At 37.9% G+C, this 72,089-nt stretch overlaps 1 long non-coding RNA gene across 2 annotated transcripts; it reads right to left on the reverse strand.

The window, feature by feature from the left end:
- Positions 1-6,062: 6,062 nt before the first annotated feature.
- On the reverse strand, positions 6,063-47,738 carry LOC120100748 (uncharacterized). 2 transcript variants are annotated; one of them, XR_005500750.2, is made up of 3 exons: positions 47,303-47,727; positions 10,396-10,799; positions 6,063-8,048 (listed from the first exon to the last, which is right to left on the reverse strand). It is a non-coding gene; the product is annotated as an uncharacterized LOC120100748 (long non-coding RNA). The 2 variants fall into 2 exon arrangements; XR_005500749.2 differs by having other exon boundaries at positions 6,063-10,799; positions 47,303-47,738.
- Between the last annotated feature and the right edge of the window lie 24,351 nt (positions 47,739-72,089).

The following is a 72,089-nucleotide window of genomic DNA, read 5'->3' on the forward strand; positions in this document are numbered from 1 at the left end:
AAGAACATACCTTCTAACCCTTCCAAACAGTTCATTAACTAGGGACACAAATATATGATCCTATGAGAGTATATTCTCCCTGAAAGCCCCACAGTTCTAGAGTAAAAAATATTTACAGAAAAATGTTTTTATGTCTATTATTCAAGAAATTGAGCAATAAATTAGTTATTTTATGCTACATTTACAGAACTACAGTACTTCCAGTCTTCACATTAGTGCTCAAAATATTTTGAGAACAAAAATCCCAAATAGATATCTTACTTTGGTCAAGTACTCATGTATACTACCTCAAAAATCGTATGAAGGACAGACATGTGTGCACTCTGATATTTAGGATATCCTGAACAGACACAAGCACACTCTGATATTTAGGATATCCTAGACAGACACATTTAGGATATCTGAGGACCCTACTACCAGTGATTTCATTTAACCTATAAACAGACAGGCAAGCCCTCTCACATGACTCAGGCTAATGACATACAATTCTCCCAGGGGAATTTTCTCCAGTCCTTCCCCAGCTCTTACTTGAGAATAGATCAGTCCAAATCCAGTGTCTGCAGGAACAGTGCTGCCAAGTTAAATCATTGTTCTCACTGATTACAGATAACAGCCAGCTCAGGACACACCCTCCTGTGTGATGCTTTACTTCCGGAGACACTTCATTGCTTCTCCCCCACCCCCACCCCTGTCTCCCATCCCGAGAAATTCTAAATTTTTTAACTTTTGCCTAATATCAATTTCAAAGGAAGCATGTGGCCATTACATGTAAAGAATATTTACATGTATATTGTATTCACCTAACATGCAAAAGCTGAAACCAAGTATTAAAAAGCACATAATATTTTGTCTCTATCATATACAAACATATTATGAAAACAGAGGCCATGAAATTGAAAGGGCCAAAGGGGGTATATGTGAGGGTTCGGAGGAAGGAAGGGGGTAATTATGTGATTATACTATAATTTCAAAAAAAGAGATAATTAAAATAAAATTTATAAAAATAAAGACATGTAACCTCCAAAACTTAATTTCCTAGTTTATTAAATTCATTTCTTCTTTAATAAACATTTATTTCATCAATGATATCTATGAAATAAATATTGATTTACTAAATACTTGAGATTTAAAAAGATAAATAATATGAGTCAATATTCCGTGCTAACAAGCACATTGGAAATTATGTAAAGTGTTCTCAGTGAAACAATAGTTATTGAACTAATTATGGCAGCAAGAAAATAACATAAGACCCACCCTTAGTTCTTTCAGAAGGCATAGTTCTTTCTTGATGATTTTAAATGGTATATACTATCTAGCTAAGACCGTGTTAAAAAGAATATCCATGGAGGCCAAGAATTCTAAGTAGAGCTTTGGCATGGCTACAAGGGCCAGCAATATAGCTCAGTGTGTGAAGGTGTTTGCCACCAAGTCTGATGACTTGAGTTCAATTTCTATGACCCATGTAGTGACATCGACAAAAGTCTCTCTCTCTCTCTCTCTCTCTCTCTCTCTCTCTCTCTCTCTCTCTCTCTCTCTCACACACACACACACACGCACACATACACACACACACACACACACAAAGGGAGAGAAACAGAGAGAGAGAGAGAGAGAGAGAGAGAGAGCGCCACATGGACAGCCACAGTAACACAGGGACACAGGAACACATAAATGCACATGCACAAAATAACTGAAATGAGAAATTTATAAGAGAAAAAACAATATGACCGTATCAGGAGTCCTTATATCAGGACTCTTTAAGCTCTGGTATCTTACATCCAAATATTTCTTAGAAAAATGAAGATTAAAAGTGGTATTGTGTTGTTCTAAGACCCATATACTCTATTGTTGTTTATTTATGAGCATATAATAATTAAAGAATTTGATACTACAAAGTAAATTTTATGTGCAGGATTTTGCTAGAGCACTACCTTTTCCCTTATGCTACATACTGTAGCAAAAAAATTGCTAATCTAATAATATCTGAAAGTACTCAAGGTTATGAAGGATTTAAAAAAACATTTCTGGAGAAAAATATACTTTCTTCTTCAAATTTTAAACAGCTGTCAGGTGAAAAAAAAATAAAAGAGAAAAATCAGACCCAAACACTGCATCTAAAGTCTACAGATATAAGATATATCGATAGTCCCTGAGTGTGTTGTGGGGAGGAAATTTCTAGCTTAATAAATTAAAAACAGGACTGACAAAATTTAACTTCTCCAGAAGGGAAAAACTGCCTTTGTCCTCAAATTCAAGAAGTAATTCCTTTTCCAAGAACTAGTTCTGGACTATGTGCATTGAAGAACATTTTTTCCTCTGAGTAATGAAAGAAATTATACAAACATGTTGGGGGAAAATGAATATAAATTTTAAATAACAGTCCAGGTCACTGGCTTACAAAGGAAAAGGGAAAGAGCTGAGAGGTCACATGCCTCTGCCTGGCACATCTCCAGGAATCAATGAAGACAAAGAAAGCAAAGCACAAGATCTCCAGAGCTTGAGAACACAGAGAGGACAGAGAAAAAAATCAAATCAGTGTAATGGCTCTACACAGGCAAGGACCTCCAACAACATACATCAGATTCCTGAAAATATATCGCTGACTTCTAAGACATACATGCATAGTATGAAACTCTAGGGCCAAAGGAATGACTAATGATTGACATTTTTCACATCAGACCAAGGTATGCTTGGCTCTCAATAGTTCAGAGAGATACTTTGCTGTACACCCTGAGTTCTTTTGCTGACAGAAAGACAGACAGATAAACTGACTTGACTGACTGAATGACTGACTGACTGACTGACTGACAGACTACCTAACATATCATAGACATAACTACACAAGCCCTGTATTAAAGCTTGTTTAAATCAAAAGTCTAACTAGATCCAGAGAAATAAGACATAAACCAAGTTGAAAAGGATTATCCTTACTCAGAGTAACTGAATTCTCTGCCAAGACAAAATCCAATCCTCTTTAAAACTCAAGTACAAACTGGCTCCAACAACATAATGTTTAGATTATTCAGTTCACAATAAAAATGACGAGAGCGAGGGAAATGTGACCCCCAAAGAAGAAAATGTAGTAAATAGAAACTGAGCCAGCAGTGATGCTGAGCTTAGTGTTATGTGGCAAGCATGTAAGGATTTTGTGATTTCCTGAAGGATTGAAAAAAAATGTAATTAAGTCTAATGAAAGTCACCAAATGGGAAAAAAATTCCAACTTCTAGACATGGAAACTATGCTATCTAAAATGTGACACATAAGGCTTTAGAGTGGAATTTGGACTCAGTGAGGCAGATGAAATTATTCATGTACTAAAAGTGCAAAAAAAAACCATCAAAACTACGAATCTGAGACTGCAGAAAGAAGAAAAATCAGCACATCCTGATGATTTGATGGACAACGTCAAAACTGAGATCTGAGAAGGGGAACGGAGAACAGTATTAATATCTTGAAAAACAATGTCTAAAATATCTTCTCAAATGAGGAAGGATAAAGGAAGTGAACTAGCCCCAAACATGATGATCAGAACATATCCAAACAGCTGATTATAATTAACAAAGAGGAACCTGGTTCAGTCAATTGGATGAGAAAGGTTGTGAGTCGCACAGACCAGAGGGGAGTTTGAAATAATGCAAGTCAGTTTTAAAGCACTGATAGGAAAAAATAGCTGTTAGGTAATGCTTTATTGAAGGAAAACACCCTAAAATGACAAGTTAATGCTGAAGAGTGTCGAGAAAGACCAGTCAGCTGTAAAGCACTGGTGGAAAAGCAAAGCCTGTGGACATAAAGGAATCTGAGCCAAAGCATCCTTTGAAAGTGACCTGGAAGAGCTTGAAGGGGCTCGAGACCCCATATGTACAACAATGCCAAGCAACCAGAGCTTCCAGGGACTAAGCCACTACCTAAAGACTATACATGGACTGACCCTGGACTCTAACCTCATAGGTAGCAATGAATAGCCTAGTAAGAGCACCAGTGGAAGCGGAAGCCTTTGGTCCTGCCAAGACTGATCCCCCAGTGAACATGTTCTCCCATAGAGAAGGAGAGGGGTTAGGGGGATGTTGGCCCAGAAACCGGGAAGGGAAATAACAATCGAAATGTAAATAAGAAATACTCAAGATAATAAAGATGGAAAAAAAATTTAAAATGGAAAAAAAAAAACAGAAAGTGACCACAAAATTAGTGTTTTCTCGGGCATAAAGCTCAGGGGATTAGTCATCATTTGAGAACATTACAGCAAACAGTAAATGAAGTTTTGTGTTAAGAGATACTGATATTAATGGAAGCTACAATATGTACAATGAGAGGAAGATTCTATAGAATACATTTAAAAAGCAGTAAATGAATGTTTTGGTAAAGCATGTGTGCAATGGGTGAGCTGATAATGTGTAGGTAGATGGGAAATGCAGAAACATGTGACTCAGTACTCCATAAGTTATATTTGTTTGCTGGGATTCTAAAGGACAGATTTTTGGTGATTTCAAAGATATGCAATACAAATGCTACAATAACTGTTAGCATCATATTAACATTAGTGTTAATAACCTTATTGTGGGAATAAGTGGAAATGGACTGAAGGAAAGGCCATACAGAGACTGCAACACCTGGGGCTCCATCCCACATACAGTCACCAAACCCAGACACTATTGCTGATGCCAAGAAGTGCATGCTGATAAAGCTGTCTCCTGAGAGACTCTGCCAGAGCATGACAAATACCGAGGCAGATAATCACAGGCAACCATTGGACTGAGCATGGGGTCCCCAGTGGAGGAGATAAACAAAGGACTGAAGTAGCTGAAGGGTTTGCAATCCCATAGGAAGAACAACAATATCAGTCAACCAGACACCGCAGAGCTCCCAGGGACTAAACAACTAACCAGAGTACACATGGAGCGACCTGTGGCTCCAGCTGCATTTGTAGCAGAGGATGGCCTTATCAGGCATCAATATGAGGAGAGGCCCTTGGTCCAGGGTGGAGAGGTGGGAGGGAATGGGTGGATGGGTGGGTGAAGGAGCACCCTTATAGAAGCAGGGAGAGAGGGTATGGGATAGGGAGTTTATGGACAGGAAACCAGGGAAGGGAAAAACATTTGAAATGTAAATAAAGAAAATATCCAATAAATAAAAGCAATGAACAAAGTCTAAGTGATGATAGTTTGATTGTATATGTATTTAGTTAGTTGACATAGTTGACAGAAAACACAGGGAAATAAGAAACTACAATTAAAGCATCTTAATACTGAAAGAGTATATTGCATTAGATCCTACAGTTATTAAAAACCATAAAAATACATTAGAACCAACAATGATTCAAGTTTTTAAATAAAATAAAACATTTTATTTTAAATTAAAAAACAGTTATTGAGGTTATAAAACCATGAAAGAAATTTGAAAAGCCCTCTAATTATGAAGAAAGTTCAACTTGAGAACGTAACCTACCCAGGAAACACAAAGATGGCTTGAGATCTGTCAACTATATTTGAAAACAAATAATTTAAAGTGTACACAAATTCCTTCATAAAATTCAGCAGGAGCATACATGCCTTATTGGACTCTATGAGATTAACATTTTACCTCAACAAAAAATAAAAACAGTAGGCACACTTCCTTCATGGTTGATTTTACTCATTTATGCTATTGTAATTGGGTCAAATTTTCACAAATTCATTGACTTAGAGGGTACTGATGGATCTCCTTATACTTCTGCAGGCCTGAGTTCAGACAAGCAAAGCTGAAGCCAATATCCTCAGGGCCCTAGTAACAGTGGTCAGTGCTCTGAAATCCCTGCTTCCTGCTTCAGAGGCCACTTCATTCATCCTTGCTCAGAAAGGTCGTAGCTCTCTGACCTGCCACACTTTTCTGACCTTAGCCAAGAATGTTTCTCAGTTCTAAGGGACTCATGGCATTAGACATGGGTCCAACCTGATCCTGCAGCCTGATCTCCCTTCTTTAGTTCTTAACCTATATCACACTTACAAGGTCCTTTTGCCACAGGATGGCAGAGAGAAGTCTGGGCGATTCATTGTGCACTATGTGAGCAGAACCAATATACTCCCCATCACACTCGTGGTAGTCAATCTCTTTATTTTAATGCTTGAAACAAGTCTATTATATACAGAACAGACATATAAAGGGAACTTTAAAATGTTGTATACAACATATATTTCAGAGATAAATCTAGTACAACGCTGACACTGTGGATATGCCTAGTCATCCCTAAGTATCTTGAACTAATACGTCCAAGTTTATTTTTTAATTTTTAACAATAGTTTATTTATTCCTTGAAATTTTCATGCATGTATACAATGTAATCTATCTTATGCACCTTCACTAGCTTCCCCCAACATCTCTTATGTCATGTTGTTATTATTGTTGTTGTTAATAGCGCATTAAATCCAGTTAGTGCTAACTATGTGCAGATGTGAGGTCATGTACCTATCCCACAGAAAGAAACCCTCCATCCACCACCAACTGCTAATGGCTCTTGATCTAGGGATGGGGGTCTCAGGACTCCTCCTCTATCCATGCTAGAATTTAAACTGGCTTTAATTTGTCTTTGTGCAGTCAACTGTAGCTATGGCGAGATGACTTGTATATGTCATGTCATTTGCAGAAGACAGGATTTCACTGCACTTCTCTCCATTCTCTATCTCCTCCATTCTTTCCACTCACTCTTCTGAGATTTCCAGAGCCTTAGGTTAGGAAAAGTTCTTGTAGATGACCATCTATAGCTGAGCACTGGCTTCTGTATTCACAGTAGCTATGAAATGAAACCAACCCAGATGTCCATCAGCTGATAAATGGATAGTGGACATTTACTATGTATAGAAAGTGGAATATTACTTAGCTACAAATAAAAACAACGTGACAAAATTTATAGAGAAATGAGTAACCTGAAAAGATAGTACTAAGTGAGATCAGAAAGACAAATGTGGCATGCTTTGTCTTGTAAGAGAATTGAGTATTTTGCTTCAGATGTTTAACTTTGGAGTATGTGTGGAATCCATGTAATTGAGGGCAGACTCACTATGAAAGCAGAAGTGCAGAAACAGGTCAAATAAGATTAGAGATGGGGAATATTGGAAGAACTAAGATTCAAACATGGAAGGTTTTGCATATGGCAAACTGAGGGAGTGGGAGAAGGCTTAATCAAAGATTTATGAAAAACATATGGAAAGCTATTTAATCTCACAGCTCAAATAAAGAGTATAATAAGAAGAGATAGAATACCTGATGGCATAAATTCTTTTCTAGGTATTATTTTATTTAGTTTTAATTTATATATTCATGCATATCAGTGTAACAAGTAGTATGTACTTGTGAATGTAGGGCTTATGAAGGCCAGAAGAGATCAGATTCTCTGTAACTGGAGTCATAGGTGACTATGAGCTTGCATTGGGAATATCTGCTGAGCTCGGCATGGTAGTGATTTTTAGACTTCACAGCTGGGTAGGAATCTTAATTATTTATCTCTTTCCCCTCCCCGGCAGCTTTCATAGCCTCTTCCTGTACTATGAGAGACAGACCTCATGGAGGGGGATTTCAGGTCAATTCAAGATTAGCTTGATTCCACCCAATCCTGTGTCTGAAGTACACAGTGTTTTCAGCAATAAGGCTTTACCTAAACCTTCTGGAATTTAACCAAGTGCTTTTGCAATCACCTGTATTGTTTTCATAGTCTCCCTTGACCTTATAACTTGAAGGAAGTCCTGGAGATTGTGTCATATGGTCTATGGTTATTGCCTCACGTGGCATATCTTCATTTAGCTATTTATATATGTATAAACATACATTTACATATACTGCGTGCAATTTGATGTAGACATAAAATACATTTCTCTAAGGCCTTTCAACCCCTCCTCCTACCCCCCCTCCACTCAGTATGGCTCTCACTTCTTCCTTACAGATAAATTCTTATCTCGATCTTTCCATAGTAGTTCCTTCTCCATAGCCCCTGTGTCCTGCTGTCTTCCACCAGAGAGATCTTAACTCCATCCCAGTGGCCTCTTTCATGTTCTGGTTTCTGCCACTGTAAAAAGACAGACTAACACGAAAAAGACAATTTTGACCTTTTTAAAATGCATTATGCATAAAATCCAATCAACAATATATTATAGACTTAAGCATAAAAGTTAAAACTTGAAATTTTCTAGAATAAAACACAGGCAATGATCTGGGATGGTGGTGCAATTGGGAAGTCCTTACCATGCAAACAATGAAGATCTGAGTATAAAATAATTGGGAATGGCTATTTGCTACTCTAGACCCTATGCTGAGAAGCAGAGACAAGTGGATTTCTGGAATTTAGTGTCTAACAAGTCTAGACAGTCATTGGCAATCAGGTTCTGTGAAAGACCCCTTTTCAAAAAGGATGACTCATAAAATGATAGTAGCAGACACCCAGCCTCTACATCCAGCCTTCACATGACATGCACACTGATGCTTGTGCACATACACACATACAAGCAGACACATACATATACACCATAAGACAAAAATCTTTTCAGTATTAAACAAAGCATTTAGGACAAATATATGAACGCAGCAGTTGACAAACTGGTATCTAGTTTTTTTGAGGTTGTGAGATGAGCCTTTAAGAGCTGAACCATCTCTCCAGCCATAGTGTCATTCTTTTAAACTATGATTATTTTTAAACAGTTTTCAGAAAAGTGTTTGGCAAGATGATATATGCTTTGTTTCTCAGTGCTCAGGAAACTGTGGTGGAGAATCACACCATTAAGGCCAGCATAGGCTCCATTGCTTTAACCTACTGCTCTACACAATACCAGGAAACTTAATTACCCTGAAAACCCAAAAAATATGTGAGAGAAGGCAGACAGAATGGAGGTCTTATAATTCTCTATTAAAGAATATATTCCGAATAGTAAAAGAACCCCATTACTTAAGAGACAACAAAAATAATCACATGGAGAAATACTTTGTAAGTGATATGAAAAAGGAAAATTAAAACTTTATGAAAATTTTGCTACACATCTAGTAAAATGGCTAAGTGAGGAGGGGTGCCCATACCAAGTGCTGCAGAGTGAGGAGGACACAGTTACTCAGCCTGTACAAGAAGTAATTTCCATATCTTCCACTGACTAATACGTGCTAACCATTACTTTTCTACTACTGTTCACTTAATGGAAGAGAAATAAACAGTTGGCATTCAAATCATGTATTTTTTTATTAACTGTAAAAATGAGACAATACAAAGGATTGCAAACCCTTAAAATTTTTAACTATTTAAATTATTCAAAGATGTCTTGCAAATAAAAACAATATCAAAACATGTTTGGAGCAATGCCTCATTGTTTAAGAGCATGAATTGCTCTTGCACAGGATGTGAGTTCAGAGCCTATACATGTATGTTGGTTAGATTACCACTACCTAGCGTCCAGTTCCAGGGGGTCCAATGCACTCTCCCATCTTCTCTAAAGCCACTGTGCTTAAATGCACACACACACACACACACACACACACACACACACACACACACACATACACACACACATACACACACACACACTGCACACACACAAAAAGTAATAAAAGCAAATATTTTTAAACTTACAGATTTTAGTTAACACTAAAATTGATCAACCCCCAGCATGCTGACTAGAGAAAGATGCTCATATATATGTATATATATACATATATAAAATTGTAAAACAAGAAAAATTATTTAATTGACTAAAACTATTTGATAGAAAGGATGAGAGCAGATGACTGGAACTGCTGATAACATAAACCTATTTGTAGTGATGAAAATATGACTTTATTATAATAATTGTCATGTGGGTGTACATTTGTCCAAACTCATCAACCAGATTATTGAAAATTATCAGTACTAACGCAGTAAATTTACATTTTCAACTGTTCTTCTCCCTTCTAAAATTGTTAATAGGATATTTTCTAGGAAATATATATAAACTAAGCAGCCAATTCAAATGAATAAATAATGATATTCTCCCTAGATGTTTTCTATTTTCTATAGTAATTTCTCTATTTAATTAAAATCTTAAAAGAATAAACTCTCATATTTTTCTGTAGATGCAAGCCTATATCTCAAACTTCATTACAAAGTATCCCTAGTGAAATAGCAATTTGTGATAATTATCTAACATATTTTGGATATTAAATAAAATTTGGCCATTTCAAATTGTCATAATTTTTCCTAATGGTATAGTTTTCTGTATATTCATGCATACTTTTTTATTAAATTATTTATTTACTTTCCAACCCAATATTAGTCCAATATCCAACCCTCTTTTCCCAGTACACCCTCACACAAGTTCTCCCCACTTCCTACTTTTAGCCTCTCTTTTGAGAAGGGGAACTCCCCTCTGGTTGTTATAGCATACACTAACACCCCACCCCAATCCCTATACCTCAAGTCACTACAGGATTAGGCACATCCTCTCTCACTGAAGCCAGACAAGGTAATCCATTAGGAGTACAGATTCCACAGGCAGGCAGACAGCAGGTTCAGGGACAATCCCTGATCCAGCTGTTGGGAGACCAGAATGAAAGCCAAGCTGTTCATCTGCTACATATGTGCAGGGGTCCTAGGTACAGCTCATGCTTGCTCTTTGGTTGGTAATTCAGTCTCTGGGATCCTCCAAAGGTCCAGGTGTGTCGACTCTGTTGGTCTTCGTAGAGTCCCTCCCAGTTCTCCTTGGGTGGGTCCTTCAATCTTTCTCCCAATTCCATCTAATGTTTGGGTGTAAGTTTCTGTATCTCCTTCCATTGGCTGCTGGACAACTCTCAGAGGACAGTTATGCTAGGTTCTTGTCTGCAAATATAACAGAGAATTGTTAATTGGTTCTTGCTCATGGGACGGGTTTCATTTTGAGGTAATGGTTGGCCATTTCCTCAGTCTCTGCTCTATTGTTGTCCCTGCCTATATTGTAGACAGGACACATTTTGGGTCCAAAGCTTTATGGGCGCATTGTTGTTCTTACTCTTCTAATACGAGTCCTTCCTGTCTACAGGAAGTGGCCACTTCAGGATACATATGTCACACTGTTAGGAGTCTCAGCTAGAGTCACCCCCACAGACCCTCTGGGACCTCTCCTCATTCCAGGTTTCTGTCATATCTTAGAGATTGCCTCCACCAGCCAATCTTTCTTGTCTCTACCCTGCTCTTCCTAAAAAGTATTCCCCATCCCTATCTTCTCTTACACCCAGTTCCCTCCTTGCATTAGATCTCAAATATGTATTTTGTTTTGCCTTCTGAGAAAGATTCAACCATCATCCCTTGGGCTCTCTTTTGTTATTTGGCTTTCTTTGGGTTGATTATAGCATAGTTATCCTGTACTTTATGGTTAATATCCACTTAAAAGTGAATATATAACATTCATCTCCTTTTGGATCTGGTTTACCTCACTCAGGATAATATTCTCAGGTTTCATCCATTAGCCTGAGATATTCATGATGTCCTTGTTTTTAATGGCAGAGTAATATTCCATTGTATAAATGAACCACATTTTCTTTATCCCCTCTTCAGTTGAGGAACATCTAGGTTGTTTCCAGTTCCTGACTATTATGAATAATCCGTTGTGGGATGGTAGAGCATATTTTGGGTATATGCCAAGGAGTGGTATATCTGTGTCTTGAGGTAGAACTATTCCCAATCTTCTGAGAAACCACCAAATTGATTTCCAGAGTGATTGAACAAGGTTGAACTCCCAGAAGCAATGGAGGAGTATTCCCCTTGCTCCATAACCTCACCAGCATGTGCTGTCCTTTGAGTTTGACCTTAGCCATTCTGATAACTGTAAGGTGGAATCTTAGGATCTTTTTGATTAACATTTCCCTAAGGACTAAGGATGTTGAACATTTCTTTAGGTGTTTCTCAGCCATTTGAGATTCCTCTGTTGAGAATTCTTTATTTAGCTCTGTACCCCATTTTTAATTGGGTTATTTTGATTGTTTGTGTCTACCTTCTTAGGCTCTTTAAATATTTTGAAGATGTATGAATAGTGAAGTTCTTTTTCCAATCTGTAGGCTGCCATTTTGTCATAATGATCCTGTCCTTTGACTTACAGAAAATTTTCAGTTTCATGAAGTCCTATTTACTCTTGACCTTAGTGCCTGATCCATTTGTGTTATGTTCAGGAGGTCATCTGTGTGATTGAGTTCAAGGCTAGTCTGTACTCTCTGTTTTACTGGATTAAGTGTGTCTGGTTTTACGTTAAGTTCTTTGATCCATTGGACTTGTGTTTTGGGCAGGGTAGCAGATCTGGAACTATTTGAAGACATCCAGTTAAACCAGCATCATTTGTTGAAGATGCTCTCCCTTTTCCATTGTATTGTTTTGGTTTCTATGTTAAAAATCAAGTTTACATAGGCCTGTAAGTTTATTTCTGGGTCTTTAATTTGATTCCATTGATCCACCTGATGTTTCTATACCAATACCATGCAGGTTTTTATTACTATTACTCTGTAGTATAGCTTGAAGTCAGGCATAATATCTCCAGAAGTTCTGTTATAGTGTCTTGGTTTGGTTTGGTGTCTGCATATGGAATAGATCCCCAGGTGAGGTAGTCTCTGGATGGCTTTTCCTTCGATTTGCAAGCTGGTACAACCACTCTGGAAATCAGCCTGGAAGTTCCTCAGAAAACTAAGCATAGTACTACCTGAGGATCCAGCTATACCATTCCTGAACATATACCCAAAAGATTCTCCAACATAAAACAAGAATACATGCTCCACTATGTTCACAGCAGTCTTATTTATAATAGCCAGAAGCTGGAAAGAACCCAGATGTCCTTCAACAGAGGAATGGATACAGAAAATGTGGCACATTTACACAATGGAGTACTACTCAGCTATTAAAAACAATGGCTTCACGGGAATTGTTTTGATTAAACAGTTTATAGTAGTACTCAGCTGCAATAATGCTTTATTTTCCATCTGCTTTTTTTAGTGGAACACTGTTTTAACATAAAGGACTGAGCAATGACAGAGTATTGTTATTAAGTAGTTATAGGGATAACTCTGTGGATAAACTCCCTTGCTGAACAATAATAACCCTGGAGGGCAGACCTCAGCAGCAGTGTAAGAGTAGGAGGGCTAGCATGCCCCCCCACATACACAGCTCTGCTCCCTGGTCACCCCAGAGCTCTGTAGGTATAGACCAACATCAAGGAGAAAATGGTTAGATAGACTAGCTAATCAGGGGTTCTATGTTCTGTTAGAAGCCCTGACTCAGGCAATAAAATTACAGAATGCCTGATAAAACTTCTAGCCTACATTCATACATGCACACTGGCACACATATCTGCACCTTCACACCTGGGAACATGCATATGCATATGAATAAACATGACAGACGGGTAAAAAAGGTGGGAGTACTCAAATTCAGTCCTTGGAGGAAAGAACATCTGACTGAAATGGGACTGACACAACAGAGAAAGCAAATGACAGTGTCTGTTGTCAATGATTGACAATTGTCAATGAGCTTGCTAAGCAGAATGTAATTTTTCCTGGAAAATATTGTATCCAATATTGTAAGTTTGACATTTCCTGGTACTTTTTTCTGATTAGACTCATGAAGGGTCCCTGAATGGGTTTTCATATTCTGTGAGGAAATGGACAACATGGGAAGATCTCTTGTCCAAGTGGTCAAGGATTATATTCAAAATCCTTCATGAGGAGCAGATCTTAAAAAACCAAAACAGGACAATGGGAGACAATGCAACAGAGAATAGTGTAATAGAAGAAAAACACATAACTCAATGTCTTCTAAGAGATGGACTGAAATATTTTAACTGGACAATAGCATCAAGGTAACATGCATTAGTTTGACATACTCACAAAGTACTCTGTCCCTATTAACTTCACAATATTTCCCAATCAGATTGTTTTTTGGATAAGTTTCAATGTAATGCTCTTACAGATGTTAATACATATTAAATGTCCACCAAAGACAAACACATTTTATATTCTGTTATTGTAGAAGAAGAAAATGTGTATTCTCTCTATTTTACAGTACATAGGAAAACTTCAATACAAAGGATGGAGAAACATACTATGACTGGCAACATAATTTTGAGAACTTATAACTGTTTTAATGATCTATTCAAATATAATACTTGATTAACATAAAACTTGATTCTTCATAAATATCCCTCAGCTATAACTATTAATTTTTATCAGTAGAGCTCATATAAATATTGTGTCATTCTCATGAAATTCCAGAGTGTCATGAAGAACAAGCAATGGCTGCTATAATGAGTGGTTCTATGAATGGTCTGAATTGTTAAAGGAAAATAAACCTGAGACAGAAGTGAATAGTTATGCCCATATTTTTAATTCATTGTATAGAACAAAAGAGGAAGAATTGTAGTACAAGTAGTTCATGAGGAAAGTCTCAATGGTTTTACATTGGAAATGTCTTGAGAAATAATGCTGTAGTGTCCTTGAATCGTATTTGAATTCATGCTCCTTGTTTGGCTTCCTACAGGCTCAGTATGAATGGATGAACCAATTTAGCCATTGCTAAATAGGTTCTCTGAGAAGCTGGAACTTGGTGAAGTGTCTGCAAAGCATCACTGCTGTGCTGAGAACAGTTAGCCTGAAAAAGTAAACACTTGCTGTGTCACTTTAAGCCACTCAGATACTGAAGCCAAAATGGAATAGGTTATCCAAGAGAGTTGCTAGGGGCAGGAGGAGACCTGTGGAAAGAAGACAGGACTTACTGTAAATCTTTAAAACATCTGAGATGGACCTGTTGTGATAGTTTAAATAAGAAATGTACTCCCATAGGCTCAGGAGTGTATGGATGTATGAACATTGTCCCCCCTCTGGCGACACTGTTCGTGAAAGTTGATATGTTTTTGGACAGTCTAGCTGGTAGACATAAGACCAAAGAGATGGATGTAGAGGGTATAGCCACAAGCCCTCTGCTTTGCAACAGACCAATATGTAACATATCCTACAAGCTCCAGTTACCATGGTTTGACCCTAGCCACCCTGCATGTCCTGTACTAAGGAATATATCCCCTTAGAGAGTTATATAAATAAATTGTTTCTAGCTTAATTTGTCTTAATATGTGAACAATGTATATGCTCCAATAACAGGAAAGGTAACATATTCACATATAGAAAGTTCTCAAACCTATATAGATGGTTTGATAAGCATGTATAGGAAGGTATAGCTTCTATTACTATACCTATGTTCATTCATTGAATATAAAGCTATAGAAAAACAATATTCTGGCATTGGTATCCCTATGAAGCCAAAGAACAAACCAATGGGGCCTCTGAGAATATTTCTTCTAATAAGTTTCTTGAAGGTACAAGTCCATAGCCAGTGTTCCCAGCAAACCATGACTGATGTCTTCAACCTTCTTGAAGAACTCTAACATAGTTAAAGGTACATGTTGGCCTGTATCCTGCCTACCTTGTGCAGCCACTGTTAAGTGTGCAACTCAAGGGAAGTGCTGATATACTGCTTAGGTTGTGGGAAAACACAGCCAAAGATATGGGAGGTCGAAGCTGTGGTTCCCAACTCCGAAGAATCCAGTCACCCCTGGAAACCACACAGAGGAGTCAGGAACTGAGGTTTGGGAGTCCCTGCGCCTGCATGAGGACTCCGAGGATAGAGGCTCTCAAACTCCTGGACATCCATGAACTGTTGGGTCATGAGGAGTTGGGAACAAAGTTGAAGTCCCTGCAGAACGACTACTAGCCCAGGGCCAGAGGAATGGGGAACTCCAACTTAGCTCATTTGTCATTGTCCTTAGCTTAGCAGTGGCTGTCAGAGAACATAGAGAGGCCTTCTGTGGGAGAATTAGGCTACAGCTCCATAGGCACAGATCTTCTCCATGCTCCCTATGGTGGTTCTTGATGGAAGAGAAAATCCTGGGTTCCAAACTGTTTATTGATTATTCATCATGAGAAATGGGTATGCACCAACTCCTCGGGGTGGATCAGAGATTTAATACCTTTCTCTGAAGGGAATGTCTAGGAAGGAAAGCTTGTTGGCTGAAACTTCAGGGCTTCTAAATTCCTCATTAGCATGGAAAATTCTGTTCTGGGCTACTCGACTGACATAGAGAGTATGGTCACGTGTTTTGGGCCAGAAATCTAGTAAGGAACCGAGAGACACTTACCATCTCAAGTGGTGCCTGGGTGCTGAAGTCTCAGACCTACTTAACCTAACCAAGTTTCCTGGCATGGCCCACTATCCCACAGGTATATATTTCTTCTACATGGCTTAAAGGACAAAAGCTGAGACAAGAAACTGATTTCATTCCCTGGCCTCATTTAAATATTAAGAGTTTATAATTATTTAAACTCAAACTTGGAAAGAATAGTTTCATAAATGAATTGCAGCAAACACCAAAATGTAGACTAGAGGGTGCATGGTTTCTTCTCATTTTTAAAGTCTAATATGAGCAGAAGTTAAAAGAAATAAAGACAGAAAAAAGCAAAGAATATAGATTGTATGAATGATTTTCACGAGACTGAAATAGAATATTTGTTTCCTTTTGTAATAGTAAACTGTTTTTCAAAAGAAATGTAGAATGTATTACAATTACATTGTTTTTTTATTTTTGGAAATTCATTTTCCCTGTGTGGAAGGTTACAATAAGGGAATTCGCCTCAAGCCATGACCCTTCTGAATCGTTTTTGGAAACATCAGTAATGCCTCCCTCCCTTTTAATTACTAAATAAAGAAAATAATCTTCTTTCTTTTCCTTCATTACCAGCCCAGTATGTGTCACAACAAAAGACTGTGTATTATTTTTCCCATAAATGCCCCTGCTTCCCTTGAGAATTAAAAAAAATTGATGAAACTTTTGCACTTTCTATTTTTCTCAGGCCAATGAAATGGTTACATATGTGACACCAGAGTCCTGAATTTAAGAAGCAAAATTCCGGCAACCAGTCCAGAGTCCATTTCCAAAAAGAAGCAGCTTCTCTAAGCCTGTACAGAGGAGGCAGTTGCCTTGGCAACAGTATCTGATAGCAGAAAATAAGGCCAACAGGTACACAGAAAGATCCAGAAAGTAAAGCCTCTAGGCACTGCTGCTGTCAGTGTTATGCCCTCAGGACCCATTAACAAACACTGAGTTTTAGACCAACACCTAATTTATGACAGTGGAAAATTTCTGATTAGCATTTACCTAGTTATAATCAATGCAGTTTCTAATTTGCTACTGTGTAGCAATCGCTGAGCATGAAATCTGACTTGCAGTATAAATAAGCAACCACTACAAATGACTGTCAAGGTAGACCAGATAGATAGAAAGGTAGCTTCAAGGCAAGTTTGATAAGCATGTTCATTGATTCCCACATACATGTATTTTTACTCAGATTTCCCAGTCACACTCCATTCTCTGTTCTTTTACAGGGATGCAACGTCTATGGCAAGTAATCAAACTGGGCAGAGGCTTCATTGCTTTGATTTATAAAAGGATTGTCATTTATATTCCTATCTATTTTTTAAAGAATAATTATTACTCAATGTTGTCTGAGTCCTCTGTCCTGCCCAGCATCCCCCTTGGGGGCAATGGGTGAGAAGGTGCAGAATCAACAGCTCAGACCCCAGAAGCAGTTGACAATGGGGCAGCAAGTTCATTTATTAATTCTCAGGGAGTGCCTTTTATACCCTCCATACGCTTCCCATTGGTCCCAAGCAGGTGTCCTCCAGGTGGAAAATTCCTGATTGGCTGCCATTGGCTGCATCACCTATCTCTAGGCTCTCAGATAGGCTTCAGTATGGTCCTTATAGAGAAGTTGACTTCTGTGGCCACCATAACACCGTGTATGCAAAAGTGGCCACCATTTAGCAGTGTGTCCTTTCTGTTCCTCCTACGGTTCAACCACCTATGTGTGCTCAGAATCTTTTTCTAATACTGAACCCTCCTTTGACAATCTAACAAATAATAGCATTTGTTAATAGTATCCTTGACTACAAAGGGTGAGAGTTCACTGGAAGGTCAGTGTGCCTTTGTGTAGCTTTTAGTCATAATTCACAGGATAGCTTTGAGTTGTCCAACTGTACAGCAAGAAAGAGCATGACCAACAAGAGATACAAGACACTGGTCACTGAACCAGTGTTTTAGTCGGTATGCCTTCAGACTGCATTTCCTCTTATTCCACTTTCAAATAATCAACTCTGTATAAAACCAAAACATTCATGATACAAAGGAAAGGACCCTGCACTCTATACAATCAATCAGACACCAGTCTAAGTTTCTATTAGTTCGTGAATAAATTTCACAGAATGCTTCATAACCCAAAGCCTCTTTATTAGAAAAAAATGGGATGCAATGCCAAATGTCCTCTCTGACTTTCTTTTGACTGTGTTGTTTTATCACAATGGAGCAGTAAACACCTATACCCACAGCACAAAGGACAGGTCATGTTGCCATCTGTTCATCCTATTCTGAGAGATTTTCTGTCTCAATGCCTAAAAGTCTCTGTGCCTGAGCACTCCTGATGTTTCTCTACATGTTAAATACCACCAGTCACACAATTCAAGGTCCTTTGTGTATGGAAGATAAAAAGACTTTTATGAGCCAACCCTGAAACTTTTCAATGAGTTTTGTTATAGTCTTAGAATAAGAGTACAAAAAAGTTCCACATCAAGTTTAATAGCACACAGAATGAAAATATGGATTCTTTAAAATGGAGCAAACAGAAAGTGTTAGAAAATAGACAGTATTTGCTGTTGAAGGAGAAATGAAAGAAATCTTAAGGTGTTATATGATTAAATAATATTACTAAAATTTGAAAAGACTCTTCTTTGTTCGGATTAACCAAAGTTTCATATTTTGGGATTGAAGCAAAACCAAAGAAGGCAGTAGAGTGAACATTTGTAGAAAGGAAGAGATTTACAATTTAGGTCAACGTAAAAAGGGATTTCTACATATCTCTCAGTCATGTATATGCAACATATCTAATAAGGCTTAAGTATAATTCAAAATTTAGCTATTAAAAAGTAAAGGAAAATTAATTATAGCAATAGAAGTAAAAAACATTCAAAGTTTTCTCATGGTAAAAATTCTTAATATGACAAACTACAAATAATTTCAAGAATTGTCATTCTATTTAGTGAAATAAGCTCTGTTGCTCTGTCGATATATCTTTTTAAACAAGAAGTATGGAATACACACACCCAACGTTGGCTTTTAATACTTTTACTATGCTCTCATTTAACCAAAAATACACAGCTAGGGGGTGACTGTTGTGGGGGTTGCTTTTCATTGTTTAATTGACCACTTTAGAATTTCCATGGAAATGTACCTCCGAGTGGGGGTGCAATTTTCAAGTTGAGAGGAAAGACCTACCTTAAATGTAGGTCTCAACATCCCATGAAGCTGAGGTCCTGGATTGAATAAAAATATAAATAGCACACATCACTCTCTCTACTTCCTGTCAGTAGGACCACCTGCCTCCCTTTCATGTACACTCAAACTTTTGGGCAAAAGAAACTGTTCCTTAAATTGCTCTTGGCAGGTATTTTGCCACAGAGCAAGGCAACAATGCAGAAGGCAACACCAATGCACTTGTGATGTCCCTGATGGCGAACCCTGTATGGTTCTCAGGCCTTTGGAGCTGTTTGCAGGGAAAATACTGAAGGTCAAAGAAGCCCTACAATGCTGGAGGCAGAGAACGGTGGGCCATTCTGGTAGAAGGTTTGGAGAACAGAATGCTAAAATAAATGTGGGTGGTAAAGTTCATGAGGTTTCAGAGAGAGAGAGCAGAACTGGGCAAAATGACAGTCATGTCATATTCTAGTACTGTAGCTGGCTTCATCCTATTCTGTCCTGTATTTAAAAGCTATAAACTGATTCGTTGGAAGAAATGTCAAGACAAGATAGCATTCAGGCTGGAGAATGGTAACTGTTCACTGTTCATACTCTGGTCTACAGTGAGAGAGACCCATCAAGTTGAGCATAAAAATAAAACTGTTTGGTAAATAAAAAAAATTAATGGTTTAATTTGTTTACATTCCAATTGTTGCCCCCTCCCAGGTACACCATCCAAGAGTTCTTCACTTCCCCTTCCTTGCCTCTGAGAGGGTACACCCCATCCTCCCACAGAGCAGAGATAAAAGGAAAAACATTTTAACTACAGCTTGGTAAATAAAAAAAATGTGAATGACTTAAAATTGACAGAAAGGTTGATGGAAAGAAAATGGTACTTTTTTTTCTTTTATTGGATATTTATTTACATTTCAAATGTTATCCACTTTCCCAGTTTCCCCTCCAAAACCCCTGATTCCATTCCCCTTCCCCCTGCTTTTATAGGGGTGCTCCCCCACCCACCCACTCCCTCCATCCTCCCTGCCCTGGCATTCCCCTACACTGGGGCATTGAGCCTTCACAGGACCAAGGGTCTCTCCTCCCATTGATACCTGGCAAGACCATCCTCTGCTACATATGCGGCTGGAGCCATGGGTCCCTCCATGTGTACTCTTTTGTTGGTGGTTTAGTCTCTGGGAGCTCTGGGGGGTCAGGTTGGTTGATAATGTTGTTCTTCCTATGGAGTTGCAAACCCCTCAGCTACTTCAGTCCTTTCTCTAACTCCTCCACTGGGGACCCTGTTCTCAGTCCAATGGTTTGCTGCCAGCATCCATCTCTGTATTTGTGATTCTCTGACAAAGCTCTCAGGAGACAGCTCTGTCAGGTTCCTGTCAGCATGCACTTCTTGGCATCTACAATAATCAATAAAGAACTTACCATCTCTGAAGAGAATCCTGCTCAGTGCTGGGTTTATAGGGAAGCTATCTTAATGAAGACTTCACCTCACACTTAAAAGGAGAGGCTCTGCCTTGAAAATGTCTCTCAAGAGTTTTCTTGCTTGAAAACAACCAGGAAAGTATTTTTCTTTCTAGGGAGTATTTCTTCAAATTCAGCAACTGAGTTACACAGAGACCACTACGGTACTGATAGAAGGGGAGTTACACTGAGGGAGCAGCTAAGTGTTGTCCATGGAGGACTGGTTGTCCAAGCATTAACTGTGCAAAAGTGAGAATGGATAGAGTCTGGCATCCTACTTCTAGAAAGACTGATACCATGAAGTTGTAGTGGGATCAAACTACTGGCAATGGTGTCCTGAGAGGCTATTGGACTAAGTTAGGAAGGTAAAGACAAAGTTAGCTCTCCAACAATTTGGGGTATGCCGCGATTGTGATAATCTGTAGTAACGAAGTGTATTTGGCCAGAGAGAGTTCAGACTGCAGAGATGGAAGACTGGAACTACCCAAAGCCTTTGGAGCCCAGTTGATTTCATTAGGAACTTCAGGTGTGGTTAGAAAAGCCAGATGTGGAGAACTTTGTATTTGCCCTGTTGGGTATTGGTCTTTTTGATCCAATATTTTTATTTTATTTTTGGTTTGACGTGCATTCGATTATTTTGCAGTTAGAATGCTTACTCTCTGCCATTGTCTATGGAACAATATTCTTTACATATGTACTTGGTTCTTTTAATAGGTTAAGAGATAGCCTGAATCTCATTACAGACTGTACACTTAAACATCTGATATTGATATAATTTTGGGCTCTTATAGAGCTGAAGTAAACACAGTTTGCATGGTGAGGTGAGAATAGGGTTTCATGGACTGTGAGGAGAATGTTTTGTTTTAAAGTGATGGATTAGGTTAACAAAGGAGTGAAGTTGTGATGATAAATCTTCATTGTCAACTTGACTGCATTTAGAATCACTGTGGAAATGCATAGTATGTCAAGGAGAAAGCTTCAGAAAGGTTTACCTGAGTAAGGAAGGTCTACCCTGATTGGAGATACCCACATCTCATGGGCTAGAGTCTTAGGGCAAATAAAGGCTACAATGTAGTCAGAGCAAAAGCATTCATCTCTGCTTTCTGACTAAAGTGTTCAAATGTCTCACACTGTCCCTGCCAAAGATTGATCTAAAAATCAATCCTTTTTTCCCTTATTCTTTGCTTTATACTTTATCACGACAATGACGGAAAACTTGATACAATTAGAATTTTTCTAATGACTAAAGATATACATTTTTGTAAATATTTGTTTGCTTTTTTATTTCTACTTTTTGAGAATTATCTGTTCCGTTGATTATTCCCCTTTCTTTCTTTAATTTTGATAATTCTTTATATATTCTAGATGCTACTTTGTGTCTCTGTGTATTGCAAAAACAGAAAGGGAACATGAAAGTGAAGCAAGAGACATTAAGGTAGAAAGAGAAAATGTTAACAAAATTGGCATCAAAAAAGAATGAAAGAGTATTTGAGGAGGGATAGAGGCCTAGCAGGAGAGGGAGAATAGGGGATTAAGTACACTCAATATGACAGGTGTGTAAAAATGCCATAATGAACTCCATTATTTTGTAGGCTACCTAAAAATTTTAAAAATCATTTTAAAGGAAACTACATAAAAAATTTTATCTCAGAGGACTTAAGAAGTTATACAAACAATGTAACAAAAATAAAGCAAAGTATATGTTGTTGTAATAATATAAAAATAATTAGTTGTCTTTTACCCCCCGTTGGTCCACACCGCAGTGCCCCAAGATACCTGCTAGATATCTTGGCGGAAACACATTCCCAGCCACACGCTTTCTTACACTCAAACCCTCACATGAAAGAACACACAACATAATAACCTTTGACCCAACTGATAAGATATAATTGCCCACTTAAATATACAAAGCCCGGTACCATCCATCCCTTGAGAACATTAATAACAACCTGTAAATACACAGAGCAGAATCTTAACATCACCTACCATGGCTTCTCCCCTCTTTCTCTCCTCTGTCTCCTGTCTCTTCCTTTCTCCCCTAGTCTCCTCCTCTTCCTTCAAACTTCTCTCCCGCCCATCCTTCCTTCTTCTCCAATGACAGGGCTCCTTCTATCCTGTACCTGCCCTTCACCTGTACTTTACAAATTCAATGGGGAGGTGGTTCTGGTGAAGTCACCTGAGTTCTGAGTACGTGACTAGGCAGCTGTCCTTGGGGCAGTGGAATTAGCATCAAAATACAGAAAACTTCAGGGCAAACCACAAGTATAAACCCAGTAACAAGATTATTGGTATTAATATCATTCACCGTCTTAAGAAGATGAAAGTTAACCTGCTTCAGATTTGAGCATCATGATGCTACCAGGTAGTGTCAACAGCATCTGATATGCCAATGATGTGAGGGCTCTGCTGGCCCAAGTCACCTACTGCTTTTTGCTACTCAAGCATGTGTGGAACACGTACTTAAAAAATGATTCCTGGCATCTGTGCTGGTTTGTATAGGCTTGGCCCAGGAAGTGGTATTAGTACTCCAACAGTGTGACCCTTTTGGAGTAGGTGTGTCACTGTGGGTGTGGGCTATAAGACCCTCATCCTAGCTGCCTAGAAGCCAGTATTCTCCTAGTGGCCTTCAGATTAAGATGTAGGACTCTCAGCTCCTCCTCTATCATGCCTGCCTAGACTCTGCCATGCACGTCCTTGATGATAATGGATTGGACCTCTGAACCTTATTAGATGTTGTCATTATAAGAGTTGCCTTGGTCATAATGTCTGTTCACAGCAGTAAAACCATAAGCCAGAAGTTGTTACAAAGGACTGGGGTATTGTTATGATAGTGCTGACCATGCTTTTGTTTGGAAGAATGTGGTTCTTGAACTTTGGGTTTGGAAAGCATTGCAATGCTGTAAGTGGGGCTTAATGGGATATCCTAGAAGGAAGGATATCCTGGAAGACTTTGTTTCTGTGAGTGGTTTGAATTGTGCTGATCTGGCCCAAGAAGTTTCTGTAAAGAAAAAATTCATTATGTGGCCTAGAGACTACTTTTGTGGTATATTGGGGAAGAATGTGGGTACTTTTTGCCATTGTCTGAAGAGACTTCCTGAGGCTAAGGTGGAAAGATTTAGATTATTTGCTTTCAAAAAGGGAGTCTCAAAATAGCCTGGTGTAAATTCTGTTCTACCATTACTAAAGTTCACTCTTATGAAGATCATTTTAATGAAAATGAGCAAGTTGAAAAAGGAAAAATACAAAAATATGGATTGAGTATTAAAGGGGCACCAGGAAGTAAATGGAGCTGAATCCTCTGTTCAAGGATATTAAATTGAATTGAGAGAGTAGTGACCTTGGGGCAAGATCCAACCCAGCTAAATTTAGGTCCAGGCATGGTAGTACAAATCTTAAATCCCAGGAGGCACAAGACAAGCAGATCTCTGAGTTTAAGGCTAGTCTAGAGCAAGTTCTGGGTGAAGAAAAACTTAAATCCAAGCTTGGTAGGCCACATTATTAATGTCAGTCTTTAGGAGACAGGCATGCAGCATGAAGATCTCTGAGTTCAAAGTCAGTCTACAGAGCAAGTTCTAGGATAGCCAAAATTAGGCAGTGAAGGAGCTGGAAATCAGAAAGCTGATGATAATGTATTAGAACAAGGGAGCCATGTTCTGGCCTCAACAAACAGCAGAAATGAGCAGCTTTGGCCACATGGCTCTGACTTTAGAGTCCAGAGTAGAAGGGACTGCTGGGACAATTGATGCTGGTTAGCTGGAGCTAAGAAATTACTTATGATAAAGAGAACAGCATCACTAAGGTGAAATCTTCTGGGAAGTGTTTTCTGAGAGAACAAAGAAGCTGTGTTCCCGATATAGCCAAGGTTGTGCCTCCTGCAGCAGCTGTACTTGGTAATGGGTAAGATTCACCCAGGTGGTACTGGTTTTGGAGGCATGAAGGCATCATGAAGAACAGCTGAGGCTTGGCACTGTGAGAGGCCATGGAAAGCCTTTGATGAAAGTGCAGCCTCAGTTGCACTTGGATGCCCTAGGACTGAAGGGGTCATGCAAAGGATTTGAGGAAATCCTCAAAGAAAGCCTATCAGAGACTATTGGTGAAGCCTAGTTGGAGCAAAAGACCCCAGTGTATTGGAGGTGTGAGTACCATGGGATGATCACCAAGAACAGCAGCAGCAATGAAGTGGATCAACCTGAGCTTAGAGTGCTACAGAAGGCAGAGCTGGAGAAGTGATGCCAGCCCATTGGAGGAGCCTAGAAGATTATATGTGGATCCCAGACATTGGAACAAGAAGCTGTAATATTGAAGTTGCCTTGGAGACTCCAAGATGTAAGGGAAGCCACTGCCGTGGGTTATCTGCTGAGGAAAGCTGCTGACAGGGAATGGAACCAGCCCAGGAGAAAGAAGTTTGTGGCAGTCAACAAAGATGAAAAGGAGTTGGAGATCTGAAGACTGCTTTGACATGAGCCATGGAGATGCAGAGTTTGGAGTTTGCCAAGCTGGTTTTCTGTCTTGCTTTGGGAATTACAGCAAAGTGGTTAGACAAATCTCAGAAGAGACCTTGCACTTGATCTTAGCCAAAAGGCCAAGAAGCGATCAGAAAAGACTTTGAACTTTGAACTTTTACTATTGAGACTGCTATAGACTATGAGGACTTTCAAAGTTAGACTAAATTTATTTTGCATTATTCTATATTTAGGTATGGCCCCCATATACTCATATGTTTGGGCAAGCCTATGGGGGGGGCGACTTATGAAAATGAGAAGTGTTTAGTTCAAACGAAATAAATATCTACAACAGGAAACCCCTCTTAGCCACAAAATACTTTATTCCCATGTTTATATTAAGACTCATTCCATGGGATTTCACCATGGGATGGGCTTTGAGACCATACTCCTAGCTGCCTAGAAGCCAGTCTTTGGTTTGCTATCCAAACAATATGTAGAACTCTCAACTCCTCCAGCATCATGCCTCCCTGGATGACGCCAGGCTTCCTGCCTAGATGATAATGGATTGAACCTTGGGACCTGTAAGCTAGGCCCATTAAATGTTGTCATTTATAAGAGTTGCCTTGGTCATGGTGTCGCTTCATAGCAATGAAGACCTTAACTAAGAAAGAAGTTGGTACCAGAAGTATGGAATTGCTGGAATAGGCCTGACCATGCCTGCTTTTTTTTTTCCTTAAACGGGGATTAATGGACCATCCTAGTAGGAATATGAAAGACATTGGTGCTGAGGGTGATTTGAACTATGCAGACCTGGCCCAAGAGGTTTCCATGGAGAAGAATTTCAATAAGTGGCCTAGAGACTATTTTGTGCTATTTTGGTGAAGAATGTGTCTGCTTTTGCCCTTTTCTGAAGAGTCTGCCTGAGGCTAAAGTAAAGAGATTTATATTAATTGCATTGACAAAGGAAGTCTCAAAAAGGCCAGCAGAGACTTTGTTCTCTGTTTAGTCTCATGAATAGCATTTTAATCAAGTGTGGCAAGCTTTGGGGAAAAAGTGTAAAACATAAGGTTCAAAGAATAAAGGGGCACCAAGAAGAAAAATGGAGCTGAATCTTATCTTCAAGGAGAAAAACAGATTAAGACAGTGGTGAACTTGGGAGAAGATCCCACCCACCGTATTGATTATGTGTTTCCAGTTGATCAAGAAATAGCTATATCATGTTAGAATTATTACTTGGCTATGATTTTCATTTGGCTTTTAGTCTGAAATAAACTACAATCCAGAATTGAAAAGTACACTCGTGATCCATATCTTGAAGCTGGAAGACACATGTTTTTTGATCCAGATCTTGAGCCATGAAAAGTAGTACACGACTTTAATCCCAGGAGAGAGAGGTAAGCAGAACTCTGAGTTCAAGATTAGCCTGGTACAGAGCAAGGTAAAGTGTGGTGGTACACACCTTTAAGTCTAACATTTGGGAGACAGAGACATGCAAATCTCTTGGGTTCAAGGTCAATTTACACAGCAAGTTTCAGGACAACCAAGCTTAGGCAGTGAAGGAATTGGAAAAGAAACCTGGTGATAATATAATAGAACAAGTGGGTCATGTTCCATCTCCAATCAGCAGCAGAACTCAGCAGCTTCGACCATGTGACTCTGGCTTTAGAAACAGGAATAGAATGACTACTGGGAAAATTGATGCTGGTTAGCTGGAGCTAAGAAATTAGCAGTGATTAAGAGACCAGCGACACTGTGTTGACATGCTTTCTGAGAGCACAAAGAAGCTGTGTTCCAGAGATAGCTAAGGTTGTACTTTGTACTGCACCTGGACTTGGTAGTGTGTAAGAATTGCCCAGATGATACTGGATTTTTAAACATGATAGTGTTGTGGAGAGCAGCTGAGGCATGGCACTGTGATAATCCAGGAAAAGCCTGTTGAAGGTGAAGCCTTAGTTGCAGTTGGCAGCCCAGGACTAGAAGGGACATACAAAGAAGCTGAGGTTTGGCACCACATAGAGAACCTATAAGAGGCTATTGATGAAACCTGGTTGCAATGGAAGATCCCAGCGTATTGGAGATGCCATTACCAAGAACAGCAGAAACAGTGGAGTGGAGTCAACTAGAGACTAAAGTGGAACAGTGTGCAGAGTTGTAGATGTGACCCAAGCATTTTGGAGGAGCCCAGACATTGGAACAAGAAGCTGCAATGTTGAAGTTGCCTTGAAGACCCCAAGATGTTTGAGTTGCCAGAGCTGTGGTATACCTGCTGAAGAGAGCTGCTAACAGGGAGTGGAAACAACCAAAAAGAATTGTGCTGCAGTCAACAAAGCAGAAAGGAATTTGGCATTAGACGTGAAGATGCTGAGTTTGGAGTTTGTCTAGCTGGATTTTGGTTTTGCCTTAGTCCAGTATTTTCTCACTATGAAGTTTTGGAATGGGAATATATATCATGTGATGTTGGAGGTATGTGATCTGCTTTTTTGATATTGAATTTATAAGGGGTTCCAGTTAAGTGATTAGATGAACCTCAGAAAAGACTTTGGACTTTTAACATTGTTGAGACTGCTATAGACTATAGGGACTTTTGAAGTTGAACTAAATGTATTTTGCACTATTCTATGTTTAGGTATGGACCTTGTAGACTCATGTGTTTGAACAAGTCTATGGAGCCAGAGAGTGGAATATGTTTTTGCTCAGGGAGTGGCACTATTAGGAGGTGTAACTTTATTGGAGTAGGTGTGGCCTCATTGAGGGAACGGTGTCACTGTGGGGATGAGTTTTGAGACCCTCTTCCTAGCTGAGTGGAAGCCAATGTTCTCCTGTTTCCCTTCGGAACAAGATATAGAACTTTTACTCCTCCAGCATCAGGCCTGCCTTGATGCTGCCATGTATTCTGCCTTGATAATAATGGGCTAAATATCTGAACCTGTAAGCTAGTTAAATCTTGTCCTTTACAAGAAAAAAAAACTCATTTCATGTCAGTTATATACTATATAACTCTTTGGTTATTGGACAGTCTATCATTAGAGCTTAGAAATCCAACAAGGTATAGAAATAAAATTTTCCTTTTTATTTTTCATTTTAATTTAACATTTAATGTGTATACGTGTTTGCTTGCATATATGACTGTGTACTTCATATATGCCTACAACCCACAGAGGTCAAAAGAGAGCATGAGATTCCCTGCAACTGGAGTTAAAAACAGTTGTGACCCATTATGGGAATCCAACCCAGGTTCTCTAGAAGAATGACAAATGTTCATAACAGCTGAGCCAATTCTCCAGCCCCTGAATTTATGTCTATGTGACAAATATGTTGTCAGTTAACCATAGAATAATTTTCTCCCATTTTTGCTATTTCTTTGATAGGCTTAGTAATGTCTGCTTTTATGAATGTCTTGTGTATCACAAATTAATAATTGAATAGTCTACCTGAGGTAATTAAAATGCCACACGTTATATTCTAAAGAGAATGGAATCTTGTTCTGGTTTTAGTTATAAGGGAAAACAATTCTCAGAGTCATTGTATAAGTTTCCTACATCATTACCTATATGAAAACCAGATGCACTTGTCTTGGTTCCTTCCCTGTTACTGTGCTAAAACACTAAGACCAAAGCATGCAAGAGGAAAAGTTATTCTATGTCAATGAGTCTGGAGATAAAAGCTATAACTGGAGAGAGCGAACATGACATCAGGTGACTGAATTCAGAAGCTAACTAATCACATTTCTTTAGCACACCAGAAAACAGAGAACTGGAAATTGGCTGGGGCTATAAACATGCAAAGCCCACTCCCTGGTAACTACTTCCAGCAAATCTACGTCTTCTCCAGATTTCATACAACTCCCTAAACAGTACAACCAGCTACAGACTAGTTACTCAATCACATGGGCCTCTACGAAAATTTTCTCATTAAAACCACTACTACAACTGTTATCTCACATTTTTCACTTATCAATAACTCTGAAGTACTAATTATTTGTCTAATTCCTTCAATGAAAGGAAGCTTGTAATTATTTATTCTACCAGCTCTTTAATGCAAAAAAAAGTTATATAAATCAGAGTTCGACAATGAAATGTGAAGGTCAAATGACCTGAGTTACATACTGGAAGAAAAAGGCTTGCAAACTAGATATTTCTGAATGATGAATGTATAACATATCCAATATCAATTTGTATGTTCTTGGAGGTAGACAACGTGAGTAAAATACCAGGTATTTGGAGTTATGATGAAAATATTAGGCATACAAAGAGTTGATACAATGTCAGTATCTTACTTATTCATGTAACCATTCATCCACTTGAGCTTTGGTTTATACGATTTTTGCGACTGAATTTACTGGTGTTAATGAGAGAAAATTTATGGAACTTACAAAAGTTAATAAATCTTCTCTTAATTTCATAACTTTGGACTTTATTCTTCTTGTTCTGGTTTTAAATTGGCCATGTATTTTTTATTTAAAAACAATCCATCATTTCAATTTAGAATAGATATCCTCATTTTTAATAACATTATAGTCATGAATTATCAAATTATATAAAGAAAAACTTTGTCGCTAAGATAGTTTCATAGATTCAAAGATCCATCAAACTCTATAACCACTAATTCAGACTAAGTGCTGCCATGAGATGCTATAATGGTGATAGCATTGGGAGTCTTAACACCCATGGCAATTACTATCTCTGTTGCGGAAGAGATGAATACATTTTAGAAGAACTCTTTGAACGCAAATGATATGGGGATTATGACGAGGATAAAGGAATCAAATCCTTTCAATTCTGTGTTGAACCAACACGCCACTGGTGTTAAGAGACATATTTTAAAATCCATATCCTTCAAAAAATATTGCCTAACTTGGTCTCCTTTTGTGTACATTTTTTGTGTACAATGTACTTTTTACTGAATCAATATATTTTATGCGTAAGGGAACCAAATGGCTAAAAAGAGATGCTGTCCTTTCTATATATACACATGGGTGGTTTTATAACATTAAGCTTTAGTGAGTTTGGAAAAGTTAACCTGTGACCTATTTAAAGATTAGTAAGATGATATAAACCACATTCACCTAGTGGATAGCCCAGGTGAGCTTCATGCTATTTCAAATCTTGTAGCAGAACTAACAGGTGCATTTCCTAAAGGACACAAGTAAACACATACAAGTGCTCAGAAATGGTTTCTAAAGAACAATCTTTCATAGTAGTCAGAGAAGGTGATTTTGCATGATTTGTGTCTAAGTAGCTCATTATCAGAATAAGAGTAGTCCTTGATTTCCTAGGTCCCATCCCCTTAGGAATTCAGGACATCACAAGAGTCCTGTGATTGTCTTGCTCTTCTACCATTTGATTTTTTTTCCAGCTTAAGCTCTAGTCCTGCCTTCAGATGTTAGTGACTTACCTCTGCAACATTGCTGCTCCAATTAGCTAATATTAGACTTTATTAGATAACTCACCAAGAAGTCATCAAACTTGTAAGTGACATAACTCAATAAATAAATCATCTAGTGATTATTCAGGGTCAGCCTCCTATGTGATGATTATCTGCCAAGATTACTTCCATCTAATGGTTTCATTCTCTTCCAGAGCACTTGAAATTTCTGTTTGAAATCTGGCTAAACCAGTGAGGAAGTTCTTGGAAGGATCTTGCAATAGTATTGTGCTTGAGACAGAAGATGGTTCACATCTCTTCTACAGTCATCACATTGACAGAGCGCAGGACCACACAGATGACGGGGAACCTGTTTCCCTTGCCTCGTAACAAATCACAAAAAGAAATTCTGTGTCCTTACATGTGGTGCTCTGGGGCAGAAGACTCCCCACAGCGATCTCTGGCCTGGCTAGGTGGACCGGTTCAGGCTAAGGGGAGAAAACTGAGGCAGGGAGGGGGGACTGCTTCTGCCACCTCTGTTGCTGGTCCTTCTCCTTTCTGCTGCTGCTGCTTTGGTTGCTTCGGCGGGACTGAGCCAAAGCAGACTGACTAGCTGGCGAGGGGTGCAGGGGAGAGTCTGGCAGTGCTTTCGGGAGAGCAGATCCCTTTCCAAAGCGTTACAGCTCTTATGATAGAAGCTCTCAGATGATGGAGTAATTCCTGGACACCTTTAATCCTTCTGAATAGGATTCTTAAGTACAGTTTCAGGATGGGTCAGAGAGTAGGTACTTCCTATTGGTTTAGACCTCATCTACATATTTGAGGGCATGGTCTTGTTTCTACTACTGATCTGTCTGGAGCCTACATGATCTGTGGTCACATCCTCACCTGTGGAGGAGAGGCTTGGGGCATTGCCCTACGTGACAGGTCTGTCTCAAATCTCTCTACAGGGGCCTGTGGGGGATTGCAGCTAGTGAAGCCTTGATCTCCTGAGAGACTGGGGATGTACCTGCCATCCCTTTTAGGGTCTCCAGGAATTGGACCTATCTCGACCAGGAATCAGGGTACCTTTCACAGCCTTCTGCCCACTTAACACATGGTTATTGTCTCACAATTTCCTCGGATCAGATGTCTACACAGACTTAACTGGCTTCTTTGCTCAGGTTCTCTCATTAACTGGAATCAAGACTTGGGCCTCACTCCATTTTCACCAGGGCACTCACCTGTTGAATTGTCTATTTTGAAGTCAACTCAATTATGCCAGATTTCATTTCTTTTGGCTGCGTTGAAAGGTTCCTGACTTTTTCCTGGGTGTGCACTAGAGTTAGCTCTCAGGATCTTGAAGCTATCAGCACATCTTAGAGACTTCCTGCTACACCTTGCCATAGGAACCTCCACAATATGATTGCTTATTTCAGGAAAGTAACAACGTGAAGATTATTTTTCTCCTTCTCCCTTCTCTTCCACACGTTTCCCCCTCCCCTTCTCTCAAAATGGGTACTATAATAATGGAGGGGGGATTCTTAGGTTGCTGAGCAGGAAAAATGATATCTTAGACTGGAAGACAGTAGACAATAAGACAAATGAACAAATACAAGCTTCATTTAAAAGAAAAACATAATCTGATTTAGTAATTTGAAGTCTGAGCGAAAGAGGCAAAATTATCATAATCTGTCATAGTCATTCAACATGTATCACTGGAAGCCATTCCTCCTCTATGATTTTGCTGAGAACCTCATTTAAAAACCATCTTTACATTGTATGCCATTGCAAAGTCTTCCCTTCAGACAGCAGGATTCACTACACATTAATCACACAGTATTCAACCTTGTGTGCTCCATATATTTGTGGATGTCTGAGCTCCATGATGATAAATTTACTAAAGGTAAGACCAAGGCCTGTTCCTGGTAGGAATATGTAATCTCTGTGACAGGAGTACTGCTTACATGCCAGCAGTTTATACTTGATGAAAAACTATATGTGCATGCATATGCCAAGACTCCATGGCTTTCATAACTGTTTGGTTTACTAAAATTTGAATCCAAATGCTTAGAATGACTGACCCTCATCATAATCATTGCCATCATAATCTCTATAAAATTATCTCAGGGTTTTGTAATGAATGAATGGTGATGTCTGAGAACTCTTGACATAGACTGGAGGACTGCTGACACAGTTAAGAAAAATGTGGAATTTTATTCAACATCAATTTTTTCCTCAATTTTATTCCTTCTCATCTTTCCTAAATAGTAGATTTTCAGTTGACTGGGTTCAAGAGTTATTATGACAGGTTTGGCCAAATATTCAAGATAAAAAATTAGCTATCAATTCATAACTGTTACTGTCCTCGAAAAAGTATTGCATGTATAAATATTTTAATGGATGCTGTGCCCTCAATGGATAAGGAGAAGAATAAATACAACCTTCTTTATATTTTTTAATATCCACAGTCCTGGATTCTAATATAAATACATCTAAAAAATAATTAAGGCATTAATAACCAGCTTCACCCCAGGGTTCAGGAATCAACATAGAAAAGGGGACAGTAAGATTTTAAGAGTCAGAGACTACAGATGGCTTCAAGAAAGATTATTTTCCAGACATGGCAATGCAGTTGAACATATGAACTCACCTTGGAGCAGTTGAGATAGCATGATCAAGACCCTACAAGCTCAAGCCAGAGAAAATCTCAGCATAGAAAAGAGAGGTGTGCATGATCCTTCTCCTAGCTAAGGAGCTATTGGCGATTTATAGCTGCTGAGAGGAGGAGAGTCTCTTCTCTTTAAGGGTGTGGTCCCTGTTATGTTGATCCTACTTCAGGGAAGGCTGCACAGTCAAGCATATTAGCAGCACAAACTGTACTCAATGGGGTTTATTTTATTTTATTTTTTGTTTTGTTTGTTTTATTTTGCTCTGTTTTTTAAAAGATACAAAGTTTACTTGGTTAGCATGAAGTATGGATCTGGATCTGAAAGGAGATGAGGGAAAGGTAAATATGACCAAATACATTGGACAAAATTCTCAAATAACTAAATATACTAGGAAATAAAAAATTAGATGATTTCAGTTGGTGCGATATAGCTATGAACTAGTACATCTTTCTCAGTGTGCCCCTTGGCTTGTCACATCTCCAGCCCATGGCTATCAGTGAGTCCTACTGTCACTGTGCTTCCGGTCACAACTCTCCCAGCCAGATGACTTCAGCACCTCCGCAGCACTGGGTTGAGCTGGTTCACTCCTGACTCAGTGTTTTCCATTGGCAGATGGTTGCAGACCACCTGTGACTACAATTTTATGTGAACCACTGCTGATAAGCTCGTTCAAAATGAATTTAAGCCTATTATAAATTAGCATAATGAATACATGTCTTCTACCATTTGGAGCCTCCTTTTTCTTCCTCTTCGGAATCTTGATTCTGGTCTCTGAAGCCAGAATTAAGCCAAATGAGCCCACTCTCTAAGGAAGAATGGACTGATAGACAGTCCTAAGACATAGCTTTCAATGAGGACTTTATTTTTATAAGTGGAAAAATAGGCTGGGGACCGAACCCAGGGCCTAGCAAGCGCTCTACCACTGAGCTAAATCCCCAACCCCCGAGGACTTTATTTTTATAAGTGGAAAAATATGAGGGATTGGATGGCTGCTACGTATGACTTATATTCTGTAATCTCAACAACTTTGCAATTGTGCTTTACTGGAACTCTGCCAACCATCACAACCCTGAATTAGATTGAGCCTTCCCCCTAACCTTCTCTGTTCTTAAGGCTGGGGGTGGGGGTGGCAGCTGGCTCAGATTTGCCAGTTTGTTTATTGGGTGGATGAGCACTTAGGGTTCCTTCCTGGTAAAAATCGTTTCAGCTAAAAAGCAATTTCATTCCACCATTTCAGTCTCAAAATAAAAGAAACTTATACTGAAAAAAATTATAACTGAAGTTCAGCAGCTAAGGCACAGTCATATAGAGACCATCTTAATCCTTTTGTTTTGGAAATGAGTTTAGACAGTGTAAGAGTTCTGTATGTAAGCAAGACATTTTCATGATGTCCAGTGGGAATAGGGGATACCCCATATAGATGTATCTTGTGTAGAATAGTCTCCTAATGGGGAAAGAATCTAAGTTTTCTAAAAGTACCAGAGTAGGGTGATACTGTGACCAAAGAACCAGAACATATCCACGATAAATGTCACAAAGGCATCTTGAGTCAATAGAGACAGATGCCCCCTCCCTGAACAATGCTAAATTTCTTAGAGGTTAAACAGATTTATGCATTGCAGAATCTCAGGCCAGGTTGGCCATTTAGCTTTACCATGTTGCTTGGGAGAGCTTCAAGGTGTTTGAGAATAAAACTAGCCTGAATTAATGTGGAAGCAATAAAATAAGAAAAAGCTTAGGATTTTATTATACCTTTGATATATCTGCTTTCTTCCTTGGAAGCATGAGTCATACTTAAAAGTTAATTCATTCAGTAGCTTTTGGATCCTAAATAAATCTTCCAACTAAATGAGAGTGTGGGGGAATACCAAGATCATTTACAAAGATTCTGTGACCTGAAATAACTCACATTAGTGAGAAGATGAGAAAGAATTAGTTTAAAAGCATTTTATGATTAAACCTCTTATGCCGGAGTAGAACTAGAATGTTCCAGGTGTCTGCAGCCATGGAACTGAGAGCTGGTACTGAAAAATCAATACTCTTAGGATATCTTCAGTGGTGCACTGGCATGACATGTCTCTGATTAATCCAATTCCTTGGAACACAGTTCAGTTTAATGGTAGGTAAGTCTTTCTAGTGCAAGCAGAAGATGGGACAGAGATGGTGGCCATGCCACATAGGCAGTGGCACAGCTAGGCAAATGGATTTCCCACAGGAATAAACCTTTACGTATGGTACAGTCTTTGGAGATGCAAAGCTAACCACTGAATCTGTCACACACACGTGTTCAGGAAGTTTTCCCTCTTGCTGGTTTGTATTACCAATCACCACCACTTAGGGTAGTAGTTCTCAAGCTGTGGATTGAGACTCCTTTGGAAACACATAACAATTCTTATCAATAGCAAAATTACAGTTATAAAGTTACAGTTATAAAATAGCAATGAAATATTTTTACTCTTAGGGATGTCACCATAAGATGAATAACTATATCAAAGGGTCACAGCATTAGAGAGATTAAGAACCACTTAAGGTTTTTTCTAAGCTGCACTTCTGCCTTAAAAAACAATGTGTTATTCATTCAGTTCTTGAAGAATATGAATAAATTGGCTATTAAAGATATAAAGGCAATAAAAAGGAACATGATGTTTTTATATTTGAAAAAGGAACTAGAATTCAACAAAGCCATCTCAGGGCAAGGGTAGAATAAGAAATCAACTTTAGAAGGAAATGTCTTGTCTTAGAAGACACCCTGTTCACCAAGCATCCTGATAGTACCAATGTAACTCAAAAACCTCTATCCATAATAGTAAAAGAGAAACTAGTATTTATCCTCTACTAAAAATATGCAAAGTTTTGTCAATGCTAAGTTCTGTTTGGTGAAAAGATAGATATGGAAAGTCATTTCCAATGAAATCTTAAATTCATGAGCAATCGTAACACAAGTACTTAATATGATGACATGACTAGAAGACACAGACAAAGGGACAACTGCAAGTCAATGCCCAGCACCGACATTTGGCCTGACCACACAGATAACAGAGAACATGATAGCTTCTGCAGTCAGCAAACTTCTTTCGAATTTTATAAAATCTAAGCCAAAAGACTACAGTTCAGATCTCAGGACCCACACTGAAAGCTTCTAGACTGAAGGCATCTACACTCACAGAAACATACAACCACACAAACTCACACAAGCTCATGATTGAAAGTAAGAAAATAAATCTTTACAAGAAACATAAATTTTATGAAATCTATTGTTGGCAAAGGGCTTGTGAAAAAGGAGTCTACCAAGCTATTACCAGAAGTTTGGCAATGTGTCAAAATGTTAATGTTCTTGGCTTTAATCAGAGTCCATGATTGAAAAATGCAGACTAAAAAGTGAGTCAGTAAAAATATTAAAAAAAAAAAATCTATAGAAAGGCACCTATCCCAACTTTATATTTCACGTTAAAAACTAGAAATGTTTCAGTGCCTATCAGGAAAATAATGTGTTTTATAACTTAGAGAAGAACCAACAGATTCTCAAGGGACCATTACAGGTCATGCTGGAAATCACAATCTACTCTGTACACAGACGGATATAGATTGCAGTTTTACATTTCAGTTAAAAATTTGCCGTAAAATAATGTGAGGGAGAGATGGAAAATTGCATTCTTTCTGCTTTCTTTTTCACATAGATCCTTGGGTGTTGAGGGAAGGACTTTAATAATGGCATTGCATTTAGGGCTGAGAGCTCCAAAGGTCCTCATTCTCAGCGCATTGCCCAGTTGTGGGTCTCTGTGTAAATTTCCGTCTACTGGGGAAAAAAGAAGCTTTTTTGTTGAGGACTGTATGGGGCACTGATGTTTTGGTATAACAATATGTCATTAGGGTCATTTTACTGTTGTGTTCCATTAGCAGGATAATGGGAATAGGTTTTCTCCTAGGCTCACAACCTATCTAGTCTCAGGATCAGACCATGTTAGCATTGTGAGGCGTAGATTCCAGCTCACTGAAGGGCCTTACATTCAATGTAAAAAGAAAAGTGGCTAGCTGCTTCTGTAACATTTTGAAGAGTCAGCCACGGTACATGAATCCAAAACAAACAAACAAACAAAAAACAAAACAAAACAAAAAAAAACCAAAACCACTATAGGCAAATAGACTTATGAACCCACAGAGACTGGTGACAGTATGTATAACACCTGTACAGGTTTAAAGAAGAAAAAAATACCAGCACTGAGAAGAAGTGGATAGAAAATCCCACCCCCTAACCTCGAAGCTAATTGCAATTTATATCTTCTGGAAAGGGACTATCAGTTTTCTCCCAATGGAATGACACAGGCATATCAGGCATACCGAGGGCAGGCTCTATGCCCAGTAGCTGCCCAACACAATGCAGACTTCATGTATTTTGTGTGCTCTTTTGTTTCCTTTTGACTTGACTTGGCATATTTGTCTTATTGGGTTTGCTTGTTTGGTTGGTTGGTATTTATCCTCCTTTACTTTTTTTGTGATTTTAAAAAGGAAAGACAGTGAGAGGCACCATGACGTTGGGTGGGTAAAGAGAGGTGGGTAGGGAAAGGATTTGAGAAGTGTCAGGACGGAGGAAAATGTGATTAAAATTTTAAATACAAAAGGGAAGCTTTTCCAAAGAGTACAAATGTAAATGCTAAAACCTGCCCAGCAAAGGGCTATCAATAATCATCCAATTGGACAGAGAATCTCCATCTCAAGACATCTCACTGCCTTTGATGTTTAATTTCCTGTTCACTTTCTTGCTCTTCATGTTTTATAATTTCTGGGACTTTTAAAATAGAATATCATATTCAATAACTAAAAAGAAATTTATGACTTGCTGACTATTTTTCTGCAGGATAAAACTTTAGAGGTTATAGTTATCAGAGTCAGAAAGGAGAGGTTAATAATCTTGGTGCCATATCCATTCGGAATCAGCAAGCAGATCTCAAGGTTGAGAAATTCACTGTATACTCCCTCCCCCAAAAAGCACAAAGCACAGGAAAGAAGAGTAAAGTAAGCAAATAGGATCATATCAGCTGCAGAGATTCTCTGGCACAGAAGCAGCAACCCAGCAATTGGCAGGAGGAAGAGGGCATGGGGATGGAGAATATTCACAAACTTTACACCTTTCCAAGGGAGCAACCTGCATGAAAAGAACCAAAGCTCTAAAGACAGTTCGCAAAGGAAAACAAATAACACACAGACTTCTGAAAAAAGTTCATCTCTACTCATTGCAGAAAGATTGAATAAAACAACAACAGTGAAGCTTTACTCCATACTTAGGATGCACTGTAAGAAAAAAGTAAATTTGAACAACACAAAAGAGGCCCTAGTGACAAAGCTGACATACAACCAATATGGATGGAATCATGGAAGTTCCTCAAAATACTCAAAGGATAGCAAGGATAGAGTGACTTCATCTCTAAGGATGCCTCCAGGGAAAATGAAATCAGCATGGCAAAGACATATCTATACTTTCCTATTCACTTAAGCGTTATTGACTCCATTGATTCAAAAGATAAATGAACAAATAACTAAAATCTGATATATTATATACATTATATATATTTATATACAGATAGACTAACAGACAGAATATATGGACATTATACCTATCACATTATTATAGTAATGTATACATTATCATAATATTATATTTCCTTCAAAAGAAAGAAATTCTGACATTGGCAACACAGAGGAACCAGAAGGAGTCTGTTAGGCATACTGCAGGAAGCCTGAGGTCATGTAATCAGGTAAAAGCATGAGTAATTTTCAAGAAAATTTATGTTTCATGAAAACGTATGGATCTTAATAGCAAAATAATACAACCCATATGAAAGAATCGAAAGAAACACAAATTAATTTCCAGTCAATATACTTTCAAAAAAAAACTGATATCCCCCTAAAGATGGCATGGACAGTAGTTCAGACTTGAGACTGTAGTTGGGACCAGTAAACTACTTTAATATGGAAACCAGCTCCCTTCGGGGAATGTGAAACAGACCAGTGAGCACAGAACACAAGTGGAGGCACACTCACAAGTTTCCCTGTGGTCAAGTCTGCCTATCATTTTGGCCGTTCTCCATTGTGTGAAATGGAGAAACATATAACACAAGCTGAGCTCAAATGCTGCCACAATAATCATAGAGCACAGGTAGATCACACAGAGGCAAAAGGCAGTGAGTCTTGAGGATGTCCTGCAGTGCCCAAGCCCAATGGCTTCTTCTGCCCACCACATAACAGCCTGGGGTGCTTTCCTTCTGATGTCTTGGTTTCAACTTCCCATTACCCATCACTAAATGTTCCTTCTGACTGGAGGACACTGAAATTTCTCCATTTATTTGGAACAAAGCACATTAGAGGCCGATAGTTTCAAGATAATCTCTTTTGTGTAGAAGAATTATATTTAAATGTCTGCTTCAAAACTAAATCCAAATAAAACCCAGTGCCAGGAAATGATTTGATTTCTTGCTAGACGCTGCCTGCTGACTTTCAGGGTGATAAGCTAGCTGATCTTCAGTTTGGTGATGTCGCCTGTGGTAGCTATCATGTAGTTCCATTGTTCTGACTGGCACCTATCAGCAATGACATTTTACTGGAGAAGGTATATGTCCAAAGAACATGTAATACACATACCTTGTGAGGCCTTGTGTTTGATCCTTGGAACGTTAAAAAAAATGATAGTTAGAAATGACCCAGAATGGCCCTAATGAAACCAGTAATTGAGTACTGAAAGTGTTTGAGTGTGTGTGTGTGTGTGTGTTTAAATATACATATATATGTACTTAAATACAGTATCCATTTTCTTTCATTACTTTACAGGTTGTATACTATGGTGAAGAGATATTGTTATTTAGAATAAGTTAGATCTCGATATAAATGACAATGCCTTGGCCTGAGGTCACTCAGTTATAAAGAAAAAGAATTTATCTTGTGGATTTATGTGAGCAGAGGAGCTCATACAAAATGCCTGAAATGGGGTAACAGAAATTTACTCCCTCAAAAATCCTAATTATGTATAAATGCATGAATATTTAGTAAAGATCAGGGGGTAGACGAAAGGTAGAAGGATAACAACTGTGCATTAGGAAAAGAAGGAAAGAACCTCAAGTTCTTGGTTTTGTGTGCTGTTTGCGAGTGGCAAACCTGGTAGAGATGAACACGTGTGGACTCCCCTATGAAAGGGCCTCTTGCGCTGGACTCAGGCAGCCTGTGTTTCTTCATATGTGGGCCTTAAATAAACTCTGCCTTGCAGACATTTTCAATTTGGAAAGCATTTGAGGTTGAAATAGCTTTTTCATTTTTTATTCATTATTATATGCATCTCTCCATTTAGCTGTCATGTGCCTTTAAGATTTACACTCCAATTCCCCATGAAATTGGGAAGTGCAGCATCTGAATGTACATATATGGTAAGAGCATTTACTGGTCACATTATCTTGACCAGAAAATGGAGAAAAGAAGGGAGGGAGAAAAAAAAAAGAAATGTTCTCATATTCTAGCCCAGAGGAGCACTAATGGGTTATGAACCCTTTCAGAGTCATAGAGCAGAGAGAAAAATGGTTGCCTTGGCAACGAGGCAGGCCAGTCAGCTCCACACACTCTCCCAGGAGCTTCTAATTTATTCAGCAAATGGAGGATAGAACAGGTGGCTAACCTAGATGATGCCAAAAGCCTTTAGCTCTGTAATGTTGGCGTCCTCCACATTCTCTTAAATACAAACTATCATCCTCCTTCTTCTTTATATTGGGAGAGTTAACATGATGCATTCCACTGTGGCTCGGAGTATCTTAATAAACAGGAAAGCTGTCAGCATTCATCATTTTCTAAAGACAGAATATAGTGTCTAAGATTTCGCAAAACGACGATACCAACAATTTAGTGTCACTGGTTGCTTTGAAAGCGGAAAATCATCCTAAGCTCCATTATAATAGCGCAGCCTTGGTCTCCCAGTAAATCAGATATCATTGTGAATTTTAAAAAGAAGGGAGAGAAAGAGTATTGCTGGATTTCACAATGCTTGTTTTAAATGATAAACAGCCTCAGAAATTCCCATTCCATAAAGCCATCTGCAAGCACATGAGTGTAAGCAATTTTCAGTTGTCAAAGGAAAGAGGGCTCATATCAAGCTGCTTAAAGCTCTAGTTATTTATTATTGCATTAAATGTCATTAACTATTGCATAGATGGAATATCGGAAAAGCTAACAGTAACCTCTTGAAAATATTGCACAAATCCTTTCATGGATGTATTTCAATTTTCTTTGCTAGCCTCCTATCTAAAGTCTCTCTAGCATGTTCCAAACTTCAGATACCAGGATCCCAGAGCATACATCTGACTCCTCCCATCTCTGCCCCTAGCTGTCATCTCTGTTGAAACCTGTTTTTCAGCACTGTGTACTCAGTGCATTTCCACTCTCAAGGTCACATGCAAACATTCTCTCTTCCCAAACCCTTTCTTCCTTGATCCAGGAAGAACTGTTGCTTAGATGATAAGCAGCTCACTATGTGCCCCTCCACGACTGACTTCATTAGTGGATTCCATAGTCATATTTTCTTCAGATTGAGTCTCTCAGATCTTAGATGCAGGGACTACACTCTATTCACGTCTCATGACCAAAGCAATATGAGGCACACAGTATAAAGTCATAATTATCTGATTGAAGAATGAATAAATGAGTAAATTAACTAATGAGCATCCAGATGAATGAAAGATACTGACCAAAATTCCACACATTTTTAGTGTATAGCAAAGCATTTTCTGAAATTAAACATTAAGAAAGGTCTGGTGATCATTCTGAAACCTCTTATGAATGCCGTCCTAAATGAAACTTATCTTTGAAACTTGGCCTTGATCTATCTTCAGGCTGCTGACCCAGCTCACTCGCACACTCCGAGCATCCCCACTAAGCATCAGAGGCTTCAAAGAAACAGAACATGAAAAATTCTGGGCCTGACCTAGGGCATCATCAGCTTCACTTGACTACTCCAAGCCACATAGAATTAGGTAAACAAGTGTTTGTTAGGAAGGATATTTAAAATAGGAGAGTGTCAGAAGGCTGAGGTCTTGGCTTTTGTCTATTCATCTCATCCTGACATCTTGCTGCTGTTTCCAGAGGTGACCTTGTGAAGTGTGGGTGTTGCCTTGACAACAATGAAACCACTTCCAGCATGGAGGGAAAAGGCTCGCTCTGCTTGTTTTCTACTCCACTGACACACAGATGCTTTACTGATTCAAAGAAAGCAAGAAACTGTCCATTCTAAGGCAGCAGTCGGCTCCTCGGTGGCACTGCACATATGCTGGAAAACAATGCGTAATGATAATGATTAGGCAATGCTTTCTTCTTTCAGAAACAGGACACGAACTCTGAACTGGTGCATATTTCTTTCTTTTTTTTTCTTTTCTTTTTTCGGAGCTGGGGACCGAACCCAGGGCAAGCTCTCTACCACTGAGCTAAATCCCCAACCCCGCATATTTATTTCTAATTACCCCATGCATATGCCTATGTGCTTGATGCATATATGCACACACACACACACACACACACACACACACACACACACACCCCACATACATACATCATACACATACACATACACATCATATACATACATACACAGACATACACACATGGATACACACATCATACACAGACACACATACATCACACACATACATATGTCATGCACACACACATATCATACACATACACACAGACACACACGCAGACACACACCACAACACATCATACACAGACACATCATACACACAGATATACACAGACACACACATCACACACATACACATGCACACACACATCATACACACACATGCACACACACACACACACACACACAACAGAGTCATTCTCCCACCACTTGTTTTATCTTCCGTCTTCTGTGTGTAAGCATTTTATCAATATTCTGCTTCCAGTGTGATCTCTTTTGTACTTATCTGCGATGTACAGTAGAAGTTTATTTTTTCATCTTGGTTTCTAATATTAGCCAAATTACAGATTGAAATTAACCCGATATCGTGGTCACAGAGCCTGGTTGAACAACACAAACTAAAAAGTACAGGCAGTCCCATGCTATTGTCAGATGGCACAGAAAGTGTAACAGACCTTGAAATCAATGCTGTTTAGGCTCAGTTATCTCTTAGTCCACATTTACCTCCATTCATTCAAACAGTGCACTAGCATCTCATTTGATATGCTCTTTTTCTCCCATGAGCAGCTTGAAACTTTGTTCTTGCTATTGATATCACATGTTTATGGCAATTTCATACAACTCAACAATAGTATTCATATCGCAAAAGAGTTGAGGACCCCAGTACATTGGTCACGCACCCATATTCATAGGATTATCTTGTCTGAGATTTATTTTCATAGAAATCATTGAAGTTATGTAGTGTTTTGTCAAGAAGAAATTTCATTATGAGAGATGCTTTTTGATGTTGTTTTTATATAAATAACTAAGTAAACTATATTTTCATGTGTAGAATGGACTATCACAAGGCTGAAATTCACAACCAAGCTTTCTCAGTTAACAGGAAGAGTTTAATGAATTCTTTCTTATGCAAAAATGAATGGAACATAAACCTTAAAATGTCATTCAACAAGCTGTTATAAACTCAAATATTTTGAATATGCTTTATTATAACTAACTTAGAAATTTATATCCAAATTGAGCCAGAGAGATATTGAAACCACTACTCTTATGAGAAACATCAACTATGTCAGTTGGTCACAGATCTTGGAATAATACCATAATTTTTTTAATTCCTTTTTGGTTACCAAGTAAAATGATCATGATAAGTTTAAGTATCACAGTTGCTTGTAACTTCATTGTTAAGTGTTTTATGATATAACATTAACCTGTCAATAAACTCTAATGGATTGATTATATGTATACTCACTTGGTTTTACTTAGTAATGTCCTTAACTGAACAAAACTACTATCATTTACAGTGACATTCACGATACATATATATATATGTATCAGGAGATATATATATACCTTGGTTAGGGTTTTACTGCTATGAACAGATACCACGACTAAGGCAACTCTTATAAAGACAACATTTAATTTGGGTTGGCTTACAGGTTCAGAGGTTCAGTCCATTATCATCAAGGCAGGAACATGGCAGCATCCAGGCAGGCATGGTGCAAGAGGAGCTGAGAGTTCTGCATTTTCATCTGAAGGCTGTTAGCAGAATACTCGCTTCCAGGCAGCTGGAACTAGGATATTAAAGTCCACGCCCACAGTGACACACGTACTCCAACAAGGCTACACTTCCTAATAGTGCCACTCCTAGGCCAAGCATATACAAACCCTCACAATATGTGAAAAACTTTAAAGTAGCCTTATGATCACAAACGGGTATTGTTGCTCTAATAGTTTGATCAAATTGAGTCTCCTTTTGATTGTTCAAATTTCTTTCTTTGGGGTCACAAAATGGATAGCTGCTTTCAGTATTACGATCTGCCTTCAAGAACTAATTCTAGAAGGATCCCCCTTAGATTATGTCAGGAACATCTTATACCAAGACCTCATATCAAAGAAAGCAAAATTTTCTATAAAAAATTGGCAAGTTTATATTCATTTCTCACAATCCCTGTGGAAAGCATACAGAACACTCCCATTTTCCAGGGAGCATGAGAACTTGGGTTTTCAACTGTTCGCTCTAGGTTGATAATTGGTGACTGGATTAGAGGTACTAGAGTATGAACTAAAAACACTACATGTTTATTTCAGGATAGATAAATGAATATATATAATTATAAATACACAGAAAAGCAAATTATATCAGAATTAATGACATATAGATAGTTAATAGATAAATGGATATGTAGATTGTAAGTAAAGATAGATATATACATACTAAATGAATAATGAATAATAGAAAGATAATAAAAGGTAGATGGATGGTAAGTAGGAGAGAGTAGATAAATGATAGATTAGATGATAGGTAGTAGTTAGAGAGATAGATAGAGAGATAGATAGATAGGCAGACAGATAGATAGATTATCCAAAATAGATTATATATATATGTTATGTAATTTAGTTGATAGATGATAGATCTAATGGATATAAAGATATCAAAATATGTAATAGATAATTCAAGATAGAAGATAGAGATAGATGTAAGATAAATGGATAATTAACAGACAGATGATAGATTATTAAATATAAACTGATGACAGAGATAGACATATGATATATAGATGGCAGTGATAGATAAACAATAGATAAAATAGAAATCAAGAGAAAAGCTATAAAAGAGGTAAAGGTTGTTCTGCTATAGCCTTAAAATGTAATTAATTATGAAAACTGAGAACAATGACATGAAGCCACATATGAATTATGCCAGGTTCCTGCTGAGGTGGACATGTGATGGATAACAGGAGCACCCTCAGGTGTCCGGTGTCACTAGTGCCCAGGGCAGAGACACAGGGCTTAGAAATCCCAGTAAATGTTAGAAACCAGGATTTGTTTTTTCCTGACAGCAAGTCAAGCTAAGCATAAAGCAAGAACTCCAAAGATCTCTAACCACTCTGCCCAAAGTTTAAGATCCTATACATTGAGACCAGTGTAACAATTTCTTCACACTCTTCTTAAAATAGAGTTTGAAGGACTAAGCCATTGCAGAGTCTATGTCCTTTACCTTGAAATCATGTCCAGGCACTGTGACACAACTTGTCATTGTTACCGTTCCTTCATTTCCTTCAGGTGCAGGACATGAAAGCGAAGAGGACTCTACAGTGTCACAGCATCAGGACAGCAGCTCCACGTTCCAGGACTTCTTTGCCCCTTTTCCTCCCAGGCTTCCCCAAACCTTTTAAGTTATATAAAGGGACAGGCTGTAGCCTTGTTTGCTCTATCTCAGTCTACAAAGGTGACTTGTATAAAATATTTAGTCAACAAACACTGGCTGCTGAAGAGGTTAAAAAATAATCCATTGTAGAGCAGCCCACAGACAAATCTCACATCCTTTGAGGAGGAATTCAATAAAATCTGTCAAACTTTTCTGAATGTACAGAAAGGGTTAAATATCATATCTTCTCTCAATAAACCAGAGTAGACTACAGAAGTCTTAACAGTGGGACTCTATGCTTAGCTTTTGTGTCCATCACCAAGCCCAGAGACCGACACATAATGAGTGCTAGTAAAATAATTTTACATTTAATGATTATTAAAATAAGAACAATTGATGCTTTGGTTCTAATATTTAAACTATAACAAAATTGGCTTGTTTCTTTCCCATGGAGAGTCAATTCCTGGACTTCATTCTAACGACATAGCTTGAGTTCAAGATCATTAAGCTTTCCAGCAAAACTCCTAGAATAAATTTATACAATGAAAGCCAAGCCAGGGACACACTCGTACATACATCATGCATACTTGTGTCACTGAACAGCCTTTTCTCAGATGGTTCAGCACTGGTAATATAAATTTTTCTCAAAGAGGATAAAAGGATTTTCCTCAGGGCCCTCATGGATTTGCTGCCCCTAAGAGGTAGAATAATATAATCCCTTGAAGAAAAGGATTCTATACAATCATGTTTCTTTTAAATTTTTATCTATACAACCCAAGTATACTTTTTAAGCATTAAGAATGAAGATAATATGATTTTACAGCTGAAAAGCTGTCAACTTATGAGAAAGAATAGGTTTTAATACTCAGATCACACGTGAAACAGCTCACTGTCAACACCAGGGGAGGCATTTTACATGGAGGCAAAGGGAAGGCAAACATGAATCTCCTACAAGTCAGCCCTGCGTTCATAAAAGCTCCTTTATTGTAGGCTCTTCTTATTCCGCTGTATTTTCACTCTCTTGCATAAGGCTTAGCCAAGACAGCATGAGCCACGCAGCTGCCCGGTGGGTTTGAACACATACACTGTACTCGATGTCAGTAAAGCCACAGGAGAGCAGGCTCCTCGTTCACAAGTGCAGCCCAAACACTTTCCGTTCAGGGAGTTTATTCCATTGAATGAAAAAGAAGCAGAGAAGAAAGCGAAAGGAACAGCAAACAAACAGACAGACAGAACTAAGTCTGTTCCCAAGCAGCAGGCTGACACGTTAATTGAACATTACCTTTTCCTCACAGAGAGAGGCACGCATCACGGTCATTTCTGTCTTTTCTCACAGTGCTGATTTCCAACCCCCAGCTGAGCAGGCAGCTGTGCAGAGCAGGGAACTGGTGTGCACAGCGGGAGGGCTGCATCCTAATGCTACTCCCAGAAACTCTTGCTTTATTTCGGTCGCCCTGTTGTCATGAACAATGCCAGACACGTGCAAAGATGTCCTCTTTCCCCAGCGGTGGTACAAAGATCACAGTGATGGGTTCTCTAAAGACTTCAAAAGCCAGCACCACCTCACTTTTATTGTTATTTTTCAATGTAGCCTCCAAAGAGAAGGGATTGGCTGGTTTTCAGGGTGTTTGAAATTCAGGAGAGCTCCCATTAATCATATCTTAACAGAAGGGATAATGGCAAAACAGACATGGAAGTTAAAGCATATGGGAGGAGAGTTGATTGTTCCTCCCCTCTCCTTGCCAAAGAAAGAAAAACAGAATAAAGACAAGAAAGAAAAAGAAAGGAGAGAGAGAGAGAGAGAGGCTGCACAGTTTCATACCAGTTTTTCTGTTTTTTTTCCCTACATTGTAATGTTGGAATGCTTCTCATTAATAAAAGCAGAAATTGCAGTGTGTGTGTGTGTGTGTGTGTGTGTGTGTGTGTGTGTGTGTGTGTGTGTGTGTGATAAATGTAGCAATGCAAAATCCATGAGACAAAAGTAAAGCTGCATTTTTTTAAAGCCCTTAAGTGCAGAATTACTTTCTGTTACCCTTCAGTGACAGTAAAAATGCCTCATGAAGTCCTCTGGAGGACACATGAAAAGTAATTATAGGCGAGATGCTTTGCGACATAATGGTTACAATTGCTAGCTGCACGGCATGATGGGTACTATGAGACTGTCACAAATGAATGAAGCATATGTCACCCTCAGTAGTGGGATCTGATGAAACAGAGTCTTAAGAATCACAAAAGAGGCAATTGTTCGTTTTTCTGAAAATATAAAATATTAATATGCATTCCTAACATATGGAATTCCATATAAATATCTATCTGTGTCGGCGTCAATTATGAGGACTTTGGGACTTAATATTCGAAATCACGTTTAATTGATTTGGACAACTTTACACATCTATTTTATTGTTTCTAAGAAAGTGAGTGCTTTATCACAAAACTATCAGGCATGTCCCCTTAATTATGCATATAGAGAGATCTGGAAAAACACAAGGGGTTAAAAGGCTAACACTATAGGTAGCAATGAATATCCTAGTAAGAGCACCAGTGGAAGGGGAAGCCCTGGGTCCTGCTAAGACTGAACCCCCAGTGAACTAGTCTATGGGGGGAGGGCGGCAATGGGGGGAGGGTTAGGAGGGGAACACCCATAAGGAAGGGGAGGGGGGAGGGGGATGTTTGCCCGGAAACCGGGAAAGGGAATAACACCCGAAATGTATATAAGAAATACTCAAGTAAATAAAAAACAAAACAAAAAAAAAAAACAAAACAAAACAAAAAAAAAAGGCTAACACTCATAAACTTTTATTTAAATGTGGACTGTGTAGTCTAATAGATATTTATGAGCATGAGTATTGTATCCAGAGAATTTTGTCACTCGAACTCAAAACAAGATTACATACAAGGAAAAATCAGACATAAATATTACCAGCCCATAATCACTCAGGAAATTTTCCTTGTATACCAGATAAATGACTTAATCAAAAATACTGGAGAAATAGAAGAATAACAAGCAAGCACTGTAGAACAACTAATTAGCAATTACTTTTGCCTAAAACAAAGCATAGTTATCACACTTTGGATATTAAGTGCACTAATTTTATAGAATCTTGCAACTCAAAAGTGTTGACTTTCCTTTTCGCAATACCCTTTGTGTGGTTTCTAAAAACAGGAAGAATTTCCTTGAATAAATCAATGCTTTGTCTAATAACAATTATCTAATAACAATATATTGAACTATAATCAAACATGCAACTTATTGTAGAAAGTAAAGATTATTCTTAAACACTGAGTAAAAAAATCTGTTATATTAATATTTTAGAACTCTATTTTTTACCATGCTCCAAAATAATTTCAAATAGACTAATTCATTAAGCTTAACAGCAGAATTGGACTTGACAATAGTGAAGATGTATGAAGATGAGGGAACACGGGCACAAAGGAAAAGACTTGACCTGATGAACCATATAAAATTTTAATGTACTAATGGTTATTTTTCACTTTTAATTGACACATGCTTGCACATCATTAGCAAAGTATGGTAATGTGATACATGTGTACAATTTCGTGATCCAATCCATCTCCCCAGCACAGTACCTGTGTGATGGCAGTGTCTGAACACATTACTTATGGCTATTGTGAAGTGGATAAGAAACTGATGTAGGCTACAATTGACTATTTCTGTAAGACTAGTCAGTTCTGATCCCTATTACCAGCCTCCTTCCTTCCCCTTCCCAGGCTTGACTGGCTACCCTCTCGATTTATAAAACAAGTCAATACTATGAATTTTCACAAATAAGTGAGAAATTAAATACTATTTCAGACTAGACTATAAATGAATTTTCCACTTAGTACTTGAAAAGGTAGCATGGATTTAATAAGAAATATATGACTTCTGTTAGGCAATCAACAAAGAATGTGAAAAGAAACTTTAAAAAAGCAAAGATTAACCAGAAAGATAGAGGAAAAAAAAAGAGAAAACTCTCCAAACAAGTACCAAGACTCGAATTCAATTAAAATTAACATTCCACTTTCACTTACTAATTGATTTTTAATATGTGATACACAACATCACATTACTATCTATAAATCAAATTGGTACTTTCCAGGAAAATATTGCAACAGGACATACACATCCAAATGTTTCCTCATTTGATTCTAAAATTATTTACAGGTTATTTATTTTTTTAAAAATGTAATATCTTTAAATAATCCTTAACATAGTATATATAAAGACTAGAAAAGTCAAAATAATAGCTAAATGTCCAATAAAATAAATCATTCAAAAATGAAAATGACATTTGGTCCTGGCAGGGTGCACAAAGAATGAGACTGTGATTGTTACCACAACCACACGATGTGTTTCCATGTCCATGTCAAGACCCAGGCAAGAACACTAGAGATCCACAGAACAGCTCAATATCACCTTCCTGTCCTAACCTGGCTATGTACATTCACCTATACAGAAGCAGCGATCTGACTCTCACCTCCTACAAGTATTTGCAAGAGAGCCAACAGCTAAACCAACCCATCTTTCTGAAATGGCCCCATCCTTTTCCCATCTATGGGAACTGGTTTGCCTATGTTCTTCTGAAAGAACTGGCCAAGGATACTCTGTCTCAACACTGAAACTACCACTGTACCCGTGCTGGGTGCCCTTTTTATCAGCAAGCTGAATCAATCTTATTCTGTTTTACTAAACTGTGAATGGTCAATGGCAGGTGCATTCAATAGACTGGCCTTGACAATCTCCATGCTGAGTACAATCAACCACTTCAATACAAGCATGCAAAATAGTGGGGTATGCTTAGACCCGCATGAGAGACAAGGAAAGAAAACATAGAGTACAGCAGTTTAAAATACTAATTTTATGTATTGGTAATTCTAGGAGTTCATCATTTTCATTTCTATTTCCTTATATTATTGAGGTTTCTAAAAAACATAAAAATACATAAAGGAGAGTAAACCATCTCTTCTTGATTAAATAGAAAACCTCCATCCAATACTTACATCTGGTACTTTTCTATTCAAAGAATATGAACATAAGACTAATTAAGATATTATTAATGAATGTGTTCTCCCTGAGTTGATAGGTATGATTGGTTTATTCTGCTATGTGCTTATTTAATTTATTGGTGTAAATAATGGATTGATCCATGAACAGTTGCTCATTATTTGATATACACAACAACCTAATGATTAACTCTTTTATATTAATTCATTTTTGTGTTCCCCCATTTATCATTTTAGCAAGTGTACATTGAATTTCTTTAATACTCTAGACCCTTTCCAGAACTTAGTCTCAATGAGCAGAATTGTTCCCAATGAAGATAGCAATAGAAAGTCAGAAAGAATATAAACCAAACTGAGGGACAGATGCCCCTTTCATCTATACAAAGGACACACACTGTGGCCAGGGACAAGGACACATCCATTCTCTTCACAGTCAATCCATAGGAATGTTCAAGGGAAGAGGGTATGCTTACCTTACATGTTTATTGCCTTATTAGTGAATACATGTTTATCAGGCAGAGAAGAGAAGAAAAAACATTCCAGCTGCACATGCATATATAATTAAGAGCTGAAATAATAAAGGCCAGATACTTCACCAGATTAGAGAAGTTGAGGTCAGTGTGGGAACAGTTAGTGAAGGAACTATGACAGGAATGGAACTCTATCTAGAACTTTGAAATCAAAGAAGGCTTGGGGAGGACAAGAAGAACCTATCAGGAATATGCATTTGCCCTAGCTGATTACTTAATAGGCAATATATATTTTTATCAAATCATTTATGTATGCATAATCAACCGAGCAATTTTAAAGCAATTTTAGTTTTGAGGTAACCACTCCAAGTGTTTTCATGATTTACAAATTACATTAGGCTCCCTGTGACAATGCTTCATTCTTATGGCAACAAATGGTTACTTGGCACAGTACCTGTTTTACAGAGACAGAAGAGACAGGTTGAAGAGAGAACAAGTTAGACACAGGTGAAGACAGAATGAGCCAGAGAGTGAGAAGGAGCCAGAAAATTAGACCAGATTGCCAGAGTTTGAGGCCAAGCAGAATAATTCAAGAGAGACTAAGAGAATCCAGACATCAAAGGACATTGCTCAACAAGAGTCTGCTGAGAAGCTGAAAGGAGAAACTTCTGATGTGATCCAGTTATATATGAAGATATGACCTGTCTATTAGGATGTTGCACATAGAACAGAAAAGAGAATTTTATGAGACACTGCTAAGTTTTTACATAGTCTGAAATGAGCATTTGGCTAAATATGAAAAAAAGTTAGAAAGCAACAATTCCTTGAATTTTACTAGCTATTGATCAGAGAAGATCAGTCATATTTCGATGGAGAAAACTTTCATATATATCCAAAGGTATAAAAATACAAACATCAGGGAAGGATACATTTCAAACTTTAAATTGGGCTTTTAAGTGACACAGGTATGGTTACATATTGCATGCAAATGGAGATCATGCCAATGGATGTAAAAATAAGTGTGGGGATGTGTTAAGTTTGATTGTGCATAAGGAGAACCTTAGCACAAAGAACAAAAGGAAAATATTTTTACAGCAATGGGCCATGTTTGTATAGCAGAGATTCCACTGGAAGGAGCATTAAGTGAAAGAGATGTTAGAGAATTTTCTAACCAAGTATCTTTGTTAATATGATTGTTATTTCCACTTCTGAGACATAATCATGCTCATGCACTTCTTTCCTTAAACAGTCATTTCTCTCCTTTCTGTTCTAAGAGCAAAATTGTGAGCAATAATCCTGTTCTTTTTTTAAAGTATAGAAACATCTAGGAACTAGCTCTTCAGAAAAGTCATTACATCTTTTCTCAGTCTTCTATCCATCCTAAAGTTACATTCTGAAAGATCGTTTTAGATGGAGCAATGTTTTCCTCCAGTAACTCTGTATTGTAAGGTTCTGTGAGATTGGACAATGAAAAAGGTCATGAACTCGTCAATACTACTTTATGCACAAGAGTTGTGTGGTCTTAAAAATCATCGGTGCTAGAGCCATGTTGCTGCCCATAAATTCCTGTTGCCACATGAGGCTATATTGATGTCTATGAACAGGACTGTCACAAGGGAACATGTTGATTTCTGTGATCTCTGCTGCCAACCATAAGTCATGTTAATGTCTGTGAATCATTCTGTAGCTAAGGGCTTTGTTGCTATCTGAGGTCCATATTGCCACTGGGGGCTGTGGTGAGATCCATCTTCTATGGTGCACCTGAAGGACATAATAATGGATGTGGTCTGTGTAGTCTCAAAAAAACATGTGGAAGTCCATGATCTTTACTGCAATTGTCTGTTATGAGCAGGGAAGTTTCTGTTGCAATGATAATGATGTCTCCGGACTCACAATTGAAAATAAGAGATATTGAAATCTTCTGCCACAAAGGGAATGGTCTAGACAGGAAGCCATTAAAAAAATCCTTAAAAGTTGTGTAGTGGGGAAAGGGAACTTGTAGAGCCCACCTCCAGCAGAAAGACTGGGCATCAAGTGAGGAATGGGGCTGCCATTTCACAGTCAAAAACTCCAATCCATAATTGTTCATGTCTGAAAGAACTTCAGGGACAAAATCGAGAAGAGCCTGAGGAAAAGGAGGTCTAGTGACAAGCCCAAATTGGAATCCAGCTCAAGGGGAGGCCCCAAAGTCTGACACTAACTATTACTGATACTATGGTGTGCTCACAAAAAGATGACTGTCATGACTGCCCTCCAAAAAGACCCAACAATCAATTGAAAGAGTCAGATGCAGATATTTACACCCAATCAATGGACAGAAACTGGTGACTCCTGTGGTTGAACTAAGGAAAAGCTGGAAGAAGCTGAGGAGGAGGGCAACCCTGTAGGAGGACCAGCAGTCTCAACTGACCTAAACCCAAAGATCTCTCAGACACTGGGCCACCAACCAGGCAGCATACATAAGCTGATATGAGGCCCCCAACACATATACAGCAGAGGATTACCAGGTATGGACTCTGTCAGAGAAGATGTACCTAACCCTCAAGAGACTAGAGGCCTGGGGTTGGGGATTTATCTCAGTGGTAGAGCGCTTGCCTAGCAACCGCAAGGCCCTGGGTTTAGTCCTCAGCTCCGAAAAAAAGAAAAAGAAAAAGAAAAAAAAAGAGAGACTAGAGGCCTCAGGGAGTAGGGAGGTCTGGTGGGGTAGGGGTTGGGGTGGGATGGGGAGATCCTCGTGGAGACAGCAAGGAGGAGGTATAGGATGTGGAACAGTCAGAGGATGGACAAAGAGGGGGATAAAGTCTCGACTGTAAAAAACGATTAGTTTTTCTAAAAAATGTGATTGCAGAAATGTAGCTCTTCACAATTGGTGGCTTCTGGCAGAGAAAAAGGAAAGGACTCAGTTATTTTACAGGGCTGGCCACTGGGAATTTGACCATACATCAAAGAAGGAAGGAAGCCATGCAAACTGTACTTGGTATTTTTCTTTCTTAATATTTTTGGGGGGGAGGAGAGGACACAAGGATGGGAGGGTGGACCTAGGAGGAATGGGAAGTGAGTGTCATGGTGTGCGATGTGTGAAATTCCCAAATAATCTGTGCTTTTCCTTTCTGTCTCACTACCACTCCTGTCCTGGTGAATATCACGCACCTTCTCTTTCCAGTGTTCTTTCCTTTTTCAGAATGGTCTAGAAATGGGACCCACAGTAGCTACACAGTTACTGGAACTCATTTAAAATGTATCTCTATCTTCACGTGTCCTGACAGTGAGTGACTTTACATTGCCTGGCGGCATGTATAATTTCCTTTCCACTCACCTTTTGAGGAAAAATCTTGGTTATTCACTGATTTAGAAGAAATGCAAATACTCAGAGCATTCAAGGGGACACACTCATGAGGGTTTACATTTCTAGGTTGGTTGTGTGAACACCTGAAAACACAAGTATCTGGCTGGCCTATTTAATGTAATATCACTTTTGAGTCAATGATGGACAGAACTTATTCAATTATTGTTACCATGAGTTGCTTTATATTTTTTCTTGTCACCTCAAAATAAATATTTTCAGGAAAAGCATAGAAAACCTAGAATGACATCTGTGGTTACTATAGCAAGCAAATCACGGGCTGGGTACTTAGAAAGAAAAGTATGGAGGGGAAAGGTTTGTAAGGCAAGAAAACAGAATGCAGACAAAAAAAGCAAAGTTGTTTTTTGGCATGAGTAGTGGATTTGAAGAAGTAGATATATATAAGTAAGGGAAGGAATTAATTCAATGACAAGATTTGGTGGTTAAATGCAGAGTACAAATAAATAATACTGTGGAGAGAATGCTTTCTCAAAAGAAAAAGTCCATAACTGAGGAGCGATTTTCAATGTATTCCTGCTAGGAGAGGGAGAGTCGGTTTGTGTCACAGTTACAAGCCTGAGTGAATACCCATGCTCCTGTAGGTGGTCCTAGACCCATGCATAAACTGATATCACTAAGTGAACTCTGTAAGTTTGTAGAAGTACATGAAGTTGGAAGGTAAAATGGTGTGGATATTTATAGGAGGAGTTGGAAGAGAGAGAGTAAAGGGTGAATTTGATCAAAATACATACTATTCATGCATGAAATTCTCAAGAAAAAACAAATTAAATAAATTATAAGTGGTCTCATTTTATATTTAATTTAATTAGTTGTTTTAGAACTTTGTACATCATTAATAGTCCTCCTTCTCACCCACAAGCCCTTCTATGTTCCTTCCCATTCTCTCCTCTCAAATTCATAGCCTCTTTTTTAATTATTATTATTACATACACACATGTACACATAAATGCAACCTGCTGAGTCCATTTTTTGTGACTCATATGTATATTTGCTCAGGGCTGACACTTGGTATTAAATAACATAGTGATTGGAAGGGCTTGTCCCTGAAGAAAATTGAATCGCCATCTATCAGAAGCCACCAATTACCTGTGGTTCTTCATTAATAATATGCTAAAAATGTCCACAGCTACACAGCAGATCAGGTGTTGTTATTCTGTTTGTCTTCTTCAAGCAACTGACTATGTATATGCATATAAATATATATGTATATGATGTGTATGATGGATGGATAGATATACATATATGCACACATACATACTACAAGCATGCATATATGTGTGTGTGTTTAGACATCACCAAAAGAAAGAAGAAAAAGGCAAAAAAGATAAAAAGAAAGGTAGAAAGGAAAGCAGAAAAAAAGAAAGGAAGGGAGGAAGGAAGGGAGGGAAGAAGGAAGGAAGGAAGGAAGGAAGGAAGGAAGGAAGGAAGGAAGGAAGGAAGGAAGAAAACCAGAAATCTTGGAGAGAGAGATATAACAAGACAGTCTACAGAGTGTGAATCTTATGAAATAAAACAGAAATGAAGATGGACCGGGGCAGGGGGTGTAAGGCAGAGACCCGTTGAGATTGAAAACTCAATTCTGGAATCATTAGATGAATACCGATTTCAATGTCACTGAAAGTAAGCCTCTGAGTTCCCTTGATTGGCAATAGAATACATTTCAGATCTATCTCTGCTGGTGCTTTTTATGGGACTAAGTGATTCTGCTGCTCTCCCATTGTCCTCACACTTCACCCACACTCTATTCTGTATGTAGGAACATATCACCAAAGCTAGCAAAGCAATGAGAAACAAAAAGAACCTGAAGAGTTGCCTCACATCCTATCCTTAATGTAGAAATATGATGTTTACAGTATAATTTGGCAAGACTGCTAAGATGTTCCTTCTAGGAACATGTTAGAGAATAACTCTGTGTACAGCAATCTACAGAAACGGGAGAGGAAAGTTGCAGTTACAAATGTCCTGTCCTTACTATAACCACCATTTGCAGAGAAAGCAGGTTTGCCTAGCTTTCTGGGTCTCATCCCCTGTTATATAGAGGAATTCTCTTGGCTGTCACCTTCTGACCTCATAAATAACTGAGAGATATTTTTTTTACCTCTAAAGGTGTTGTAACAATCAGGACACAGAAGTCAAAAGCTCAAAACAAGAGAATGATTAAGTATGCCGCTTGTTTCTAAAATCCAAAATACTTTCTTTAGAAGTCCATTGTAGTCACGTGAAGCCGATTTCATTCCTATTTAGAGTTACCATCCCTTCAGCACCGTATCATCCTGAATTTCCACCAATATTTACTCAGATCATTGAAGTTTTTGGTTAACTACTTCTCCTGTTGCTAATATAAAACACACAGACAAAGCAACTTAAGAGAGAAAGGGTTTATTTTGGCTCTCAGTCCAAGTGCACAAGTCCCAGAAAAACATAACAGAAGGAACTCAGGACAGATGATCCCATCACATTCACAGTCGTGGAACAAGAAGCAATAAATTAGTGCTCAACTCACTTTCTTCTTTTTTACTTTCTTACCCAAGCCAGGGAATGATGCTACCCATAGTGAGCAGGTCTTTTGACTTTCCACTTGGCTTAAATTAATCAAAATAATCTCCTATTTCCTGGGTCATTAAAGATATAAAGAAGTTGGCAATTGGAACTATAACTATCAGTTTAAACTATGAGTATACTTGAAATTATTTGTCATTGTTAATTTAAATATACTACGAACATTAGTTAGTGTATCACTTCTAGTGAAAGAAAAATAAAACACTTTTAAGGATGTTAGTGGTCTCATTTTAAACGTTGACTTCACTTTCATCATTCTTATTTGAAATTTGGTTAACATACACAGATATAAGCAATGGTTCAATTAATGCCCTCATGCAATGCTTTCTTATGATATAGGCCTGATATATTTAAATAAGGGTGCTGCCAGTTTCTTCATTTTTAATTTATTGGCTTCTTATTCTCAGGGTTTGTAATTGTTTCCAGTTATCTGTGCTGTTTGAATCACAAGAGTGATTATATCTAAAATAACCTAAATGTATGAATAATTGAGTGAGTTAATGAAGTCGGAGGTAATTCTTTATCTCACCAGACAGTGAAAATCTGTAAGATATCCAGCATGCAGCGTTCATTGCATAAGCAATGTGGGATTCTTCTACCTTTAAGCTTAGGCTCTGGATCATGAAGTCGGCACTACAGGCATACAAGTACCCTCTGCAGAAGCTCATCAATATTTTCAAAACACATCACATTCTTCTTGTGCTCATTTGAGGTACATTAGCAAGCTTATTAGGTTCTCTGTTCTGAATTATGTCCTTGTCTTAATCTTTGACCTACTAATATTTCAAAATACATTAAGGTAGCAATTAGATCCTCGCTTCTTCAGGACTTTATGCTGATCAGGCAGTTGCCTCTCCCTTGGAAGCTTAATAAGACTCATTTTTCTTTCCTTGCTTGGTATAGTAAGGCTTTTGCTTAAAATGGGTGGAGGCAACATTCTGTGAAGCTAGTGAAAAGATGGCCAAACAGAAGTGGACAAGGAAGTGAGGACAAAAACTTTGAATTGTTAAAAACTCAATGGTGTCACATTATTCATTTTAACCTTATAAATCAGAAGTTTTCACTTTTTGTGTTTGGGAAACATTTTACTTATTTCTAACATTTTCCAGGAAATGTATTTTCTGCTGCCACTCATAGATGTTTTTCTTGATGTTTATGTCAATGAGAACATAACCAAGATTTATGCATGTGAATATACTGATGTTTTCACTGGAGTGTCAAATATTCTGCACATAGCCATTCACATATATCCATACTCATATAGCAACACCACACATGTGTATTTTCTTTGTATTATGTAACTAGTCATGGAAACACAGATTCCAATATTAGTTTTAAAAATTCTTCGAGTTGATTTTTAGTCATATACAAAATTCCATATTGCCCAAAAAATATAACTTCTGTGTCTTCTTACTTAGTCCTATATAATAAGTCTATATTATCTTCCAACCAAAGGACAGCTACTACGATAAGAATTTTGATAGATTTGTTTGTACTCACTAAATAGATGAGTTTTGTCAAAGAGTTTACTAAACTCCCACTCTTAAAGCATGAACAAAAGAGGTAAAAGCAATAATAACCCAGTATTTACTTGAAAAACTGTAGTCCACACAGCTCTGCCATAGCACTGAGAACTACACCATGGTTGAAAGGGAAAGCATCACTGGGATAAAGTCTCCAATAAAGCCATGAAGATAAAGAATGCAGCCAAGGTCCATAGACCATGGGGCACTGTGTGGTCTGGGGTAGTATTCAACATATTTGGTAGTTATTCTTCTATGGATATGAATGCTACAACTAGATCTTGGAGTGCCCCAGTGCTAGAAAATACCTCCTACTTATTGTATGATGGCCATGTGAGAATCATGGAAGAAGAAGAAAGGTAATGTTTGACTGCTTGACTGGGGGCCTCAGTCATCAGTACTGGACCAGTACTGACAGAAGATTGCCATGATTAACACTTGATTCACACTGGAAAAGTAGATCAAAAGACATTCTGATGCTATGGGCTTCAGCTTAGAGTATAGAAAATGAGAAAAGTAAAAGAGGGGGGTGGGAAAGGAGTGGGAGAAGACAAGTTTTGAGCATGCCCCCTTCAAACTGGACCCAAGCAGAGAACACAATTTTCTGCATTGATATATCATTTACCTTGGATTATGCATTTTAATATCTGGGGTAAAACTGTTTTCAGGGGTTTTAGTTGAATTATTTATTACCTAAGTATACTTGGACAGAACGCTGAAGCAAACCTAAGAATTAACCCAAGGGCAAGGAAAAACTGATGTATCCAGGGTCCAGGTTTTTCATGCCTAACAGTAGAAAGCAAGTGAAGTTCATTTCCCCTTTATAAGCTGACATTCCATCAATAAATTGTTTATGATACCATGCCTTCCAGTTTGAAATTCAACAGCTCTACCTGCAAGCCTGCTTGTCAGACAAGCCACAGGGGAGTAGCCAGGAACATTTGCTCAGGATGACAGCTTGTTGCACCATAGTTGGCTGAAGCAGGCTTTTTTTTTTTTTTTGCATCCACTTCCACAAAACAAAAGGGAATCAAATTGATGCTAATTCCAGACCAGACAGTGTTCCTATCTGATAAGCACATTCTGCATAGAAACCTGGACAGGTTTTACAAAGCACTAGCTATTAGGCAGACATAGCAGGGGCACCACAAAAATCCTAGACCTTGCCCTTTGGCAGCAGGAAGAGCTGAGTCCATGTGCCAGACACTGGATCATCCTTGCTGATGAGTCACCAACGGTTCTGTTCACGTGACGCTAAGGATCTAGAAGATCAGACAGTAGGTAAAACTGAAGTAGCAGCTCCCAAACCTATAAGCCCCAAGAACACAAGGCACCAAAAATTACAGAAGACATCAAAGAACTAGTTTATGGGTGAAATATTTTATTTAAATTGTTAAAATGTTCTCCAAGTAACAAAATGGCATCATCATTTATTAAGACAAAATAATTTATTATGAATTATTATGTTTTTGAAAACAATATAATTTTGAAAAGTCCATTTTTTTCATTTTTTTAAATTCTCTTCATTACTTAGAAACAGTGTAATTCTTATTCATGATTATTCATTCAAAATCATGTGATCTATGATTTTGGTTAAGTACAAAAGGAATGGAAAGTACAGATAAGGAAAATACAACCTCACAGAAATGTGTCTGTGGAAAGAATTCTTTCTAACAATTGACATTTCTTTGGTACTGTAATAAAATTCACCTAGTGATATTATCTAAAGATTGGACAGAAATACTAAGCTTTATTTATTTCATTATAAATTTTCAGAAATTAAAGAGTGGTGGTACCCTCATATTAGTAGACTTCTTGTGTTTTGTATGACAGACTCAGTAATAGTGACTATTGTTTTCATTTGAAATATATGATTATCATTGACTTAAACAATATCTGAGGTTTCTTTTTTTAAAGAGACAGGCTTACATAATATTTTTTGGAAATATCTCTACCAAGTGTATAAGCCTGAATACCATAACTTCTCTTCCAGTAATTCTTTTAAAAAAAAACTTACATTTGTTTGTTTGTTCGTTTGTTTAATGTATTTGTGTGTTCCATGCACACTCACATGGGAGTGCATTTATATGATTATTCTGGTGCCTACAAAGGCCGGATGCATCAGACTTCTGTGTATGCTTACAGGTGGAGATTGTGAGCTGCCCAATATGAGTTCCAGGAATCAGACTTGGAACCTATGCCAGAGCAGTAAGCACTCAACCATAGCCATTTCCTCCAGGTGGCACACTATTAGAATCCAGGTATCAATAGTTCCTGATACAATCCGAACCTTCAGACTGTGTTCTTGACTGTCGGCTCGTCTCCTCTTCTCTATAGACCTTTGTTGAAACTATAGAGACATAAATTTCCATTATTATACTTTGCTAATGCCTTGTCTAATAAGAGACAGACTATAGTAAAAAATAAATACAAGGAGTTCATGCATAGAATAAAATGTCTGAGCTGATCACTGTTTAAACCAGAACTTAAGGGTGACAAATATAATCTCAGTATCCAGAGGTTATGTGAATGTATTAACTGGGCATAATGCCTTCAAAACACCAGAATTGCAAAAAATACATAATGGGTTTTCTTAAGAGTTCATTAAGGGTACATACAGCTTTTATTTATAGAAGAGCAAACATAGTCCCTTCATGTGATCAGGTTTAGCAAGCAGAGCTTCATGACAGTTGTAAACTATAGGAGCAAGCAGGCACCTTTGACAGACATTAGAAGAATAATATTTTTCCTACTTATTTTTATAAAAAATACAAAAATTTAGAAATAGAAAGCATTATGAAGCTCTTAAGGATCAAAAGAATGTTGTTACATCATGGAGCTAGGAATATAATATTTAAAAGTTAAAACTTTAGAACCAAAATACCATTGTACATGCTGTACATGAAATGGCTTTCATGACCATTTAGGTTTCTGGTTGACTGGATATGAGCAAAACTTTCAAAGCAAAGAGGAAGTGAGCTACATTTAAACAATGCCAAGCATTGGGGCTTGGAAAACAACTCAGTGGCTAAAAGAGTTACTGCTTTTACAAAGGACCAGAGTTCAATTCCCAGCATCCACATTATTGGCTCATGACAACCTATAACAATAGCTCAAAGTGATCATGACTTTGTCTGGATTGCACAGCACCTGTCTTCACAGATGTGCACACACAACACACACACACACACACAAACACACACACATACACAGGTACACATACACATACACAGGTACACATACACAGATGATAGATAGATAGATAGATAGATAGATAGATAGATAGATAGATAGATAGATAGATAGACTTTTAAAAGTATAAAAAGGGAAGAAGAAACATCAAGGGTACAAGGAACTACAGTGAGCATTTCTTATTAACAGAAATCAGAAATAAAACAAAACTTCCTTGTGTGCAAATACAAATACATTTGTGATTAACTTATAGATAAAATTTTAAGTTGGCTTTTCATTCATTCCTCTACATGTGCACATACCTGTATATTCAGTGCACATCTATATTTATACATGCCTCTGTTTGATCACCTGTCTATATAAATTTATACAACAATGAACCATGTAAAATCATCTAAATCTTTAGAATTAGCATGTAAAGAAGAATACCTGTTGTTTAAAATGTTTCCTACACTTGTACAAATAGTTACTACTATATTATCTTTTACCATCTGATTACTTAAATGTTCTGAGAACTATTATTTAGTAGACTCAAATTATCAGCATATCCATTCTAACAACTTTCCCCTATTGTTCTTGGTATTTGTCTCTGAATATACTTATCTGTGGTTCTTTATTAGAAAATGATATGGAATGAGCATGGACTCTAACTTCTTACATTGGTCATGTAATGAGCATGGATTCTAACTTCTTACAATGGTTATGTAAACACCTTCCTAAGATAAACAGGAGAGAAGAGGAGTGCCAACCAGAGTCAATCTGTTTTGTTAAACTTGATTGAGAATAATCAGTATTATCACCACTCCCCATTTAAAAATATTATAAATGTTTCACAGCACAGGATCTGTGGGTGCTTTTCAGTGTGGACCCCACTTCTCTGGAATCCACAGAGAATCCAGTCTTGCAAATAACACAGGACCAGACACAAGTCTGAGTCCAGGTGACTTCTTTCGCACCCGCCTCTTTGTGTAGGACCCCAGTAATGACCCTGTCACTTCCATAAGCTCCTCTTACAATGGAACTGGTCTAACCTTGAAGTTCTGATTTCTTGATTAACACTTAAAACACTTTCTCTTGAAAGTCTTTTTAAAAAGTTTATGCTCTTTTTTCTTCCCATGCAAGTTGGGCACATAAGTGCTTACTTATCAAACTATCCAATAGCAGGTGTGTGTGTGTGTGTGTGTGTGTGTGTGTGCGTGCGTGTGTGTGTGTGTGTGTGTGTGTGTGTGTGTGTGTGTGTGTAAGACTGGGAAACTACAGCTTATCCCTCATTATTGGCAACTCATTTCAGTCCATGTTATAAATAGATGGAGATTTTTAAATTTCACGCAAATATGGGATTTGAATAACTAGTGATTTCTTATCAATCAGTTCTTTACACAGTCTGTCTTCTGCTTAAACAATCCCGATCTCAGGAGTCTTGAAATAAAATTTCCTGGTGCCTATGAACAAAGAATAAAAAGTTTTCCTTTCTTTTAATACACATTTGGAAACAGTGCTTACTCAGCCACACTCTAGAACAAACCTGTCTATCAAATTAAAGGAAAAAGAAAAGACCACCCACTCAACTGCTAATTGCAGAATTAAGCTAATTTATATGCTATAACAATAAATGTCTTTAACTGCCACTCTTGCTTCTGTTCCATTGCACCTTCCTTCAGGGTATCAAAAAAAGAAAGTCTGCTTCCATTTATATTCTGCACGTTCTTGTTGTGTGCATTATTCCTTTCCATAATCTGCAACTTTGCAAATAAATTTATACTCAAAAGACCAGTGTCTTCCCTAGTGACAAGTTCTGAAAGCAAGCCATAACAACATTTGAACAAACAATTATGGAGCATATCCCAATATGACTAGCATTGCTTGTGACACAATTTAAGGTCCTTGTAGCCAGGAGCTTTGTTTTAGACTACATCACTGACTGAGATTGTCTCAGGAAGCCTAGATCTGCAGTGACCGGCATGGTGAGAAATTGCTGATGCTAATAAAAAGAGAATAGAGACATCACAGTTGCTCCATTTGCTTACTTGGAAGGCCATTCAAAGGGAAAGCAATGTTGGCTCTGCTTTTCACTTCCAGCTATACAACACAGGTTAGTCATTCGAAACTCAAGTATCCAAATGACAGGAGTTTTCCCTTTAATTAAGAAATCGCTAACAAATCAATAGAATTTCAATTTGCCTTCTCTCTGTTACTGAATATAGTAAATTAATTTATAATTGCCAATTATAATGCTCTTGATACTATTTAAAGTGAAGTGGCTATTATCACTTTAACAAGATAAAAGGTTTTACTTAATACAGTTAAGATCCTACATTGCTTTTTTTTCTGAATTTTTTTCTTAAAAACACTTTTTTTTCATAAGACATATTGTGATTATGTCTCATGGTTCTCCCTCCCCTAACTCCTCACAAATCCTCCCATCCCCCCACCCACACAAATACAATCCTTCCTTGTTCTCTCATTAGAAAACAAACAGGCATGAAAGAAAGAAAGAGAGGGAGAGAGAGAGAGAGAGAGAGAGAGAGAGAGAGAGAAGGAAGGAAGGGAAGGAAGGAAGTGAGTGGGGGAGGGAAGGAGGGGAGGAGTGAGAAGGAAGTAGGAGAAAGAGAAAGGGAAGGAAGGAAGAGGAAGGGAGAGAAGGAGGTAGGAGAGAGAGACAGATACAGAGACAGGGAGACACAAAGAGACACACAGAGAGAGGAGACCTAAATAAAAGCAAAAATAACCTGAAAACAACAAAAAGCACAGAAAGACAAAGAGTCATAGAGAGGCACAAGAAACACAGAAAGACATTACACATACACAAATCCCCTAAAAACACAAAATTGGAAATCACAGTATACAGGCAAAAGACTTTTAAGAATATGTCCAGACAAAACATTATGGGGCAAAAATTTTAAACAACGATAGCAAAATAAAAACATCCAAAAGCACTACTGAGTTTGTTTTGTGTTGCCTCTTTACTATTGGGCATGGGGCCTTCCCTTAAGAGTGGTTTATACCTTATCCAAACTAACAGACACAAAGAGAATATTCAAATTGATAAAGGCAGAAACAAAAAGGGGACATAAGGGCAGACACCAATGAAACTCAGAAAATCATTTTAAAAAACCCCTATACTCCGCCAAATTTAATATCCAAATTAGATAATTGTCTTGATAGGCACTATTTATCAAAGTTAAATCAAGATCAGACATACAATTTAAATAGACTTAAAACTTCTAGTGAAATAAAAACAGGCATTAAGTCTCCCAAACAAAACATCCCAGGACAAATTTTAGGACACAATTCTACAAGACTTTGACAGAAGACTTAATGAGCAATACTTTTCAAATTATTCCACAAAATAAAAACAGAAGAAACATTGTTCAGTTCATTTTATGAGACCACAGTTACCCTGATACCCAAACCAAAGATTCAATAAAGAAAGAGAAATAAAAATGATTTCCTTTGTGATGCAGCTGCAAAAATCCTCAAGAAATACTTGTAAACCAAATCCAAGGACACAACACAAAGACCATTCACTATGATCAAGAAGGCTTCATTTCAGAGAAGAAGGGGTGGTACAACATGCAAAAATCAGTCAATGCAATCCACCATATCAACAAACTAAAAGGAAAAAAGAGTACGTGATCATCTCATAAACATAGAGATTGTCTTTAAGAAAATCAAATACCCTTTTATAATGAAGGTTTTAGAGAGATTATGGATGCAAGGAACATGCATAAGAATAATAAAGGCAATATACAGCAAGCCCATAGCCAACTTCAAACACAACCCATTGAGCCTACGTAGAGCAGTCAAACTGGTGGGAGCCTCCAGCCTCCACCTCTACGTTCTTGTTCTCTTTGACGTGAGAGAGTGATCTTCTGGCTATAGAAAGAGAAAATGACACTGACACAGAAACCCTCAACCCACAATCTTTCCTGCTTGAAAGATACACTGGGGCAATAGTGTCACAAAGTTACAGAAATGGTGAACCAATGTTTGGTTTAAACTGATGCCACACCATGAGAGAGAATGCATGCCCTACACTGCCTGATTGGCCAGGAACCAAAAACTGGACGGCCCAGAGACTTGGGGTAGAACTAAACAGGACTGTAAAATTAAATAAACAGGGAGATAGCTAGATAGATGATAGGGAGAGAGACAGAGAGAGAGAGAGAATAGATAGATGATAGATGATAGATGATAGGTAGATAGATAGATAGATGATAGATAGATAGATAGATAGATAGATAGATAGATAGATAGATAGATAGATAGATAGATAGATTATACATATATTTATGGAAGCTTCACCCTTCAAATGTCCCTTAATTTTAGCTGTATTCCTTCCCTCACCTAATTCCCTTCCCTCTTTGATGTTCCCGTGACAGCATCCATGATTATCTATTCTATTTCACTTAGGGTGAACTAACCATCACCACCCCCACCCCATCCCTTACTTTACACATTATCTCTCTTGGTTTCACTGATTGTAGCTTGTTTATCAAAGACTTAACAGCTATCATCCACATATAGGTAAATATGTACCATATTTATGTTTTGGGTTGAGTTACTTTAGTCCACATAATTATTTTTCAGCTCCGTCTTTACATGCATCTTTATTTTAACAGTTGGATAATATTCTATTATGTAAATGTTCCATATGTTCTTCACCCAGTCAGTCCGTCATTGACATGTATCTACTCTGTTTTTAATTCCCTGATAGCATTAATGGAGCAACAGTAAACATGGTCAATCAAGAGTTTCTAAAGTAGGCTACAGAGTTCTTCAGGTATACCCAAGGGTGGTGCAGCTGGACTTTGAGGTAGTTCTATTCCCGGCTTCCTGAAGAACTATCACACTGATTTCCATGGTGGCTGTACAAGTTTGCACTCCTACCAAAAATAGATAAACATTCCCCTTACTCTGCATTGTCACTAACAAAGTCCCTTTGGTTTATTGATCTTAGTTATTTTGGCAGGTTTAACCAGGAATTTCAAAGAAGTTTCAATTTTTACTTTCCCATGATGAATAAAGATGTTGAGCATTTCTTGAAGTATTTCTCTGCCACCTGTGTTTCATCTTTTGAGACCCCCATTCAGGTCTATACCCCAGTTTTCAACTTTATTGTCTTCTAGCTGTCTAGATGCTTTTCTGTTGTTTACATGCTTTAGACATTAGCCTTCTAATGGATGTGTACTTGATAAAAATCTTTTCTTATTCTGTAGCCTGCCATTGTCTGAATTATGGTGTCCTTTGCCATACAGAAGCTTTACAGTTTCTTGAGTTCCAATTCTAAATGCTGGCCTTATGTGCTAATGGTGTTTTGTTCACAAAGTCCTTTCCTGTGCCAATGAGTTCAGGACGATTTCCCACTTTCCCTTCCTCAGCCTCAGTGGATCTGGACTTGTGTTGAGGTCTTTGATTCATTCGGAGTTGATTTCTACACAGAGTAATAAGTATGGATCTATGTCGAGTCTGCTACATGCAGCCAATGCATTTGACTGGCATCATTTGTTGGGGATTTTGTTGTGTATCCACTATATGTTTCTGACTTCTTTATCAAAAATCAGGTATCTGTACATATACAGATTTATGTCTGGATCTTCAATTCAATGCCAAACTGTACTATATATTTACAGTAATAAATAAAGCATATTATTGGCATGAAAAAGAGTCTATGTTTTAATTAACAGAAAAGTTAATAATTTAAATATTTCTGAATTCCAAAATAGCATATTTATGCCATGGTTCAAACCTGACTAAATCTTCTAATGTTTTCTCCTCCTGCATAAGCGGCAGTGTTGGGATCTCCTCTACCTACCTGGCTTGTGATATCTTTATTGGAAGACATGCTTCTGTGTAATCAAAGTACATTGAGATATAGCACTCACACAAGGCAATTGCTTTCACCCGTCACCGAATAAAACTTAACAGGACAAGTCATACTAAAAAAGAAAAAGCAAAACTAATCGAAAAATGTTATATAAGTGGTTAATATCCACATTTGTGACAATTCCTAATATTTGAGTGAATTATAATTAGAAATAAAATACATAAAGTCAAGACAGAATTGATTTTTTTACTTAGGGTTATGGTTTCAGAGGATTCAGTGTGTCCCACTGGCAACATGACATAATATCATGGTAGTAGGACCACATGATGGAGGAAAGCCAGTCATGCTATAGTGGACCAGAATCAGAGGAGGGGGAAGGGGCCGAGGACATGGTATACTCTTAAAGGGATGCATTCAGTGACCTGTTTTTTTCCATGTAGACCCTACCATTCTAAGTTTTCACAGCCTTCAAAAATAGTTATGTGATCCGAGAAACAACTGTAGAAACCATAAAGCACATAACTCGAGGAAAAGGGACCTTTTATACCCAGACAAAACACATGATTTTATGCGTATGTATTTAATATGATCTTACACTGAGTCTTCCACAGGTTATTTATTAAGACTTTATCATATGGGCTCTGTCCCTTGTAGTCTTTTACATACCTAAGGTGGTGTGGATCGCAACACCTTTTGATGCCGACTCTTTCATAACAGTCACATTTCCCTGATGGATAGGTAGCAAGCAACATGATAATTACAATACTCTTAATTATTTCTGCAGTATAAAGACGCTATTCACATTTACCTGTGAAGTGGCTATTCCACACCTAACCTTAAGGGGTATGTGAGTATGATCTTCTAAGGGTTCAAGAAGATGAAAAAATGCAAAACATTGGCAATCTATAATATTCCTATCATGATACCCAAACTAAGCTAGACTCCTATAAGGGGCACTTTGAAAGATTCCATTCTGTCTAGTATTTTATGATGTGTAATGTGTTAATAAACTATTTGCTGCTTACTATAATTCTCAAAGCCTGGGTACATAATGGAAACTTGGTTAGATCAGAAATAACTAATTGATGAATAAAGTAGAAATGCGAATTTCATTGTCAACTGTCCATAAAAGCACAACAGGGAGAAGAAATTCTCTGTAAGGAAGAATAGCAGGGCCAACCTGAGGTCAAGTTGCTCTAATAGAGCTGGCCTCATGCCTGGAGTGTGCTGAGAGGTGAAGTCTAGTCCAGCTCAGATTGACCCCCCACTGTCTTTCTTGACACCTCCACTTCCTACATGGCCTGAGCCTCCCACCTCTAATATGCTTATTTGAGCATATTCCTCACATTTAAAACTCCAAAGCAACTACCTAGAAAATGACAGATCCAATAATTACTGCACCACATTTTTTGAATAGTAATGAGGTTCCTTAAAAGAAACAAAATGTTATCTTTCTATGTGACATGTGTGTCACATCTAGGTACTTCAGAACTGTTTCAAGAAAGTTGTCCAATTACTGAGGCAAACTGCAAGGTAAAAAGCCAGATGATGGGTTACAGCCACCACATGCTGAGAAGTATGCAGGGCATGACCACCTCCTTCTGTTTCCTGTGTTTTAAGGATCTTCTATGCATAAAAGCCTAGGATCTCCTTCTTCCAGATTCCGTAGTCTTATAAGTTCACTGGGGCAGAACAACTGTTCTCTCACCCCAGCCAATGTTTATCCATTAGCAACTATTTCAGTGAGAGAAAATCCAGACGAAGAAAGGAAAGGGCAATCCTGTACAATATCTGATAGGGTTTTCAGCTTAAAACCCAAGTACCAGTTTCTGCTGAGGTGAAAATGGTATAGATTGTGACAAAAATGAGATGTCCATGCCCAATCTTAACAACTATGCCCCATTTTTCAATAACTCTGAGGTTTGGTGCCATGTTCTTTATTTATGGCATGGCTTTAATCTTGATGAACATCAAGAAGATGTTAAAGGGAGATTGAAATGAGAAAAGAGAAATTTGTGTTTGAAGATGTCATCTTCCTGGGTGTCAAGATAGACATGTTGGAACCTTCTGTGCAAGATCATCTTTCTTTTAATCTCCTACTGGAAACAAATGGGTCAAAGGTCTATGTAAGAAGTGAAAGTTAATTTCATTCATAAATATGAAGTGCCAAAGACAAAGAAAATGGAAATAAATGAAAACACACGATTTAAAGAACTATTATTCCTCCATGTAAAATAATCATGAAGATGGATATATAATATTAACAGGAGTGGCACACAGTGAAAAGCAGACAAACAATGTCAAATAATGTCTGCATATGAATAAGGATTAGAAGGAAAGTCTGATTAGAATTAGATTAAATCATTGGATGTTTAAATTTTATTATGTTAGAGTACAGACATTAATCTTGTTCTAACATCAAGCCTCTGATCTGCTTCATCTAGTCAATGAATATTCAGTTTTCTTGGCTTGAGGAAAAAAGGTAGTAAACACACTTTTGTCCAAAGCACTTAAATTTTTTGCATATAAAACAATAGTATTTTTAAAAGACAAATGAGTACGAAATTACTGTGCAGTTTGGTAAAAACAAGAGGAGCAGACATTTCCAGGAAGCTAAGAAGCGCTCATATGACAACCTCTTAAAATAGCTAGGACTGAGAGGAGGAAAGATACAGGAAGATTCTGAAAGAGTCTCCATCAGTAAGTAGGAATCATCAGAACAAGAGAGGGTAGAGAGGAAAGAGCATAGCTAGCAGTTAAGTGTTCCAAAGAGCTGGGTGATCAAGGCCAGAGACAGAAGAATTCTTGGAGTGCATGTCTGTGTTTATGTAAGGAGGGGTAAAGTATGTGTGTGTTTCTTTGTTTCATCTCCTGGGATCTTGTTCTTTGCCAAAGACAGAAATATATACTAGAACAGTCATTCTCATAAACAAAGAGGGGGGATTTTAAACTTTCAGAAAATTGAAGGAAAAATATGAATGGGAAAAATAGAAAAAAAGAGAGAGAAACACATCAGATCGGAGAAACTGAGTAAGAAACCAAATCTCAAGGAGAGGAATAAAAGTGCACACATCTTTATACTTAAGATTCTGATTTTATCAACTTGAATGCACAGAATGGATTACAAGAGAGCATATGATCTCCCTTAGTGATGTCACTAGGTAAGGACATGCATACATCTCTGAGGAACTCCAATCCAGAAAACCTAAGGAGGAATATCTGTGGAGAATGAGAAGGGGCATGCAGAGAAGTTGGGGACATTGAAGAGGAAGAAGATCAAGGGACCATACACAGAAAGAAGCACAACAGGGATGAGTAAAACTCCTCAAATGCAATAGAGAAGACTGCAAATTATCTACTGGCTCAGTAGCAAGGAAGTCAGTCCAGGAGACAGTCACAGGGTACCCAGGATATAAGGGAAAAAAGAAGTACTCAGTGGGCCAAAGGAAAAAGAGAGAGTGACAGAAAATAAGAAGATAGATGGTGATAAGTTTTCTTGTACCCTTGAAGAGAAAGGACAAAGAGGAGAAGGCATAGAGAGGAATATCTAATAAAAAAGATCTTTGAAATAATTGTTTAAATCTAATGCAGTAGAAGCTAATATGTACATATATATTCTACCTAATATATACAATATTAATATTATATTAACATATAATTTATGATTATATTTATTCTATAATAAAATAAATTTACATATATATTATACCTAATATATTCTCTGAGAAAATCCCATGCCAATATGTGTGTGTGTGTGTGTGTGTGTGTGTGTGTGTGTGTGTAAAGAGAGAGAGTTTAAATGGAGCTATCTTTTATCCTTCAACAGGGTAGTAATGCCTCTTCTGCCATAAAACTTCAAGTACAACTATCACTATTACTCTTAGTTAAAGCCCCCCAGAATTTGACAAGAGCCCATTGCTATAGAAACCACATTCTTGAGTCTTAGAACCTAAAGAAATCAAGTTTATTATGACCTAGAAGCTTTATCTTTATTCACTAGGTTTCTTTTTTTTCTTTTTTTTTTCTTCCTTCCTTCCTTCCTTCCTTCCTTCCTTCCTTCCTTCCTTTCTTTCTTTCTTCCTTTCTTTTTGTTGGAGATAAGAAAGAGTAACTTTATTCTTTAATTATTT

Source organism: Rattus norvegicus, chromosome 2, assembly GCF_036323735.1.
Source record: "Rattus norvegicus strain BN/NHsdMcwi chromosome 2, GRCr8, whole genome shotgun sequence".
Lineage (NCBI taxonomy): Eukaryota > Metazoa > Chordata > Mammalia > Rodentia > Muridae > Rattus > Rattus norvegicus.